The sequence below is a fragment of the Misgurnus anguillicaudatus genome, chromosome 23, assembly GCF_027580225.2.
Source record: "Misgurnus anguillicaudatus chromosome 23, ASM2758022v2, whole genome shotgun sequence".
NCBI lineage: Eukaryota > Metazoa > Chordata > Actinopteri > Cypriniformes > Cobitidae > Misgurnus > Misgurnus anguillicaudatus.
The window spans coordinates 7932595-8004683 of NC_073359.2; the positions used below are offsets into that span (position 1 = coordinate 7932595).

General features: G+C 37.5%; 2 protein-coding genes and 1 long non-coding RNA gene across 3 annotated transcripts; 1 reads left to right on the top strand and 2 right to left on the bottom strand.

Annotated features, from left to right (window-relative positions):
* Window positions 1–14422: 14422 nt before the first annotated feature.
* Window positions 14423–21200, top strand: LOC129453755 (uncharacterized). The gene is made up of 3 exons (XR_008647550.2): window positions 14423–14876; window positions 20119–20178; window positions 20979–21200. It is a non-coding gene; the product is annotated as an uncharacterized lncRNA (long non-coding RNA).
* Window positions 21201–25677: 4477 nt separating this feature from the next.
* dnaja3b (DnaJ heat shock protein family (Hsp40) member A3b) lies at window positions 25678–45433 on the bottom strand. The gene is made up of 12 exons (XM_073861325.1): window positions 45199–45433; window positions 42515–42648; window positions 42352–42435; window positions 41977–42177; window positions 41727–41879; window positions 41497–41644; window positions 41349–41413; window positions 26699–26827; window positions 26497–26616; window positions 26323–26416; window positions 26119–26239; window positions 25678–25982 (listed from the first exon to the last, which is right to left on the bottom strand). Exons 1-11 carry the CDS (start codon window positions 45422–45424, stop codon window positions 26133–26135), a joined length of 1461 nt encoding a protein of 486 aa, XP_073717426.1. The 5' UTR covers window positions 45425–45433; the 3' UTR covers window positions 25678–25982; window positions 26119–26132.
* Window positions 27738–34900, bottom strand: LOC129437747 (uncharacterized). The gene is made up of 2 exons (XM_073861324.1): window positions 34760–34900; window positions 27738–34331 (listed from the first exon to the last, which is right to left on the bottom strand). Exon 2 carries the CDS (start codon window positions 34183–34185, stop codon window positions 28096–28098), a length of 6090 nt encoding a protein of 2029 aa, XP_073717425.1. The 5' UTR covers window positions 34186–34331; window positions 34760–34900; the 3' UTR covers window positions 27738–28095.
* Window positions 45434–72089: the final 26656 nt, after the last annotated feature.

Consider the following 72089-nt stretch of genomic DNA (forward strand, 5'->3'; position numbering starts at 1 on the left):
CTAGATTTTTATGAGTTACATTTTTTATTATCTTTTTTAGGGTTAGCGTTGTTACTTTGGCACCAATTTGATTTTACTTCAAAGCGAGAAATCATCCTAAAAAGTAGATTGAAATTGTTTAGAGAGTAAAGAGGAAGTAAGGTGATTCCTAAAAGTAGTTTGAGCAGTAAAAGTTTAAGTAAGGAATTATTGAGGGCTGTAAAATTTTTCAAAAATAATGCACACTTAAGGTGATAATACTGCATGATGCTAAGCAAATGTGCATTATTTTAAGTTATACCACGGGACTGTTGAATGCTTTATTCTGATTGGTTGAGAAATGTTTTATGGTTATGCAATATTTTTTGATATATGCACACTTGACCTGTCAAATGTCTTAAAATAACCACCAGAGCAATGACTTTGGTAACCGGGGTATAAGTGGAATAATTGACTCCAGTCCTTTAAATTATTTGAAAATAATCACATCCGGTGTAACCACCTTTGGTGTGCATTATTTTAGAATAATTTAATGGCCAGTCGTCAATTATTCCTTACGTAATTCAACGGCCCGTCATCAATTATTCATTAATAAAGGAACGGAGTCAATTATTCCACTTATAACATGGTTACGACAGACATTGCTCTGGTGGTTATTTTAAGAGATTTGACAGGTCAGGTGTACGTTTATCGAAAAATAATGCATACCCAAGGTGATAATGCGGCATGCAAAGGAAGTGTGCATTATTTTCAGTTATACCACGGTGCTTGGGTGTGCATTATTTTAGAATAATTCAAGGGCCCGTCGTCAATTATTCCTTACATAATTCAACGGCCCATGATCAATTATTTACTTAATAAAGGAAAAGAGTCAATTATTCCACTTATAACATGGTTACGACAGACATTGTTAAGACATTGCTCTGGTGGTTATTTTAAGAGATTTGACAGGTCAGGTGTACGTTTATCGAAAAATAATGCATACCCAAGGTGATAATGCGGCATGATGCTAAGCAAATGTGCATTATTTTCAGTTATACCACGGGACTGTTGAATGCTTTATTCTGATTGGTTGAGAAATGTTTTATTGGTATGCATTATATATGCACACTTGACCTGTCAAATGTCTTAAAATAACCACCAGAACAATGACTTTGGTAACCGTGGTATAAGTAGAATAATTGACTCTGGTCCTTTAAATTATTTGAAAATAATTACACTTGCAGTGTAACCACCTTTGGTGTGCATTATTTTAGAATAATTTAACGTCCCATCTTCAATTATTCCTTACGTAATTCAACAGCCCGTCGTCAATTATTCCTTAATAACGGAACGGAGTCAATTATTCCACTTATAACATGGTTACAACAGACATTGCTAAGACACTGCTCTGGTGGTTATTTTAAAAGATTTGACAGGCCATGTGTACGTTTATCGAAAAATAATGCATACCCAAGGTAATAATGCGGCATGATGCAAAGCAAATGTGCATTATTTTCAGTTTTACCACGGCTCTGTTGAATGCTTTATTCTGATTGGTTGAGAAATGTTTTATGGTTATGCATTATTTTTCAATGTATGCACACCTGATCTGTCAAATGTCTTAAAATAACCACCAGAGCAATGTCTTTGGTAACCATGGTATAAGTGGAATAATTGACTTCGGTCCTTTGAATTATTTGAAAATAATCACACTTGCAGTGTAACCACCTTGGGTGTGCATTATTTTAGAATAATTTAACGTCCCATCTTCAATTATTCCTTACGTAATTCAACGGCCCGTCGTCAATTATTTCTTAATAAAGGAACAGAGTCAATTATTCCACTCATACCACGGTTACAACAGACATTGCTAAGACACTGCTCTGGTGGTTATTTTAATAGATTTGACAGGTCAGGTGTATGTTTATCAAAAAATAATGCATACCCATGGAACATTTCTCAGCCATTCGGAATAAAGCAATCAACAGCCCTGTGGTTTAACTATTTATTTTTAATTTGGGTGGACTCCTAAACTAAAAACTTTTTCTTGAAATTTAAACACACGTACCAAATTACATCACAAACACATAAACACATTACGTCACAAACACAGTCCCCTTGGTCCCCTCCTATCTACTCTTTTCCATGTCACACACATGCCACCCATCTGCAGGATTATCGTTTGTCCTGTTCGCCCTGTGGCAGTGACGACAACTCAGTTTGTGCTCACGTTCTGGTTTAATCCACGGGCAGTTTTTCATTACTCGCAAATCCATTAAAGCCTGGTGATGCTTGGTGAGGGCGAGTGACCATATAAGAGACAGCGAGCGAGAGAAAGAAATTCTAAAACTATTGAACACACCAGGGCATCACTTGAGGCATCATTCAAAGAAAGGACTGGATTTTCCAGAATTACAGATTGCACAGCAAATGCATTTAAAACACAGGGATTAACGTGGAAAAACTCCACTGAGGGATTTGGTGTTAAAACCATTTGAGTACACATGAGAATGAGAGGTAAAGCGAAATGAAAGACCGAGATATCCTGAGCTAAGATTTCTAATCCAGATTATATATACAGCTATTTATAACTTGGTTGCACCAGTAAAGGGCATGGATTTCTTTATTTGTTTCATGCATTGAAACAATCATATGTGTAAAGAATAATTGAAGACGGGCCATTGAATTATAAGAAAATAATGCACAAATCTATTTAATCCCGCCCTCAAACCATTTAAAAATATGTTTTTTTGGGCAGAATCCATTGAGAGTCTGATAAAAATGCGAATTAACAAGAAATCGCACTTGGAGGGTTTTGCATATTCTTCTATGTTATGTTTTTATATATAAACAGTGGCTGCTCGTGACTGCTTATCTGAGGGGCGCAAATTCAAAATATGTGTTCGAAATGCCAAGTGTGTTGCTCGTGTTTTCAAAATATGTGTTTGTTGCGCATCACGTGTCTTGTCAAAATAAGTGCCTGCTGCACATGCGTCAAAACCGTTTATGATAAAAGAGACGCTCACGTTCACAAAATCACACGCAAGTCACTCCTTTAACAGTAAACTCTTATAACGCATGAGATTATGTGAGTATCTGGCAAACGTGAGCGTCTCTTTTATCATAAAGCCTTTAGACGCGTCTGCAGCAGGCATTTATTTTGACAAGACATTTAATGCACATAGGATCCCTCGACGCGCCGAACACATATTTTGAAATTACGAACCACACACATGACGGGCTACATACATGTTGTGATGAACTTCGCATCAAGCGCCCTCGAAAAAAGAAGTCACCGGCTGCCACTGCTAAAGACAACTGTAAAAAATGCAGCATGAAGTTGACATAACTTATGTTGAAATTGTTAAACTTAATTTGTTAAGTTAAAGTAACATAAAACTATATGTTGATTTAATATTATTGTTTTACGGTGTAGCAAAAGTAAAAATATTTTTTGTAGATTATATTGAAATAAATTGTTTCATAATTAGCCTAAGAGCTAATCCCTGATGCCTTAAGAGGTTTAAAAAGATAATGGGGAAGTGGTGGATAGGGTCGGAGGTGCCGAGGGCTGGGGTTGAGTATTTTGGGGTAAGGGCAGCAGGGGTACTCAGGCCCACTGGAGCAAAAGTAAGTCTTTATTACCAAAGGAGTGAATTATAGGGATAAAACAGGTTTAGCTTCACAAAAAAGACAAAGGGAAGCTTATGAGCTGACAAGTTGAATCACTAAATCTTCACTACACACACACAGCGGCCCAATATAACCCAATCTCAAGGCAAGTTGTGTTATAGTCACAAAAAATATGTTTGATTTATTTATTCATGTTCATGGACACGATTCCCCCCTTTTTCATGACATTGAGCACCAATGTCTTTTTCGTTTCACTCGGCATGAATTTCTTTAAATAGTTTTTTGTGTCCACGGCACGACTTTCTTTTTCGTGTCATTTTATGTATTGTTTTCTCATTGTCGCTTGGGGTTGGGGTTAGAACGACTTTCTGTTACATTTCAGACATCCTAACCCAAACCCCAAGGAACAATGATTTAAAAATAGGAAAAAAATATGAGAAAACAAAATATAAAATGACACAAAAAATAAAGTCGTGCCAAGGACACGAAAAACTATTTATAGAAATTCGTGCTGAGTGACACGAAAAAGACATTCGTGCTCATTGGCACGAAAAAAATCTGAAAATCGTGTCCATGAACACGAATAAATTAATCAAATACTTTGTGACTATAACACGACTTGCCTTGAGATTGTGTTGAATATAATGGCTTTGGTAGCAATTCACATACATTTATGCATCTAGCAGACAATTTCATCCAAAGTGACTTACAGTGCATTCGATGTATGCATTTTATCCCTTGACATTTGCACTGCGAATGCAACACTACAAGTGAATTAAAGACAAGAACACAACATCTGTGTTTTATCCAAACGTTTAGAACAACATGAACTGAAAGCTATTGTATCGCTTCATTCCACACACTTTATTGGTCCTCGCTGTGACCTGCACTCCAACTAAATCTCCTGCCTGCTCTTCACGCTTGACTCTGGCTAGTACAAGTGCTGGCTCAAGATGAAGGGGAGGGGAAACGAAGGAGATGAATAAAGGCAGAAGTGAAGAATGAAAAGAAGCAGTTGCCGCATGCCATTCAAAGGATGTCTGGCTCTTCAGAATAACAACACCTCAAAGCCAAAAGAGAGAGAGGAAAGACACAGAGGAGGAACGGGAGAACAAGTGAGACACTTCACGGAACAAGGAGGAGATGTTTAGAAAACAAGGTGGAGGAATTCGGGAGACGGGGGAAAATGAGATACAGGGGAGGTGTAAAAACAACACAGGAGAGAAGGGGAAACCCGAGGCGTTCGGTGATTTAGAGACCACTGGACCATAACAAGAGAAAGAAAGAGAGGAAAAAAGAGCGAGAGTGTTAAAGAAAAAGAAGGGGAAACCCATGATTCATCCACACACTTAATCTCTTAATAAATGTTCTAACTTATGCTCTGTTAAGATAACTTCATTATTATGTTTGGGGTTGTTCATGCCGTTACATACTCAAGTGATGTTTTTATTACGTGCGATGTGAAAAAGTACTAAACTAGACAATTACAGTTCATTCAAGTTCATAGTGAAAGGTAGTCAACCCTTTTCACTTCAAGGCCCCCTAGTTGCGCACAACAATATTTGAAGGCCCCCCACTCACTCAATGTTTTCCACATAAAATAAAATAGGACTTGGAACGACTACACAGATGTATATTCACCACTAAAATGGCCAAAAAAGTAAGAAACATCTTGATTTTTGCTTGTTTTAGCTTATTTAATGCTTGTTTTTTTTAATAATTTTATTGAAAAAACTGCGTCATAGGTATTTCCGTTTGCGATGGTGAAAACAAAGATGGGCCAAGTTAAGGAGTGATTTAACTCAAACTACAACAAAAATAGTCTCTGTTTATTTACTTCCATCATTACTGGTCTTCTCAAATCATACACAGCAAGTTGCTGTTTCTTCTTCGTTTGTGGGTTAACTTGCCAAGCTTCTTCTTCTTTGACGGTCGGGCTGCTACTGTGGTTACACCCATGCATACTGCCAACCAAAAGTATAAATGAAAACCGACGCGGAAGCTACGCCGTAGGACCTACACACAACTATAACGAGCCCTTAACTCAAAATTTGCTCATTTATCTGTGTCATTGTGACGGATCTCCGTATTTTTCAGTGTCCGTACCACGGACTTCCGTGTCAGTTTTACGTATTGGTGGGTTTGGGGTTAGAACGACTTTCTGCAACATAAAATGACATCCTAACCCAAACCCAACTCTATCCCTAACGTCAGGCAACAATTGTTTAAAAATCCAGATTTTTTTTATAAACCAGTAGTTAAAGTGACATCCTAACCCAAACCCCAAATCTAACCCAAACCCATGCAAAAATGGTTGAAAAATAGGAAAAACAATTGAGTATCCAATACGTGAAACTCACATGGAAAAGAAAGTCCGTGGTATGGGCACGGATAAATGAGCAAAATATTCCGTGACCACGGAACTTTGTGAGATCATGTTGGGCAATTTTAACATGTTATAATAAATTATCGGTGGGGTATTTTGAGCTAGAACTTCACATACTTCAAATCTTGTGAAATGTCAAGGTAACTTACTTTTTAAAGTTGAACCAACTTTTATTTACCATTACAATTTGCATTTATGCATTTGGCAAAATGGACACTTTTTTATCAGTATGTGTGTTCTGGATCAAACCCATGACCTGGGACTTACAAACAGTCTACCAAATCTTGGACATGGATGTGAGCAAGATGCAAGCTTTTGTCTCACCCCAAGTTGAATTTAAGACCATCTTACAACGTCATATTTTTAGACCTTTTCATCACCTCCACATCCAGTGTATTGTCAGTTTCTGCACCTTCAACATCATCTACTGAACAAAGGTCTTTGAGCTGGGTATGAGGATTTAAACCGTTTCCCTCAGGCAGATGATTGAGGAGCCCTCGGGTTTACATTCACCCTTGTCTTACATACATCACACCGAAAGAATAGAGCTCAAGACGCCCAGCCCAGACCGATAAAGAAAGCAGCCAGTAGAGAAGGGAGGACGGGGAAGGAAAGAGATGAGTTAAAGGGACATAAAGGAAGATTTAGTTGGCGTTTATTCAGCACCCTCCATGTAGGGGCTCTCTCTCCATGACATCTGACCTTTAACCTCTGACCGGGGCTTTGTTAAGCAGTCAGGTGCCAACTTGCCCCAAGGCAAAATGGGATTCCATCACCCCCCTCCTCATCTCCCTCCCTTTCACATACGAACCCATTCGCCCTGTACTCTCGGTGGATAAACAAATAAGATTTAGCATTATTGCACAGCTGATGAAAGAGAAGAGCCTCTCTAGGGACCATCCACTGGGTGACTCGGCAGCTCAGACAGCTAGTTTAGCCCTAAATGCCTTTAATGATTACCAATGGATACCCATTGTAGCTATCAAACAGTAAGTCTGTGCTGTTGATGGACATAGGAGATGCATATGTACTTGTATTTATCTTTTTGGGAGTTTATGCTAGAATTTGATTTGTTTGGTTGGTGTGCAAGCTTGCATCTTTTTTCTTTTCTTTTTTTTGCTGTGTGAAATACTGCAAAAGTTGGCTTCTTATCTTAATACAGCGATAAACAGCAATTGAACAAAATTACACTTTTGGCTTGTGGCTCTTGCGAGTGTAATAGGTAATACTGATCTTCTCATCATTCCATCATTCTTTCTCATTCGCAACAGGGTCACTCATTCATCCTTTTTATTTTCTACCTCGTTTCCTCACTTTTTAGGAAATACAGTGTTATTGGCCTCAACTGACGCACCCACGAACAATTCACAGACTGTTTAAAGACTATCTAATGTGAAATGGCAAGGGCTTTTTTCAAAATCACAAGGTCTTATCTATTGGCTGGCTTTCTAGGAATCAGAATGCGCTAGATTTTTATCAGTCCACCAGGAAACAAAGTTGCTCCCGGGTACAGTATATGGGTGGGAATCAGATCTGGGTCGGAATACGACAAGATTGAGATTTGATATGTTTAATGCGTTGTTTGATAACTTGTTTGATATGATCTGCCCTTTTACTTTCATCTTGTTTGTCACTTATCTTCATTGGACTTCAGTGCTTAGGGGAAAAGAGCTTCTCAGTTCACTGTGCTCTATCAATCCTTGATGCTAGTTTTAGTTAGCTAAATTGATGTGCATTGTTGGATAGATTTCTGGGGTGAAAAAAGATCATGTTGAAACCTACAAATGAGATACGCAACAGCCACCTTGTAAAACATGTACGTACTGACAAGAGATTGTCAGATTGCGCATGTTAAAGGGATAATTTAGCCAAAAATGATTTACTCACCCTCAAGTAGGGATGTTAAAATTAATCGATCTTCGATTAGTTGTCGATAAGAATTAAATCGATAAAACTTGATGGTGGTCGAAAAAGCAAGGTCATGCACGTGTGTGTGGCGCATGCGCAAAACACATACAGCAGGAGAAAAAAATGAAGCGAGCGCACAGAGGTTAAACTAGCCATGATCACAACAATGCTCGATGCCAAGCACACACCTGGGCTTTTTAACTTTATGCGAGACCAAACTGGCTGCCAACGCAACGAAATGGCAGGAAATGCCCGATACAGAAAATGTAAACAAGGTTAGCCTAGCAAAGACACTCTCTAGTAAAGCCTGCAAGCTTAGCAAAACAACACTGCTAATGCTGCCATTAGTCCTTCCAGAAAAACGCTGCTTTTTTGTGATTGTTGCTGTGAAAAAACCGGCACGTTTTCTTTTAAAAAATGCAATGGAATATGCGGGAAATGTATGCAATTTTATGCTATGAAATTGCGGGAACTTGCAAAAACTGCGGGAGCTTTTGCAGCTTTTCAATAATGTCTACGTCGCGTAATTACGTCACTTCCTAACATTCCCATGACAACAAGGGCATGGCCGTGCTTGTGTGAAGTAAATGCAACATTTTTCAACTTTCTGCTAATGTGATTTTTGCTAGAAAATCCGGTACCCTCAACTGTGTGCTTACCATCATTTATTAAAATATTTTCTTTTGTGTTCAACACCATGTTATTATGCTTTGTTACGTAACTCCTCCCTGAATGTCATGTTAATAAACTTTGTGGTTAGTCATATTCAAGGGCATAGATTTGTTTTCATCATTGGGGGGGGGGTTGTCATGTAGTGTACATATGTTTCCATTAATCATTGTATACATTTTGGGGCTTGTTATTTACTAGTTTTGATTATTAGAGGATTACCTCCCGCCTCCAGTCATATTCCATGTGGTTTAGGCCCCTTTGCATCTAAGTGGGCAGTTTTTGGCCAGAATCAGAAATGTGGTTTGAAAGCCTGGTTCACGTCGCAGCTATGACACTAGAACATAAACCAGATTGCAAATTTTTTTAATTATCTTATTTCCACAAACACAGCAGTAATTCCTTTTATGTAAAGCCAAAGGTAGAGTCATTGTATTCTGCACCGACCTGCAAACTCTTGATTGTTTATGCGCAGCGATATCCCTGCATGACAAGAGTTGAACATTCGGCTTTAAGTGCATACGCCGGAGTTTAGACAGTTTTATCTTTGTTTTCATGTGAGCAAAGCTGAAATATTCTGGTCTTTGTTCTAAGCTACCCGTAACCTCAGGGTCTCTGCAGCTCTGAGACTTAAAACCGAGAAGGATACTCAAGCTTAATGTGCAAGATCAAACAGTGGGGAAACACAGAGAAATGTGTCTTTCAACTAGCAGAACAGCCAAGATTAGGGCAAAAACATCAGAAGAGCATAGCAATAAAGAAATGGAAAGGCCTGCGGGTCAGAGAAAAAGATTTGGAGGTGGATAAAGATTTAAAAAGAGAGACCTTGGTAAGATAGATCGCTGGGAAAATATACTGTAAAGGAAATATGGCATGTCTCACCCTTATCCCCATATAAAAAACACATTATGCACTATATTATATTTATAAAACATAACTTGATATATAGCAAGGTGTCGTATAGTTGATAGCTGCTTGGGGAAAGCCCTGCTTGTCTGGGCGTGCTGGGGCAGGATTCAGAACAGGGATTTTGAGTTGACAAGCCCACCTCTGTCACTTTTTTCTTTCATCAAAGACAGAATGCCTTACTGGCAAGCGGGTAACTGTTTTAATGCGATCATGATGTCTTTAGATTTGAGATGCATTTCACATCAAAGGGGATAAGAGGGTGGGGGGAAAGGTTGGAAAAATGATATGGCGGAAAAATGAGAGAATAAGGGAAAGAGAGAGGGAAAAGGATTTATGCACAAATTCTATAGGTCTTGCACTGCAAGTAGTTTTGTCAGTTTCCACACCGTCATACTGTAGCTAAATCATGTCATATAATATCTAAAGTTTTTGATTTACTTTATCCCAACTCATCACAAATCAAAAACCTAAAATATTACTGTGGGTTCACACCAGACGCATTTGAGGTGTCAAATTCACGTCTACCGCGTCTAGTTTGCCGCTTGAACATATTGAGTTTACTCGCTATATTCAAACCGCGCGTGAAATTCTAGCCATCGGGACATTCACGTGGAAATTCGCGTCATGGGAGGGGCTTCTGCGACTCCGCTCGCTTCCTAATCACATCACTACTAGAGCAAGCTCCTGATTGGTTACGGCGGCCCGTTTTTCCACCAAAGTTAAACATTTTCAACTTGCGCGTTTCCCGCGGCAACGTTCAATTCGCGCCATTCACACAAACTCACATTGAATTAACATTGAAATCACTCGCGCTTGACACCTCTACCGCGGCTGGTGTGAACGCAGCATTAGGTTCAATAAACTTGCATGCAGCATTACAGCATTTTCTTTTACAGTGCAAAAGAAAATTAATTGATAAGCAAACTTGTTTATGATATTAAAGGAAAACACCACAGTTTTCCAATATTTTACTATGTTCTTACCTCCACTTGGAATTAATTCATACCTATCTTTATTGAATACATGCACTTAATCTTTGTACAGCGCGTCGTGAATGTTTTAGCATTTAGCCTAGCCCCATTCATTTCTTAGGATCCAAACAGGGATGAATTTTGAAGCCACCAAACACTTCCATGTTTTCCCTATTTAAAGACTGGTACATGAGTAAATACACAAGTAAGTATGGTGGCACAAAATAAAGCGTGCCGATTTTTTAAAGAGATAAAAATAAGAACAAATTTTTTATCAGCTTAAAAAAATCACATTTTACAGTCCCTCCAGAAAAACACGATTGTGCGATCGCATGATTCAATGCATTATCGGCACAAAGTCTGCACTTTCGCCCCATAAATAGCAGATTTCCGCACACAAAATATGCAGTGCTTGCATGATTTCATAATCCCTGCATTTTCGTAGCAAACGTCATATATATATCTTAGCAGAGAGTTGAAAAATGTTGCATTTACTTCGCACAAGCACCGCCATGTTGTCCCCTGTTGCTATGGGAACGTTATGAAGTGACATAATTAAGCGATGTGAACATCATTGAAAAACTACTCATGTAACAGTCTTTAAATAGGGAAAACATGGGCGTGTTTGGTGGCTTCCAAATTCATCCCTGTTTGGAACCTAAGGAATGAATGGGGCTAGGCTAAATGCTAACACATTCACAACGCGCTGTACAAAGATTAAGTGGACGCATTGAAAAAAGATAGATGTGTATTAATTTGTCTAAGTTGAGGTAAGCACATAGTAAAATATTGAAAAACGGTGGTGTTTTCCTTTAATAATTGTTTTAGAATGATACTTTTTATTGCTTTTTCGAACAAATTGTTCCTGAATGCCAGTGGGCATTCATTTGCTATACATTTATGCATTTATCAGACACTTTAATCCAAAGCAACTAGCAGCACATTACACAGTAAACACTTTCATCAGTTTAGGTCATGGGCATTCATATACTGTACATCTACTGTATTTATCCAAATAGTGCGATTCATGCATCTAAATTCCCCCTGCTCAACGTTGTCACATTGCTAACAGTCTCTGTAGCTCATGTCACCTACTTCCATAGAAAACAAATGACTTCTGATCACTTTGATATACTGTACAGTATATAGGCAATGAAGCAGTGCTCTTATGCGCACTGGCGTGCCAGCTCTAATCTCTCACCAGATGTGTGTCTGTGAACCAGAGATACCTTGTCAACATCCCTGCTCTTCCTGATCTTTCTCACCCCTTCATCTTCCTCTGCCTGCAGCTGTCTTTTCCCTATTCATCCCTCACTTGCCTGTATGTCATATGAATTCTCTTCTTGCCATGATATAAAGCATTTGTTCTTGGTCATGACATTGATAGGATCCTTTATCGGACAATCAGCTGTCTTACAGCTGTTTCACTAATAAAAAGCTTTTATTTAACATGTTACTAATTTTATAATTGGAACGAAAGGTTTTGCACAAAAAGAAATGCAGAATTACTAAGTATTTTGCTAGAATGACAGCTTGCACTGGCATAGACTCCAAGTTTGGGTTAAACCTGCTGGTTTTTGACATCAATCACAATTTTGTTTGCAAACATACTGTATGTCAATTTAAAGCTCACATAACACGCGATGTTTCTGCTTATCTCATGTTAATCTTGAGTAGATTAGTATTACATCCTTCATATATCCAAAGAGTCTTTATCCATACAGCAATTTTTTTTATTTTCAAACATAATTTTAAATATATTTAAAAAAATATGTACTGAAATATATTTTGAAATATGTTTACAAAAATGTATTTTTAACCAATATATTTTTTTGGCCATTTTGTATATTTTGAAACATATTTAAAAAAAAAAATATTTATATATTTACATTGCATTGGAAAACTTTTATTTTACAAACCTGTAAATATAACAGGTTTGAGAAGATTAAAATTAAATATATTTTCAACTGCAAAAATATACTTATAATTTTATAATTTATACATAATTATGTATTTTATATTTGTCACACTGAAAAAAATGATTCATTGAATTTAATAGATTTTTTGAGGTGGGTGGTTGCAATCAATTTGTTTAAACTACATTTAAACAAAAGTTTTATATTTTATTTTACGTTACTAGTCTTTTTTGTTTAAATGTAGCTTAAATAAATTGATTGCAACCACTTACCTTAAAAAAATATATTAAATTCAATGAATCATTTTTTTCAGTGCAGGAAAAAAGTTTTTTTTGCCATATGGGTTGTAAAATTATAAATGAACTGTATTTGTTGCCCCTGAAATAAATTTTGATGTTAATATATTTACACACCAATATTTGATGCAGTTTTACTTACCGCCCGCAACTGAAACGTGAGAATACATTTGTGAGATAAAAACGATTAGTATTTTAAATATTATATATAGTGAGCAATGCATTGTGTATTATTTTGAAGAGAAACTATTGTCCGATTCACATTTTAACATTTCCTTTGGTGTGTAAGTGTGTATTAGTACATATTAACGATATACAAAAGGTACAAATCCCAAATTAAACGATGAAGCGAGTTATCGTCTCCAACGTAAATCTCTTTTCTTGGACTACAACAATTGTAAGCAACAGTTTATTACCTGGGCCTGTTGATGTGGACGAGACTGACATTATCATAATTCACAGCCTGTGTAAGTTAACTCCTGTTATCATTGCATTGTTAGCGAATCTTTCAAACATGCATTTTAAATATACAGATCAGTGCAGTACTTTCAAATATGGTGGCACATCAATATGGTTGCATCTTATTGGTTCACAAGACAGGATTATAGGAAGTCATACACATCTGTGATGACATGAAGGTAAGTAAATTATGAGAGAACTGTCATATTTTGGTAAATTATTCTTTTAATGAAAGGGTTTAAAACTGAATGAATTGCAGAAAATGTAAAAGAAGAATTTGAGGGCGACCTTGCGAGCACTGTAATCAAAAAAAAAAGTGCACTCAATGCCCTCTGTGACCTATGCTGTGTTTTGATTGGTTCAGCCCTCAGGAGTTCAGGAGTCTCTGAGATATTAGGACACACATCTCTAATTCATTGCCCGAGGCACTGAGGAGCTTTTTGAGCATCAACAAGTTTAAAATATGCCCTAGGTGTCCAGATCTTTTGGCAAAACCCCAAATATCCTAAAGCTACAGGGATTGGAATGTTTTTAGATGGTGACTGTGGACTTGGACTTTCAGATCGGACAGGTTCCTGGGGCTACAAGTGCAAAGAGGCCTGGTGGTCTTGGATAAAGGTTACCATGTTGAAACACATCTGTATCTGCACAGTGGGACACGATGACCTAGCTGGAGGCTTGGTTTCAGAAAGTCACTGAAGTCCTCAAAAAACTTAAGAGGACTTAGTGAAGGTGCCAATGAGTGGGTTTCAAATCGCACGGCTTAACCTGGGACTACCGAGATTTCAGTAGGAAGCCGGTTAGAGATGCCTTCAGGACATGGAGGCTTAACCTGATCTAAACAAGGTGGGCCAGATGTGCTTTATTGGCTTTTCCTAAACTAATGTATCATTAGTACTTAGCCTGATCAGCCTGCTTTTGGATGCACATCTACAGTGACATAACCAAAAGACATGGCTTTTTTTATTTCGTGGCCCCTCGTTGTTTTGATCATTCTTCATCTCTATTAAAACATAATTTCTTTGACAACAGATGCAACAGTGGCGCAGTGCCGATGACAAGCAGTGCAGGAAACACAGCACAGCGCGTGAACTCTTACAGACGCGCACTGCTACACTCGTTCAAATAGTTCCTTTCATTCACATAAAATCCCATGCTGTTTTCATAAACACACGCTCCCCCCCACGCTCCTTGATCTCCATCTTCTGATATGTTTCAGTCATCAGTGCATGATTGTACCCAAGAGATCACAGCCATTTATTTGCAGGATGATGTCATGGGCTCAGGTATTCTTCGAGAACAGAAGAGCGCCTGTGGAAACAGAGCCAGCTCAGGTTTTCTGTGTGAGGGCTCTGTCAAGCGGGAGTCCCCCGCTTGCCCTCTGTATGTGGGTGGTCTGGTCTGGGTCTCCTCAGGATATCGTCTGGTTTCAGACCCTCCCGCTCCTCCGATGTTAAGTGGCGAGGAGGGAACATGATTAAGCCTGGTTTGGATTTTATCGTGCAACTCTAAAACAGCCCTGCTGGAAAAACGTTTGGGAAACCGCAAAGGCTGTGTTTAAAAAACACACACATCCTATTCTCCTTTTTAAAGCTTTGAACAATCAACAGCGGGAGAGAAAACCAGGGTCTCAGTGGGGACTCGCAAGAATTCGCATGACTCAGAAACAGAAAGGAAGTGAAAGACGGAGAGAGAGAAAAACAAGAGAAACGGAACAAAAGGCCGTGATGGAACGCAGCAGAGAATGAGAGATGACGGAAAGGTCGAGGTGAAGCCTTTCGCATGATCGCATGCCATCTCCTCCATAACTCATCTGTCATATTTCAAAGAGAATAATCTCTTTCTATCCATCCCATCCGGTTGCTCTGGGGTCAGTTACAGTTAGAGCTTTACCACTGCCCATCCATTATTACAGACTTACAGGTGCATGCACATGCATGCTTTGGCCACGAAAGATTCAAGCCTGGGTGTGTTGCACTGTACATTATCTTCTGCAAATGAGTTAATGAGAAGGTCTGTATTCTATCACTCTTCTGCTAGGACGGCCCCGAGGCAGGGCTGGTACGGGTGTCTCCTACATGACCCGCTCTGTGGTTAAGGCTGCTGTTTATGACAGCCCACTGACCCGAGGCCACCGGGTCCACATACAAACTCTCAGTAATACTGCCCTGCTCCCATACTTACCTACATGTAGGCTCCGACTGGTAATCCAGCACACCTGTGCTATGGTGGCCGTAAGTCTGTCCAGGACCTGCAGGGCACCGGGGTTAAAGCACTTAGCTGGGTGTGGTGGTGTTTATACATGAGAACCCAAAACATTAGTGACCCTGGACCTAGACCATAAGTAGCATAGGTATATTTTAGGGATATACAGTAACAATACGTCGATATGAATCGATACATTAATTTTATTTCTAATGATCCAATGCATCGATGCCACACGTAAAAAAAAACTATTTGAGGCACCTTTTATTTTAATACTCTCCATGTCCTCATTCCTTGATGTAACGTCCATCTACGCATTTCGGCCAAAGCGCGCATTTTCACCCCTCATTATAAATTTTTCTTTATTAAAAAAGTGTGTTTTGTAAATGTTCCAATTGGGACAAAGATTGTACCACTTTCAAAGAGTTTAATTAAATGCTCATGTTATATATTTTGGTTGCATTTGTAAGTAAAAATGTAACTGCTTAACTAGGCACGTAATAAAAATAGCGATACATTTAATTAATTATACAGATTATCAAACAGGACTACGCTAAACATGAGCACGAACTTGCACACAACATTGAAACTACAATGAAAGATGCGAACAAAGCTATATGTAGTGAAACGTATTTTTAAGAAAATACATTTTAGAACAAACATAGAAATGCAATAGGCTATAAATATAAGGAAAAGTTAATGACAGCATGAAAATGATAAAAAATACATGTTAGTTTACAGTAGCCTATTCTACGTTAAAAATATATATATTGTGTACATTTAACCATCATGTCGCCACTGCTTAAAAAAATCCTAGAGAAAACACTGTTAATCGAATCGGATTGAATCGTAATCGCACTGAAGAAGCGCTCAATGTATTGTAAAAAATTATTGCATCGCCGGATGTAGAAAATAGAATTTGTATCGAATCTTAATGAACTGTCCAATTTACACCCCTAGTATATTTTTAGCAATAGCCAAAAAAGCATTGTATGGGTAAAAATTATCGTTTTTTTATGAAAAGATCATGTTCCATGAAGATATTTTGTAAATGTACTACCCTAAATATATATATGAAGAGTTTCGTTGCAAAACGAGATAAATCCATTTTTTAACACTTTTGTCAAAACATATTTATTATTATGTTATCATGTTATTATTTTGTTTTATATGGTGCTACTTAGCTGTATTTTTTAAGTTATAAAGGTTTAAATCAAAACAAACCAACTGCAGTTGCATTGAAATTAATTGGAATGCACAACCAAAAAACGAGATTTCTGAACAATTAAAAAAACGGTGGTTATCTCGTTTTGTAACGAAACTCTTCATATATATATATATATATATATATATATATATATATATATATATATATATATATATATATATATATATATATATATATATATATATATATATATAAATGCTTATCATTACTAATAAAGGCGCTTTTCTCAAAATTTCTTTTTGCAGTTTCCAGATAAGTTGTATCTCAGCAAATATTGTCCTATCCTAACAAAAAAATACAAATTATACTAAAAAATAATACTAAAAAATGACCCTTATGACTGTTTTTTTTTTTTTGCTCAGGGTCACATTTACAGATTTGGTTCTCAGCCCAAGAATGAAGAAAGCAAATAGAAAGTTGGGCCAGATGAAGCCAGGACTTATGTCACAGTTATTACTCCAAAACAAAATAACAAACCAAATGGCTCCTGAAATAACTAAAATAATACTTTTTCTGCATATTAAATATTTTGATAACTAATAATACAACATTTATACATAATGGGGCGGTTTCCTGGACAGGGCTTTTCCTGGTCCCAGACTAAAAGGCATGTTTTAGCTGCCTTAATTTAAAACACCCTGTACTGACATATCATAACATACAGCTTTTGCCAGTGCTTTTGTAAGGTATGTTTGTAAAAACTACTTAAATTTCCTTATATAACTAAGGTTTAGTCCTGGATTAATTTAAACCCTGTCTGGGAAACCGCCCCTATAAGTATGGCTGTCAAAATACTGGGGCCAATTTACTTGAACTGTCTATCCAAAGACAAATGTTTTTTTTTACCACACACACTCGTAGTCAATTGTGGCAATCCAGTAATTTGTTGCTTTATAATCAGAACTTTGCAGCTCCTGTGCAGCTTGCCATTAAGCAGGAGAGAAAAAGTATGTATCAGTCTAAAGGAGTGTGGGAACTGAAGACTAACCATTCTGCTCTCCACCTATTTCACTCTACACACATGTACTGTAAAGTAATCGGAGCTCACCTCTGTATACTTTATATCCCCCAGTCAACCACACAAAGGAGCCCTTTTCCCCCTTACTGCCCTACTAGAGGTGCTGCCAACCACAGTCTGAGCGTCCACTTTAATACCTCAACAGAAAGCTTTTACATACCTGACCTTGACTTAACAAATTATGTGGTTACTTGAAGCATCAATTTTATTATTAGGTTCTTTAATAAAAGCTAACTCTACAAGGACTAAATTGTAGCAGGTAACTCGTCTTACACATTTTTTGGACATTAATGATATCTCAAATCACGCAGCTTGTTAAAGAAAGATGCTATTACTTTATCAGTCCTAAGACTCAGTCTTAAGCTTATTTTTTACTTGAAAGGGTGATTTTATTCTAGCCAAAAATTTCTGTTAAACAGAAAAAGATATTTCGATAAATGATGGTAACCACACAACTTTCAGTACCCATTCACTTCCATGCACTCTAAAAAATGCTGGGTTATTTTCAACCCAACAGACAATGTAGATTTGACCCAACAAGTATTTTGGGTTGAAACAACCAAGCATGGGTTAAATTACAACCCAGTGGGCTGGGCTAGTCCCTTTTTGACCCAATGCTGTGTTGAAAATAACCCAACATTTTTAGAGTGTAGTATTTGTTTATCCTACTATGGAGGTCAATCAACGTTATCTAATGATGAGAATTCGTACATATTTTACGAGTTGGCTAATTCATATTAATTCATCTGACCACATTCGTAAGTTTTGGTACGATTTGCCTAGACCCCTGTGACGTTGGGGTTAGGGGTTTGGTTTGTTGTTTTTTTTCATGAGAATTGCACGATTAACTTCGTATGAATTGATACGAATTAGCCAACTCGTAAAATATGTACGATTTCTAGTGAGAGCAGGCTGGGTCAACGGGTACCGTAAACCGTGTGGTTTAGTGATGCTCCGCTCTTAAACGAATCGTTCTTTTGAGACGGTTCTCAGGAAATAACTAGTCGAGCTGGTTCACAAATCGAACTTTAGTTTTGCTACGATTTGCCTTGACCCCTGTGACGTTGGGGTTAGGAGTGGGGTTATGGGTTCGGTTTCGTCGTTGTTGTTTTTTCATGAGAATCGTACGATTTTGCACTATTAACTTCGTATGAATTGATACGAATTAGCTAACTCGTAAAATATGTACGATTTCTTGTGAGATCAGGCTGGGTCAATAGGTGTCGTAAACTGTGTGGTTTAGTGATGTTCGACTCTTAAACGAATCGTTCTTTTGAGCCGGTTCTCAGGAAGTAACCAGTCGAGCCGGTTCACAAATCAAACTGAATCAAACTTTAGTTTCGGGTTAATGACGCAGGACGCACAGCCGAAATAGCACGTTGGCTCAACCAACTGTCAAAGATTGCAGAGGATTACTGAGGATTCTGACGAATGAGTTGCTGACACGGCACGTGTATCAACGAGGCCGTTGAAACGAGCCTGATGCACAAAGTTTCTTTATAACAAACAAAATGTAGGGTACCAGAGATATGCTTGTTTTATTAAAAAAGCTGACTTGTTATTAAAAAATTGAATTTTAGTATGCTTTATTGTGCATGCAAATCATATTTTAGTTGTTTAAGCAAAACCAATGAGTTTAAAAGACAAGTTAATTCAGTCTTTATACTTATAGGATATGTAGAACAAATCCGCATATGTGCGTCAGTGTCCGTAATGTGTGCTGTAGGTGTCAAACTTTTAGGAATCTTATCCAAGATGTACTGTAGACAAGTCAAACTGGTCAGTATCTGACATTTAGGATCTGTGACCACAAATATTATTAACTAAGTGAATGAAAGGCAATAAATCAGCTATGCGTTCAGAAAAATAACAAAAAATAATGTTTCAATATGTTTACACAAATGACTTTATTTGAAAGTCGTTAGAAAATAAATGCGTAGTGATGTCATTTCTTGATGACGTCAGGAACCAATTAATCGGCTTTTAGAACCGGTTCAATGAGCCGAACTAACCAAAAAGAACCATTTCGCAGAAAATTAATCGGACTTTGCATCACTAATCAATCATTTATCAAAATTTCTACGATTGTGTTCAACAGAATAAAGAAACTCATACAGGTTAAAAAAAACACGAGGAAGAGTAAATGATCAAAGAATTTTTATGTTTGAGTGAACTATCCCTTTAAATGAATATTTTCTTTAGAAAATGTCAAATCTATAGGCTATTTACTCTAGCTATTATGTATTATATAGCATGAACAACCTTTAAAGACTATAATGCATTAAAACAGGATAAATAATGATTAATAATACAGTTTTAAAATTTAGCTCATTCAAAAATATTTTTTTATTATTTTCTTACTCTCATGTAGTTCTTTGGAACAAAAACGCAGTTTTTAAAGTGTTTTGTGTTTTTTGGATGGTGATTCTTCGAGCTTCAAAAGGATGCAAAAGCATCAATAAATAACTCCATGCGGCTCGTGCCGTATATTCCAAGTGTCCTGAAGGCATACAGACGTGTTTGGCGAAAACCTAATTAAAATATAATCTTTTATTTTAGGAAAGACATTTCAGTTTCCGAAGAACAAAGAAAGCCATTGGGGATTTGAACGACATGAGGGTGAGTAATTAATGACAAACGTTTGGCTGAACTGCCAAAGATTTCTTATATTGCAGACCACCAGTATAAATCGGTGAGTATAATAACATACCATATGGTTGCAGTTGTTTTCAAGATTTCAAAACGTTACTGTCAGAAAAATTGTCTCTTCTAATAAAGATGTTCAGTGTTGGGGAAAGTTACTTTTAAAAGTAATGCATTACAATATTAAGTTACTCCACAAAAAATAACTTTTTGCGTCACTAATTGCGTTACTTACTTTTCATGGAAAGTAATACTTACGTAACTTTTAAGTTACTTTTGCGTTACTTTTTCTGACTTGCCTAAGGCTTGATCTCTTTCAGGCCTTGCAGGTGTTTTCTGTAAAGTTCTGCATTCAGAAATTGCATATTTCCATCACAAAAATGTCAAGCTTTGGCCTGCCATCTCTGTTTCTGACTCAAACTGGCGCGCGGGCATGCAATTCTAAATCACTACGTTACATTATTTAAAAAAAATCTAATTAATAAACTGAAAAGTAACTCGCATTACTTTTTTAATAAAGTAACTCAAATATTAATGTGTATATTTAAAAAGTAATACGTTACTTTACTTGTTATTTCAGAAAAGTAATTTTATTACGTAATGCATGTTCCTTGTAATGCAATACCCCCAACACTGAAGATGTTTAGGTACTGTCCCGGTGACAGATACATATTTTGAAATTTTTTTAACAGTGTATCCTGAATTATAAACATTCTTTACATAAATTGTTAATAATTATTTTTATATATTTTGCTCTGTTTTTATTCAATGCATAGTGCTGGTGTGGTTCACCTTTGTACGACCTGTCTATATAATCCTACAGCACCTGCCTGAGGCACAGGTACAAGTTGCAGTGTATGCGTCTTTACACCACTGGATGTGTCTTGCATGACTGTCTGTGTGTGTCGAATGACCTATATACTACAGGTTTATACATTACCCATTCATCCTGTACGACTGCCTATTTACTCAAGAGTTTAAGAGCTTAGTGCATTGCTTAAGGCCTCTACAGCATAGGTTAGTTTGCAATTGTGTGCGTTTGAGTAAGTGTGTATGTACATAGTTTACTTTTGTAGTGCACATATCTTTACTTTTGTAGTTCACAGATATCTGGCTTTCTAAAGACACTGTGACGAGTGATAGAGTCTGAATATCGGAGAAGGACAAAAACAACCACGGAGCAACATTCCTTCATGCACATAATCTCGCTCTTTGCCACCGTTTATCCGAGTTACTGTATAAGTCCGTTCTGACTGCAAGCCAGGCTCTGTTCAGGTGATGTTGCTGTGATGGTGCCACTGTTTTGGAGACGAGATTGACATGCATTTATACAAGTCCATTCTACGTACCCTTCATACTTTGCAGGCCTTGAGTCTTAGTCAAAGAAACAATTTATAGGTCAGCTCCACTATGTTCAAAGTGACTTGTGAGACATGTAAACAGTTTACACACAGTGGAAAGCAGAAACACCTTACAGAGGCCTTATGGAAAGCTATAATGGAAATGAGAAATTTCCAGAACAACATACAGGTAGGAGAGAAACAACAGAGGCCGCGTCTGAAACCACCTACTTCCATACTATATAGTTGGCATAGCAGTAGGCGAATCGAGTACTATGTCCGAATTGATAGTATTAAAAAAACAGTACACGAAAAGTACCCGGATGACCTACTACTGTACTTCCGACAAGATCCCGAAGTGTTCATTCGATGGCCACTTTGCTATCCCGTCAGCGGAAGAAAAAAGACGGAGGGGCGTTGTTTTATTTAAAACGCGGCTCTTTTCAAATGCAAATACATGTATTAAACAGCCGTCCCTTGTGGTTAAATTGCACTAGTTTAACGTCATTCTAGTTAACGACTAACTTGTTGATATGACGACGTATGTCACGTGATTTATCAACATTGCGCATGTAGTACGTCCAAATTCATACTATCCATATTTAAACTATAAAGTAATGTTTTATCTGTTTCATCTAAATTAGTACCTAAAATCTGACTTTTTCCATGTTTAAGTGCTATAATCGGGTCGCCAGTGCTTCTATCAACCTAGCCCAGATAGAACAGGTACGTCTGCAAGATGTCTGGTAAAGATCTGGAGATCTGGAATACATCTGGTGTGTAAAAACGTCTTATAAAGGTCTTAGAAAGGGCTGCTTTACATACATTCTAAATCAAAAACGTCTTGCAGATGTCTTCAATATGTCTATATGACATCTTTTAGGAAACGTCTAAGAGACGTATTGCAGATGAGCAAACAATCTAAATAATACGTCTTGCAGATGTAAACACAGACATCAAATAGACGTCTTCGAGATGTTTGTGTGCTATCAGGGAGAAAACGTGACAAAACAACCCAGTAACTAGCAGGTGAAAAATTTGGTCGTTTGGCTCTCCTTGTGATGTCAAAAGGGGATAATACCGCCCCTTAATCTGCACTACCCAACCACAGCACTGCCATTTAGTACAGGGATCAGCTCATTTGCAAAACCGGCACATTTTTGCTCACCCCTAGTTACAAAGTGGCAATTTTAACATGTTATAATAAATTATCTATTTTATATTTTGAGCTAAAACTTCACATATGTACTCTGGGGACACCAAAGATTTATTTTACATTAAAAAAAGTCTTGTGAAATGTCTCCTTTAACAATGCAAAGGCTGTGGTTTTAATATCCAGGGACAACACGTCTGACAAATGCATAAATGTAAATGTACATTAGATACAGTACTGCAGGTAGGCCTACATTTGGCCAGAACAACGTGGATGTTGTTCTGCTGTTAACAATTGTGATGCTCATCATTAAGGTTTTACAAATTTAAGTAAGCATGGAAAATCTATGGAAAAAAAACACTAAAACAATCATTTATTCTTCTTTTCACTCACTTTAAAGTCGTCTTTTATTACTTAGTAACGTCCTCCACCTAGTGGAGATGAGTGACGTTCGCAACATGTTTGTTTCACATTTGGTCAAATTAATGTATTTTATAACATCTTTTCCACACAAGTTTTTTTTAACAAATACGTTTTTGTAAAATATAACGACAGAACTTACGTTATATCGAAACACTGTCCAATGCGTCGAATTCTGTCCAATGCGTACATGTATTAGAAATCCTTTAGAAAGCGCTCGTGCCTCGTGCTAACCGTTGCATAGTTACTTTTTCATTTTGGCGCCAATTAACCAACGTACTCAGACGTTTTGGTAAGTCAATTAACAGTTACTTTTAATTTTGTTATACATTACGTTGATTTTTAAGAGTTATTTATTAAAAAAACGAAGTTAGTATTGATGTAAAGAAATGGTGTGCTAATAGTAACTTATTAATAATTAGTCGTTAAAAAAAAATCAGGGCAACCAGGTTCAAAGCTTAAATGTGTGTCAAATGTATTGATGGTGATGTACAATTTTACAGCTGGCACTTATATGGATTCTGGTATTACAGATGGGTAATTCTAGAAGTGGTACAGTAGGGGCGGTTTCCCAGACAGGGTTTAGATTAATCCAGGACTAGGCATTAGTTATATTAGGACATTTAAAGGGGTAGTTACCCAAAAAATGAAAATTCTGTCATCATTTACTCGCTCTCATGTTGTTATAAACCTATAAAAATTTATTTGTTCTGATTAACACAAAGGAAGATATTTTGAGAAATGTTTGTAACCAAACCGTTCGTGGACCCCATTTACTTCCACAGTATTCTTTTTTCCTGAATGGGGTCCACAAACGGTTTGGTTACAAACATTTCTCAAAATATCTTCCTTTTGTATTCATCAGATCAAAGAAATTTATGCTTGTTTGTAACAACATGAAAGTGAGTAAATGATGACAGAATTTTCATTTTTGGGTGAACCTTTTAAGTACTTTTTACAAAAAACAAAACTGGTGTGCATCTTGAGACAAAACAATGGCACTGATATATGTTAAGATACGTCAGTACAAAATGTTTTTAAATTAAGGCAGCTCAAACATGCATGCGTCTGGGACTAGGATAAACCCTGTCTGGGGGACCGCCCCTAGATGTTTTGTCAGATACTTTTTTTAAAGGTATTTATAACCATGGAAGTGATTGAATTTTGACCTTTGATGTCAGAGCTCAGGATAGTTGATAGAGAGGCACTTGTGGTGCCATCATGTTGGGACATTATTTACAGCTCATGTAATTGTTTTAACAAATCTGTCTCCGAAACTGAGAGCCCTTAAGGAAACGTGTCTGCATGCAACTGACTTCCCTTCCCTCAGGATATGTTACGGTCACAAATGAAGGTGCTACAAAACTGAAAAATTGAAATACCACATTCCTTTTTTAGGAATATTGTGGGGTTTTTTTTTTTACAAATGACGTCATTATTTTTTTTAACTCATGTGCCCTCATAATCTTTAATCATTAACACAAATCTCCTCCCCTCCTCAAAACAATCTCCCTTTACTTCCTGTCCATTGGATATGGTGAATTAGGTGGGGTTCGACAAAAGATCGCAGCGATTAGCAATTAGCAACACGACTAGGGATGCACAGCGATTAATCACGATTAATATATAGCAGAATAAAAGTTTTTGTTTACATCATATGTGTGTTTGTGAACTGTGTTTAATAACTTTGTATAGATAAATGCATGTAGATATTTAAGAAATGTTTACACATTTGTATATTTATGTATAATTTATATTACACTTTATAATAAATAAATAAATAAGTAAATTATATATATATATATATATATATATATATATATATATATATATATATATATATATATATATATATATATATATATATATATATATATATATATATATACATATATACACACACATATATATATATATATATATATATATATATTATTATTATTATTATTATTATTATACATGCATGTGTGCATATTTATATACACATAATTATTATACACAGTTCACACACATATGATGTAAACAAAAACTTTTATTTTGCTATAGATTAATCGTGATTAAAAGTTATGCATCCCTAACACGATGCCAACTTCAAACTATCCAATCAATTCTCGATGGACGAATTCAAGTCCCGCCCTACCTTTTTCATTTCAGAAGCCGTTTACTCGAATATATGTCACCACAGGGAAAATAAGACAATCATTACTTCAGTTTCATGACGACTTTAACAAAACTCTTTAGAGGCAGGATTTTTGAGAAACGCTTTAGAAAAGGAGTCGGGCCGAGTACCAAAACACACTTGTAGCCAATCAGCAGTAAGGGGGATGTCTACTAACCGACATAGTTGTCCGTGTTGCGTATGTGTGGGGCGGGTCTATCAAAAGAAGGTCCAGATTCTATTGGGGTAGGGGCGTGTTTGTTTAGGTAATTTCAAATATCAACATTAGCTTTCAAAGATCGTGCACCCCGCCTTTAACCTCGACTTCATATACAGCACAGTCTTCTATACTTTATTGCCCAATTTTAATACAGCATATCTGTATTAACAACACAACACTAGTATTTAGTAAAACATTTATTCAGGTGTTTCCCTACAAAAACAACAGCACACATCAGCACATGGATGCTAAGCATTAGGTTGATAATAGGTAGAGAAATGGTTTTAAATTGGTGACCAGACCAGACCAGTATCATTCTGGACCAAAATCAGGACATTCCTGATTTTTCTCTTCGGAGGGAATTGCTTGGATGCCCTCTGCTGGGTGATTGTGTTTCTTTCTTAGTGTGCATACTTCTTTCCTTCGCCGAAGCAAATAAGAGAAGTACAACCCAAGCACCTAATGTTCAGTCCGGTGAAAGTATTTTACCTGATGGAAACAGCCACAAAAGAAACATATTTGTATTGAAAGTTTTCATTGCTGGATATTCTATGTAAAGGCAATTTAGATAAATGTGTGTTCAATTACATAAGTCTGTTAAATTATAGTAAGACTGCTACTGTACCTTCCTTCTTCCCTTCAGGAGAACATCTTCTTCAGTTTAGAGAAAAATCCACCTTCCTCTTTTTCTGGCTCTTCGTCTTTGTTCTGTGCCGATTCTGAGGTCTGTCTGTCCTGAGAGCTAGCTACAAACCCACAGGACGGCAAATTAAATTGAAGGTAAACTTCCAGATTAGTTTGCATGCACATTTTTGATATGGTTATCTACCTGCAGCTGGTTTGGTTACTCCATTAACATTTCCCTCCACATCCGTTTCGTCCTCTGCATAACTTAGCAGCAGCGTCCTCTGCCTCTGTGTCAACTTCCTGCAAATGAACCATGCAATACATAAAACAAACACAAACAGGAAACGCATCCGTGCATGGGTTTCTGCCAATGCCTCTTCTTGGGAATTTGGATTTTGATATGTACGTAATGGTCTCCATAACCGAAGCTATTCATGCGTGGGATGCCTTTTCCAGCCAGTCTGATCTGCTGGTCTGTCTGAATGCCTGGAGGAATCTGCAGGAAAGGCCTTTTTATTTTAGTCATTAGAAAATATGCTTATGAATGGATCCCATATAAGTCCAGCTTATTCTCTAACCGCAATGTCGATGGTGCTGTACAGGCCCTGTGCTCTAGCTGTTCCCCCTAAAATGGCCTGGGCTACTGAAATCATGACATCAGAGTGGATATCAAACCCATCACGACGAAATATTGGACTTCTCTGGACCTGCAACACAGGACATGAGACACACATTAAAATCCTTTGAAGCGCACGTAACACATCTTGAGTACCTATCACTGATCTATATAAATGACTGGATTGCGCATGACGTCACACTTGTGAAGCCACCGCGCCGCCATGTTGGTATACCCAAACGTTCTATTAAATCAATGGACGTTGTCAGATTTTAATGATAAAACATCACTTTACTCGTCTTCGTTTTTATATGTGAAGTTACCCTGTACATTATTACAACACAAACGTGCAAAGCATGTAAATAGTTATTTACTGAAAGTTGTATATTTTGCGTTTTAAACGGTTATTATACATTCATCTTCATTACAGTATCAGATCAGCAGACAGACCGCAGCATATTTAGTATTAATGACAATAAACGTGCTCATTCTGAATTCTAAATAAATAATCATGCTTTGTACCGTATGTGCATGCAATAATTTGCTAGTTTTGTAATTATGTTATCTAAACTTACAATATACGAGCGTTTAGGACGCTCAGTGGGTTCATGTGAAAATGCACTCAAGATGGATGTGGATGTTTCCGGTTAGAGAAACGGAATAATGAGGCATAGTTCAGCTTTTGAATCAAATGAAGATCTGTATATGTTTATTCACACATGGTCTATAATAAACAGAAGAGAAACAAATAAATAATGTAAATATATCAGTAGATACACAATGTAACATTAATAAATAAAATATACACATATGTATATATTTATATATATATAAACATTGCCATTGTGCGTTGTACATATTACTAATACTTTAAACAAACAATCACAAACAAACTGTGTGATCATTGTATATATTGACGGTCATAATTAAATAATCAATGTAAACAACTTAACAACACTGTATAAACCGCGTGAGGTAGGTCATACAATTAAATTTGCAACTTAAAGCTTAATATGGATGAAAACCGTTAGTTTCGGTTTCTGTTTGTGACCCAGTTTAACAGGCGATCACATGGACAATGAATAATATGCAATATGACCGATATAAGAACAGCAACATTAATAACAAGTCAAATTACACATATAAACTCACCCGTAATCAAATACACACGGGAAAAAACATATACAAATATGCATAAACCATCCCGTTAGCCTCCTTTCACTCTCAGTTGCCGAGTCTGCATGTCTGAACATGTCTCCAATGCGTGCATGACGTACTACGCAAGGGGGCGTGGTTAGGGCTTTCTCACACAGCCGCCCCCAAATGTATAAGAACATTTGAATTAGTGAGAAATCCTAACTAACTGGTAGGGGCAATAGTGTCATCTTCATTGAGTTTAGGGAGTGATACTATACGGGATACAGGTCTTACATAAGTGCGATTGTGTACCTGAACTTCAACTGTTCTGATACGTCCATCAAGTCCAGGGAAAGTTTTGGTCACTCTTCCTACTGGCCAACATGCTCGTGGCAGTTGTGGATCCACTATCAGTACCACTTGGTCCAGACTAATTTCTCCTCCCTCTTTACGCCACTTTTGTCTTTCTTGCAGATTCGGGAGGTAATAACGGATAAACCTAGCCCAGAAATGGTCAACAAGTACTTGACTATGTTTCCATCTTCTAGTTCCCAAAAGATTACTTGAATCATAGAGTACTTGTGGAAGTGACGAATCATGACGACCCATTAGCAGGATGTTAGGTGTAATAGGGTCAGGATCTGCCACATCTGAGGATGTGTATCCCAATGGTTTAGCATTCAAGATGCCCTCTGCCTCAGTGAGAATGGTACGGAGTACAGTCTCAGACACTGTTTGGTCCTTCAGTACTACTTTTAGGGCCTGCTTTACTGACTTCACTTCCCGTTCCCATGCTCCCCCAAAATGAGGGGCACTAGGTGGATTGAATCTGAATGAAATCTGTTGTTCAGCAAGTTGTTGCTTCAGATCAGGCGTCATGGCTTCATAGGCTGTTCTCATCTCAGTGTCTCCTCCAACAAAATTGGTACCATTATCAGAGAGAAGCTCGAATGGTTTCCCTCTTCGAGCTATGAATCTTCTAAGAGACATTAGGAATGCATCTGTGTCAATGCTTTCTAACAGATCAAGATGTAGACAACGGGTTGTCAGACATTTAAACACTATTCCCCATCTTTTCTCATTTCTTCGGCCAATCTTCACCGTGAATGGACCAAAGCAATCCATTCCAGTGGAATAGAAGGGGGGCTTGTACAGACGTAAGCGTGCTGGTGGAAGGTCGGCCATTTTGGGAATGTTAGGCTTGGCACGCCATTTTTGACAGTCAATGCATGTGTATTGATGTTTCTTAATAGACTCCCTTCCCCGTAGAATCCAATAACGTCTTCTTAGTTCAGCAAAGACTCTTGCTGGCCCAGGATGTAAAAGGGAGGCATCATAATCCTTAATTAGAAGCTTGGTTAGGCTGTGCTGTGGATCAAGCACGATGGGGTGTATGGCGTCCAATTCCATATCTTTGGCATGTCGTAGTCTCCCGCCAACCCTGATGAGTCCACTGATCTTATCAAACTCGGGTGATAGTGATGCCAATCTACTGTTGGATGGTAATGGTCGGTCTGAAGCAAGAGCCTTAAATTCCTCTGGGAAGGAATCTTTCTGAGCCTGTTGTAAGAGGAGCCTCTCTGCTGAGATGAAGTTTAACGAATCTTCTGTTGGTTGTGTGGAAGAGGTAGCCGCCCCATGAAGGGAGGTCGCTGTTGCCTTTAATAATTCAGTCCAGGTAGTATACTGACTGATATCAGGTAGGGCAATGTCTGAACTGGTGCATACATTAAGGCAAATTGCAGACTTCTTCAACTCTGATTCTGGTTCAGTTTCAACTGCCGGTAAAGAGGGCCAGCATGACTCTGGCTGGTGTAAGAAATCTGGTCCATTACTCCAGCGACAAGGAAGGATTAAATCCTTAAGTGATTGGCCACGTGTTATGACATCAGCTGGGTTGTTCCCTGAATTAACATACCTCCAGATATCAATATCAGTGAGTGACTGTATTTCTGCAACCCGGGTTCCGACAAAGACTTTGTATCTGCATGAATCCGATTTCAGCCACTGTAGAACGGTAGATGAGTCTGACCAGAGGGTAACATGATCAATGTTGAGAGTTAGTTCAGTTTGTAGAAGTTTGGCAACCTGTGCTCCTATAAGTGCTGCACTCAATTCCAGTCGCGGAATCGTCATTTGCTTCCGAGGGGCAACTCGTGAACGGGCCAATACAAATGAGACATGTACATGTCCATCGTTGTTCTCTGTTCGCATGTAGGCTACTGAGCCATAAGCCCTTTCAGATGCGTCACAAAATATGTGTAGATCTCGACTGAGAATATCTCCAGGATCCTCAAATGATGTGTAGCATCGTGGGATTGCAATCTGATTTAAACTTTGGAGCTCATGTTGCCAGTCCTGCCATCTGGTGAATAAGTGATCGGATTTGATTAGATCATCCCACCCGACCTTGTCCTTCCACAGATCCTGAATCAGCACTTTAGCTCGGGTTGTGAATGGGATTAAGTAACCCAGGGGGTCATACTGAGATGCCAAAACTTTGTAGATGTTTCTCAAAGTTGGTTCAAGGCAATTAAATTGGCTGGGTTTGTAACTGAATGAGTCGCTGAGGCAGTTCCAAAGTAGTCCAAGTGTACCTTCTAAAAGGTCAGTACTCTTCTGTGATAACCAGAGTTCACTATTTGGTGACCTTGCATCAGAGGGAAGATGCTGGATAACTTCTGGTCTGTTGCTGGCCCATTGACGCAGTTCGAACCCACAGGTGAGTAGAAGTTGTCGTAGATCGTCTACCAGTGCTCTAGCTTCAGCAACAGTTGGAAGGCTATGAAGACAGTTGTCTACATAAAAGGAATCTTTGACTGTTCTCGCCAGAACTGGTTCAACATCAGGATGGTTATTTGCAGTTTCCTGGAGTGCATATATGGCGCAGCATGGGCTGCAAGTTGTGCCGAATGGTAAGACTTGCCATTCGTAGTTCTTGGGTTGTTCTGTCCTCTGCATGTCTCTCCACAGGAAGCGCGTTATAGGTTTATCACTGGGTAAAAGGCGAACCTGATGGAACATGCCCTTCACGTCCCCACTGATGGCCACAGGATATTCACGGAACCTCAGCATAACACCCAGTAAAGACGGACCGAGAACAGGCCCTGGCAGAAGGATGTCATTTAGAGCTTGGCCTTGGTATGAATAAGAACAGTTAAAAACAATTCTGTCCTTGTTGTTATGCGTCACCATGTGGTGAGGAATGTACCATGACTCCATGGATTGTTCAGCTTCTTGTGTTGATATCTCTGCCACATAACCCGATTGCTGCAGTTTTATCATTTCTGAACAGTAAGACTCCGCTCGCCTAGGATCTTTGGAAAGTTTACGCTCAGTGCTTCTGAGGTGTGCCATCACTGTTTCCTTAGGGGCCTTTAGAACCTTAGCGTTAGATCTTCTGAGCAAAGGTGTGGCGTATCGCATTACTCCATCAACGTTTACTCTTGTGGTATGTGTCTGGAGTAGAGTGATAGCATATTGGTCTTGTTTGGACCGAGTGGCTGTTTTCTCATTTATGTAAGGCAGTGTATCGATTTGCCAGAGGCGTTCCACATTCTTGAATAACTCCGTATTCGATGTGGTTGTGGATATGTGGAAACATTGTTGGGTGGTAAGAGTGGTTTGATTAAAGCCCACTGGGCCTTGGAGCGTCCAACCAAGTTTGGTACAAATAGCAATCGGTGCACTTGTAGGTCCCATGCGCACTGGCTGAACTGGATTGAGTAGATGAGGCATGTCAGACCCGATGAGCAACAGAGGTTGTGCTCGGTCAATCAAGGGTAATGGCAAAGACCTAATATGCTCATACTTGCGTTGAAGAGAAACCACTGGGTAAGTATGCTCGGAAAGTCTCAGGTTATCTGCAGTGAAAGCATGGGCAATCAGATATTTCGTGCCTGGTTTATTTAAGGGTGACACATGTAGGGAAACAGTAGCTCCGTGCAGGTTAACAACATCCTGATGAACCGTGCGTAGAGTGAGTTTTTCAGGCTCAGTGGTAAGGTTCAATTGTTTCACGGCTTGTGAAAGTACAATGCTACGCTCTGAACCGTCATCCAATACAGCGTATGTTTCCATGACTTTCTCTTGGTTGTGCAGTAAGACCTTGACTATCTTTAGCATTACCTTTTGAGAGCGGTTGGGCCGATCTAAATAGACCTGGGGGGATGGAACGTTAACTAACAGCACACTCTGTTGGATCTGTAATGCTGCATCATGCAAGATGGTCAGATGTAACTCTTTGCAGGTTGAACATGTTCGTTTCAGAGTACAGCTATCTGAAGTGTGCTTACGACCACATTTCCAGCAGCGCTTTTCTTTGGATATCCACTGTGTTATTTGCTCTGTGTTCATTGTCTTGAATGTGGGACACGCATTCAGGAAATGTTCCTTGTTGTTACAGTACGGGCAGTAAGGCTGAATCTTAGAGGGAGTGTAAGATTTCTGTTGTCCCTGTGCACTTGAACTGCCATTAGCTGAATACAAGATAGAGGTGGATCTCTCTTTTGGGCGAGATGGCACTGCTCTTTGCTGATCTTTCTTAACTGGTCTGGCTGTGTCAGTTTGATACAGTGTAGCTGCTTTATTGGAGATGCGCTTGGCCTGTGACTTCATTTGCAGCCATTCAGATAGATCAGGTAATGTATACGTGCGGTCTGTACCAGTTTGCAAGATACCTCGACTGAAGCAGAACTCTACGAATCCATCGCGATATGACGGTGGCATCTTGCTTAGTAACCGATCAACATGAGAGCCACAGCGCAACTCATACCCGTTTGGGCCCTCTAATGTTCTGAGCATCCCAACTAACGATTGGATGGATAGGGAGAATGCATCAAAGGCTTCTGCATCACCAAACTTTACAGCTGATGTATTCAATATGATACCTAACTCAGACTGAACCAGTTGGCGGGGTTGTCCATATTTATCCTGCAACGCCTGTAAAGCAGTGGTGTATGGCCTGGGATCGTGCATGTATGCTTTGGCCAATTGAAGAGCACTAGGCAGTTTTAGGTGACTTAAGAGGACCTGATATTTGTAATGTTCACTCAGATGCAGTTGGTTATTCATTACATTGTCTAAGGCCATTTTCAGTAGTGCGAAGTCACTTTCCCGACCTGTATCGAAGTATGGAATAGCAGGCTTTGGGATACCATAAGCTGAGGCAGCTAACATTTCCATACCAGGTGACTGGACAGGCGTAGGGAACAATACAGCTTGACCTCGAGGTGTATTATACAATGTTCCTGGTGTTAACTGAGGGATACCATTCATGTCTGTATAGGATGGAGTATGAAAGGCAACCCCTGAAGCTACAGGACTGGTAAGTGGAGCTATAGCCTGTGTCTGACTATAGGTGACAGAGGTGTCTGAATAATGATGTGGCCTGGCCACTGTAGGGTTAGAGGGTAAAGGAACACCATACTCTGACTTAGGCATTACATAAGACTGTGTCCTAGTTAGCGGAGTCGATGACCATGTAACGGTGTTGCAGTGGGTTACCTCGGCAACTGAGGTGACAGAACTGAATGATAATTCAGATACTGGATCAGTACTGTGTACAGCAGATAATACAGAGGGAGCAATTACTGATGACACAGGAGCAAAGTTAACATGACGAGAGGTATGGCTAGGCATTACATGAGTAGATGTCATGTAGTCATCATTAACAGCAACTCTATTCTGTTGAGTGCTTACCTCTGACAGGGGATCAGTGGTTAGACTGGACTGTACATTAGTAACATCAACATCTTGAGGTTCCTGTTTAAGAAGTACACAAACATATTTAGCAGCCTCAAGCTCATTTTGTACCTTTTTCAGACGCCGTCTGGTCTCTACTTGCTTAGCCAACAACTCTCTAGCTTTATTGGCTTGTTCCTGTTTTAACTGTGCATCTCTAGCCTGAGCATCAAGTCTCTCACACTCTTTATCTACTATGGCGTCCTCTTCAATCTGGCGTTGAAGTTCTTCCAAGTCCAAAGACTTTAGTCTTGCTTCCAACATAGCAGCATGAAGATTTGAGAGTCCATGTCTTGGAGATCTGCGTCGTGCACTACGATGAGATCTGGATGAACTGGATACAGTACCGGTAGAAATGGATCTAGACGCATGTCTGGATTGTCTGGAGGCTCTCTGTGAAGATGCATCAGCAGGAGGTGGCTCTGGATGTAGATTATATGGAAGCTGAACTTCATAATCAGCCAGATGGGCAGGAAGATGTCTCTCTCTTGGAGGGCGAGGACGTACATCAGGCTCAGTTGCACTTTGAGATTCATGATCCATCTTTATGCATCCGGCTCGAAGGACCATATACGAGCGTTTAGGACGCTCAGTGGGTTCATGTGAAAATGCACTCAAGATGGATGTGGATGTTTCCGGTTAGAGAAACGGAATAATGAGGCATAGTTCAGCTTTTGAATCAAATGAAGATCTGTATATGTTTATTCACACATGGTCTATAATAAACAGAAGAGAAACAAATAAATAATGTAAATATATCAGTAGATACACAATGTAACATTAATAAATAAAATATACACATATGTATATATTTATATATATATAAACATTGCCATTGTGCGTTGTACATATTACTAATACTTTAAACAAACAATCACAAACAAACTGTGTGATCATTGTATATATTGACGGTCATAATTAAATAATCAATGTAAACAACTTAACAACACTGTATAAACCGCGTGAGGTAGGTCATACAATTATATTTGCAACTTAAAGCTTAATATGGATGAAAACCGTTAGTTTCGGTTTCTGTTTGTGACCCAGTTTAACAGGCGATCACATGGACAATGAATAATATGCAATATGACCGATATAAGAACAGCAACATTAATAACAAGTCAAATTACACATATAAACTCACCCGTAATCAAATACACACGGGAAAAAACATATACAAATATGCATAAACCATCCCGTTAGCCTCCTTTCACTCTCAGTTGCCGAGTCTGCATGTCTGAACATGTCTCCAATGCGTGCATGACGTACTACGCAAGGGGGCGTGGTTAGGGCTTTCTCACATACAAGTTACCTAAACTTATTTAGAGAAATAACGCTGACCGTCACCGTGTAGCTGAATGTCAAAAAAAACTTTATTTATACCCGTGTCATTAACAAATGCAACAGACACACTCACCTTAACGGTTTTTTGTAAATCCATTATCCTGCCCGATTAAAACATAAATATTGCAAATAACACCAGAATTAACAAATAATTAACGTACACATGTCCTAAAAATTAACCTTGTGTAACTGATACGCTGTAAATGGGGTAAATTTTGATCATGATTTTGAATGGAAGTCAATGACGCTCTCTGCCGGTTGGGTATGCCAAGATGGCGGCTCGAACTCTGCGCTGGCTTCACCTCACGCAGTTACGTCAAGCGTTCTATGCGCAATCCAGTCATTTATATAGATCAGTGGTACCTATAGACAGTTTCATCAGACGCACATGCTGTGACGCGATACGCGTCTGGTCCAAACTTCACTTCCAGTTTCAGTTTTTTAATGGTCTGACTAGTTGCTAAAATGAAGTCTTGAACAAATACCTCGTCGAAAATAACAAATGTTTTGGTAATCTACATGTTGTTGTTTTTTGCTTGTTATATAAAGTAACTACATTTAAAGTACTTTGTTGTTATTTATTCATAGCTGATTTTACGGGAAGTTATGTGTTGACCACGAAAGCCACTTGTTTATGTTGTTACTGCTGAAACTGTCTATCCACCTTTTTCTCGAACGCGGAAGTAAGTGATGTGATGTATTTCCTTTCCGGTCCGAGACTTTCGGTTCAATAGCCAGCCGGTAGAAAACAGTGTAGTGGGAGCACGCATAAAACATGATTTAAACAGTTAATATTTACCACACCTGCCATGTAGGAACCAGTGTGAGGATGAAATTAAGAAGTGGCTTGATATATGAAGATATATTAAATCATATCGTGTTGTTGATCGGATGTGACGGTTCTTCAATGCGCAAATATAAAAGCACAGAGACATACCAGTTTCTTTATAATGGGAAAGTCAGTCCAGTGTTTGTACATGGAATTTACAGAGACTTTGTGTTTTTAACTTTTCAGGGGCTGGTTTAAAATGTCACAACTGTCCCTCTCGAGTGAGGGTTTTTTAAATGGCAATTTTTAATGGAATTGTTTATGGCGACACGTTCAAGCTTCACGCGGTCCGACACAGTCAGCAGTATCATTCAACACATTGTAAGTTATTTGAACAAACCATTATAAACATTATTAAACTACTACATGTATTGAGTATTGTTTTCGTTCTATTAAAATATTATTACATCACCTCTTACGCACTAGGTTGAGACATGAGCTTATGTAATTATTTGCTTACTTTTTAAAGTATTTGAAGAGTTTCGTTGCAAAACGAGATAAATCCATTTTTTAACATTTTTGTCAAAACATGTTTATTATTACCATCTCGCGGCCCCCAGTTTGAGAACCACTGCTCTAAACAGGCTCATCTCTGAATGGAAACACTGCAGACACACACAACCGTGCTGTTTTGAATCACTCTCCGTGTGTCTCATTAGTTCACTAGCTCATAAATCAGTCTGTGAATCCCCAATCGGAAGTTATTATTCCGTCAAAGATCAGCGCTCTTGGATGTTACGTTAAAGTTAATGGGAGTTATGTCTTGTCACATCGTGTGGACGATTAACACTTGGAAAGAGGAATGTAAACACTTGTTTTTTTCTGGAGGTATAGTTTTATTAACTTTTACCTCGCGCCAAAACAATAACAACACAAAAGACACTAAATGTGAATAAGAAAACAAGTAATATTTTCATCATGACACCAAATACCGCTGATTTGATCTCATTTTGACCATCAAACACAGACAGGGCAAATATCAGAGCCAGGGAATCCCTGTCAGAGATGTAGCCCAGAGAGGGCGGTGGTCAGCAGGCGAGTGAACACTGACGTCCGCTCATGCTTTGGTTCTCATACTTACTAGGGCTGGGCGATAAAACGATAACGATATGTATCACGATAGACACGTGATCGATAGCAATAAAAAATGTGTTCGATAAAACGTTCGATAATTTTTTTTTCGTCAGAAGAAAACGGAGGTTGCAAAGCAAGTTTCGTTGCATTAACAAAGGCACTCGCTCTCTGGTAACCTAGCAACGTAGGGAGTGACACGCTAACAGCCAATCATGTAACAGTATCAAGTTTGGTTGCGTTGTCTCGTGCTCGATTCCTCTTCAGTAACCGGCAGAAAACTGAGGTTGTTTTCACATATGTTGGTGCGCACCGTGGTGCGGCCTCGGAGCGCACCAAAATACATTGTATCATTTTTCAGTTAGTGCGGTCCGTGTTCACATATATATATATTTTTTACTTTACTTGAAATGCCGCACCGTACACCATGTGACAACGGTCAGCGCTGTCATTGGTCTCTGACAGCTCTTACCGTCTCATGACCACCCCCACGTTTCCACGACAACCAGCCTGACAGGGAGAGCGCAGCTATCAAGATGTGGAGATAAACGATGCACGTCTTTGTGAAGCTCCTTTGCTTTAACGCGAAATTGCGTAGCTGTTCTATTAAAGCCTTTCTCACGGAGCCGTTTGCTAAAAAGCCCGTAATGTCACTATTTGTGTGTGGAGGACAGCTATGCATTTATAAAATCATCAGCTCAAACGTAAAGGAGACAGCGAATCTCTATGCAACGGACCAGGATTGGCTTGTTTGTTGTTAACCCACAATATAACACCCGGCTCACGTCACAACGGAAGCCCAGTGGCTCAAACATGTGGAGAACTTCCTGTATTTGGTTCGGCCCGAGGTCCAGCAGTGTTCACACCACAGGTGGGTCGCCCCAGAGTTCGGCAACAGCCGCTCCGAGACCACCTGTTTAGAGCGGTCTCGGAGCGGCCGTTTAGTGCGCACCCGAGTGCGGCTGTTATGTTTACACTGACCCAAACGCACCGTACTCGGAGCGACACGTCATTTGAGCCGACCTAAACAGTGTATATGTGAAAACACAGAAGCAGAAAATGAGTGCTGCAGAGAGCGAGGAAATTGTAAATAAAAGAGGAAAATTCAGCTCGCCAGTATGGCAGTTTTTTGGATATTATAAGTCTGACCGTAGTCAGACCAATGCCGTCTGCAAATTATGCAAGACCGTCGTCCCAGCCAAGTCTGGTAATACCACGAACCTGATGTACCACCTTAGCCGCGCTCACCCTTTGGGGAACTTGCACTAAATTCTCAGGTTTCTATGTTTATATCTAACACTTTGCACTATTTTATTATTTTACTTTATTAAGAATTTCTTACATTTTCTCTTATTGTGCACCTTAAATGTTAGATAAGATAATTGTTAAGTATTCATTGTAAATTTATACTCATGTTTAAATGTATTTATTTAAGTTTTCTATGGTTGTTGACATTTCTGTCTTAATACCTGAAGGGATTATGATCAGAGGAAGGTTAAGTTTAAAATAAAAATGTTTAAATGTAATATATTTTTCTCCTGGTCCTTATTTTAAATGGGTCATAAAAATATCAATAATTATCGCTATCGAATGATATAACATGCTATATCGATGATAAACATTTTAGCTCTATCGCCCAGCCCTAATACTTACCGAATCTCACTAAGCAAACGTTCAAACAGGCGCTATCTTTACTAATTGACTGTAGATTTAAATATAATACATATACATTCTCGACTGAACTAATCTTAAAACTACACTTTGTGACCAAGAAATTGTAATATTTAAAAACGGCGAATCCGTCCATTGAGTTAATATGGGATTCAAAGCAGCCGAAAGTGTTACCTGTCATTCTGGCCGCCCTCAAATCCGTGGCGGAAGAAGTAGTTCTCAAACAAAGAGGTTTTTAAAATAACTCCGTTGTTGTTTTCTAGTTTTCATTTTTCAAACGTGTGCCGTCGAACAGTTGTATAAAAGCAATATCGCTCTCGGAGTCGTGTGATACAGCTCTATATCATCACGGGCTGTGATTGCCTACGGCCTCGTGCCTCTGGCCTAATCACAGCCGTGATGATATAGAGCTATATCACACTCCTACTCGAGCTATATTGCTTAATTATGGTGCTACTTAGCTGTATTTTTTAAGTTATGAAGGTTTAAATCAAAACAAACCAACTGCAGTTGCATTAAAATTAATTGGAATGCACAACCAAACAACGAGATTTCTGAACAATTAAAAAATGGTGGTTATCTCGTTTTGCAACGAAACTCTTTATTAGCTTTTTTATTTAAAACATACTGTAACAAAAGTACACGCAATCACATTACAAACTATTATAAACATTAACTAAGCAGATTATGTCATATATATTCTTTACTGTAATCAAATGTTTGTAATAATATATAGTAGCAGAATAAAATAAATCCGCTAAATCAGCATATTTTTATCAGCATAATATTAGTTGTTTTTAAATAATTATTGTCTTTATTGTTTACTGGCAGTTTCTATGAAAGGTTTTACTGGATGGATTTGTAAATACAGATCATGAGTGCATGTGCGCCACATACACATTCAGCTCTTGTGCATGGGGTTAAAACAAATGTTTTGCAGAGATTTACTGCATTTGTATTAGCTATTATGGTAACCCCTAACTGCACAAATTATGTCGGTCTTCCTGGATTTCATAATAAACATTAAACAGCCAGTCAAAACGGCACATGTGTCCTTCGCAATAGACTACCATAAGCTTTAGTTGCTCACCAGAAGTCATAAACAGGAAAGCTCAAAGATGGCGGCGCCCACATTTACATCAAGAAACAGGTGGATGAGTAGTATTACTTCATACCTCCGAAGAGTCTTTATTTTTATCAGATTTAAAAAAGACAGCTTTTTATCCAGTGTAGCTATCAAGTTCAATTTGATTTAAGGCAAGTTTGCACAAACAATCTTCGAAAATGACTAAAAACACAGCATTATGCATGCCAGGGCAGTAGTTGGCGATGTCACATGATGTCTGAACACATAATACCCATGTGTCTAACGCACAGCATTTACAAATTCACGTTTTTGTACTTTAGACGAAAATTTTATTTTTTAGTTTAAAACGGTGTTGTGCGATCGCATGATTCAATCCATAATCAGCCAAAGTCCGCATATTTATGCGGAGGCCGGATTTTTTTAAATACGCCGCACTTTCGCCACATAAATTACGTCCGGTGTGCGACCCCCTTAAGGATACGTTTACCAGTCCTTCCAGAAAATGCAGAGATTTTTTGATTGTAGCGAACAAAAATCCTTGATCTTGCGGCACGTTTTCTAAAAAAATGCAATGGAATATGCGGGATATTTATGCTATTTTATGCGATGAAATTGCGGGAACTTGCCAACATTGCGGGAACTTGCTAAAACTTTAGTGGCTCACAACTGTCCCCCTGGTGTGAGGTTGCAAAACTGTTTGCAGCTGATGTTCACATCGCGTAATTACGTCACTTCCTAACGTTCCCATGACAACAGGGGACATGGCTGCACTTGTGTGAAGTAAATGCAACATTTTTCAACTTTCTGTATATGTAACTTTTTGCTACGAAAATGCGGGGATTATGAAATCATGCAAGCCCCGCATATTTTACGAGCAGAAATCTGTAATTTATGTGGCGAAAGTGCGGCGTATTTTAAAAAATCCGGATGGGAACGTTAGGAAGTGACGTAATTACGCGATGTGAACATCAATGAAAAGCTGTAAACAGTTTTGCAACCTCACACCAGGGGGACAGTTGTGAGCCACTAAAGTTTTTGCAATTTCCCGCAATGTTGGCAAGTTCCCGCAATTTCATCGCATAAAATAGCATAAATATCCCGCATATTCCAATCGTAACCGGAAGTGCATATTAAATAGCGCGAGCTAAGTCAGATAGCGTCTACTTCAAAATGCAACATATACGTTAGCAGCCAATGTTAAAGCAACACTATGTAGTTTTTTTTACCTTTAAATAATGTCTCTAAAATTATTTCAGTGATAAAACAACTTTTAACTGGACAAATTGTACTGTTGCTGCAACCTGAGCAGCCTCCTAGCTGCTACAAGCACACCCTGAAAGTGGCGGTGGAGGGTAGGAAACACAGCCCCTCCCTTCCCCTGCCTAAAGAAGAGTGTCTGATACCAGGTACCACTGATACCACTGTTGCACTTTTCAACCACATGGGGGAGCTGTAAGTAATTTTACATGAAAACTACATAGTGTTGCTTTAATCGTTATTGATTTGGGACAAATATGATGTTATTTAATGTTAAACTATGTGAGTGGCGCTCTGTGGTGCGACAGGGATTTGCGCAACTTCCTGAGTCAAAGCTGGGCGCCACTTGTCGGCGCCGATGTGCGTATACTCATAGAAAACAATGTGTTTGATTTTTTAGAACGGCACGGCGCGGTGCTGAGCTGCGCGTCCGGTGTGCGACCCCCTTTAGTGTAAAAAAAAAAATTTACTCACCCTGAATGTGACGTACATGTATTTCTTCCCAACCGGCACCTTTACTGTCTGTCCATCTTGTATACCTAAAACACAACCATAACAGGTAGTCAGTACTTTTGTATACACAACTAGCTCTGTGCTTCTACCACAAAAGACAGACACACACCTGCAGGCACAGGCACCATGACTGTCTGTTTCTGCTTGGTTTGTCCCGTTCCTCTGCACATGATGCAAGGCGTGATGATGATAGAGCCCCGCCCACCACACCGCCTACATGCAGACCGCATCATAAAGGGGCCGGTGTTTATAGACTCCTATATATACAAAGAGGATAAAATATAAACGTATAAGTAACAAAGCTGGGCAATATCATTAATATTGATTTGGCATTCTCACCATGCCTGTTCCATTGCAATAGTGACAGTGCGAGACTTTAGTTCCCGGTTCATGACCTTTACCATCACAGCGCGGACATATATCATCTATATTAACCGTTATCTCCTTATTCACGCCTTTAGCAGCCTGCATGAACGTCAGCTCCATCACAAACTACGGAGAAAGAGGATTCATATTTACGTACATATGGTCGGGATTTAAAAAGGAATACATGTAAGGGATGGTTATCGCTAGGTTTTTGCTGTCTCACTTCAGGTGTCTGGTCAAACATGGAGTTGAGGTCTCCAAAGCCACGTCCTCCCGCAAATTCTCCAAAGATCTTCCTGAACAGCTCCTCTGGGTCGATGTTGGCCCCGCTTCTCCAGTACTGCTGTTGCCCCGCCCCACTCGAGCTTGGACCAGCTGTACCGTAAGTGTCGTACTGTTTCCTCTTTAGCTCTTCGCTAAGGGTCTACGCACCAATAAATACATGGGTAAAAACATGCAAAAAAAAGTTTTACTTTGTGCAAAATCTAATGTAGTATTTTGTGAGCTTCATTTGATCTTGGGCTGGAAAATGAAATGTTCTCGCCCCCCAAAAAAGGTACACCTCGTGACATAAAATGCACATGAAAACTTTCTTCACCTCGTACGCCTCTGCCAGCTGGGCAAACTTCTCTTTTGCTTGGGGGTCATCTGGGTTTGTGTCCGGATGGTATTTCTTGGCTAACTGAAAGAAAACATTCACCTTAAACTCTAAAGAGTTGATGTGACCTCAGAGATTAGTTGTTTTTTTTGGGTTGTCAAACCTGGTAGTACGCTTTCTTAATCTCTTTCTGAGTGGCTGTCCGAGGAACCCCCAGAATCCCATAGAAGTCCTGCTGATGACATACAGAGGTGGTGTGGAAGAAATGAGAGCTGGACACATTGTGGCTTCTCAACCCTAAAAGGGAAGAAACATAATCGAAACGATAATAAAATTATCAGGTGCATCGGAATATCGCTCTTCTGCTATATTTCTGTATCATATTAATGCGATTGCATTGATGTTTATTATGAGCAGTTGTAGTAGTAATGGTATTAAACAGATGTACATTTTCATGTATCTGGCCTGTCTAGTTCAAAGAATACCTGTATGTGACCCTGTACCACAAAACTTATAAGTCGAAGGGTATATTTGTAGCAATATCCAACAATATATTGTATGGGTCAAAATTATTAGAATTTTAATGACAAAAACCATTAAGATATTAAGTTAAGATCATTTACCACAAAAAAATTTAGAAAAAAATATTTAATAGGGCTGTCAAGAGATTAATCGTGATGTATCGCATACAAAACTAAAGTGTGTGTTTACATAATATTTTTGTGTGTATTGTATGTAATTATTATGTATATATAAATTCACACATTTAAGAAAATTGTTATTTATGTATATATTTTATTATTCATATATATAATTTAAATTATTTCAAAACTCAAATAAATATATAAACACATGTAAATGTTTCTTAAATAAATACATGTACAGTATGTGTGTGTATTTATATATACAAAATAATTGCACACAGTGCACACACATATATTATTCAAAAACAAACTTTTATTTCATATGCAATTAATCTTTTGACAGCCCTAGTATTTATCATTAGCAATATGTGTGGCCAAGGACAACTTTAAAGGCGATTTTTGTTGCAACCTCTGATTCCAGAATTTAAATTAAAAGCTGAGATAATTCCATTTTTGTGAAGGACTTTTGATAGAGATCAGATGCAGAGCGATCCTTAAAACTTATACAGACATAAATCTCGTCAGTAAAGCCGGTTTCATGATTAGTAATAAATCGCCATCAGCTGCTTTCAGATGGAGTGGCATTTACTACACAGAGCCATATTTCACTTACAAGCGGGGAAATACTGCATTCATAATCGCTGGCTTTACTGAAGATATGCACGAGACAATTGCGTGCGATTTATCGTTCAGCCCTAATAAATAATACGAGTTTTGTACATGGTAATGACATATCATGAGCCTCAAATGCGTTTGTTTTCCCTTTTTCATGTAAACCTAGACTGCTGGAAAACAGGCCAATCTTAACATAACACTGACTATTATTTAACAGTTGAGATGTACGCCCCTCCCCAACATGTTTACTAATATGAGCTACTGGCATGAGCCGCAGAGCCAATCAGAGCAGAGCTCAACATTATTATTCATATATACCATTCAGTGTTGGGTGTAACTAGTTACTAAGTAATTAGTTACTGTAATTAAATTACTTTTCCCTTGAAAAAGTAAAGTAAGGGATTACTCTTATTTTTCTTGTAATCTAATTACAGTTACTTCTGATGTAACTAAATGGACTGTATGGACTCTAAAACTATTATGTTAACTGTAATACAAAGGTGGATTTAACATGGTTTAAGTTTAAAATTGTCTATTAACTGGTTGATTATTAGCATTAATATTAATGAGATGCTGGCTGTTTATTAACACTTAGCAAATATCTGATTCTGCAAAACCTTATTCTACATCCTTAACCCTCCCCATTTCTACCAATACTTAAAATTAACAACTTCTTTAGTATTAATAAGCAGTATTTGGAGTATATAGATATGGAGACAAAAGTAGTTAATAGTTAGTTAATAGAGATGATTGGACCCTAAAGTGGGACCAGAATAATTTATGTACTTTTATATATTATTTTTTCGAGCCATTTCAAGCCTATCCTTGTATCATGTACTAAATAGGATTTAGAAAGTAATTAGTAATAAGTAATTAAATACTTTTTGGAGAGAGTAATTTGTAAAGTAATCTAATTACATGATTAAAGATGTAATTAGTAACTAGTAATTAATTACTTTTTTTGAGTAACTTACCCAACACTGATACCATTGCATTTAAAAGACAAATCCTAGGATTGTATATGGACATGTAAAAAAAATTTCTGGATAATTTTTGCACTGAATAAAGTTACATATCCTCTATGTAAATATCAAAGAACAACGCAACATATTATTTCAATGCATTCTTTGGCACCTTTAACATCTTACACCTTACTTTGCATATTTACCTTAAACATCATGGGTCTCATAATAAACCTTTAGCATTAGAACTACGGTCATGATAAATTATTAAAAAAATATGAAAAACAAAGATTTAAGACAAAACTCTTTTGGAACCGATTTGCAGTTGGTTTTACAGTTTTGCAATAATAACTTTAACCGTAAGAATGATGATGTTATGTACAGTTACAGTAAAAATTATATACATTTTTATTATTTGCCTATTTCTACAGTATATTGCAACAACGTACGTATGTTGCATCATATTTGTGCATTATATTCTTCCAAAACCAATAACATAAATTGACATAAATATATTTGTCTATAGACTCGTATTTTGTTATTCCTGATATAAAATAACAAGTGAATTATATACTAACAGGAGTTGACGGTAACTACTGTAGTCACTCGGCATGTAAGCAGCTCACCTGACGCCCCCTTCAATGTCACTCCTCTTTCATTCCTCCAGCAGCTTAAACTGACTCTCGTCACATAACTGCGAGCACCGCATATCGCCAAAGCCGTAATATCTCCGTGTCTAAAGGACTTCAAAAGCCCACCGGTGCTGCGAAGTCCAGGCAAACCGGCTGACAGGCACCGTGTAGCACAGCGAGCACTGGACGCTGCCATCTTTACGCGGGGCCGGCTGCGCATTGCGCATGCGCAAGGCGTATTTAACACGCGCTTTGCGGCTTGCAGCACTAGATGGTGCTGTGTGAGCGTAAAGTTTTTGTGAGCAAAGGCTATAAAACTGGATAAAACAATCTGGAGGGCTACTTTTTAATATAGTCTACTCAAAACTTTTTTGTTTTACTTGTTGATATATTTTATCATTGTTTAAAATGTCAACAAACATAAAAAGCCAAGCTAATTTATACAAAAATATGTAATATTTATATAATATTAATAAAATGTGCTCCGTGCGGCGGGCACCATGTCGGAGACCACAGGCGTAGTGTGATCAGATAATTTAGGATTAGGTGCAGTGACCCCAAAATAACACTCAATGTATAAATGTTACCCTGCTATAAAAGTCATATTTTCAAGTATTTATTACTTATAATGAAATAAGTATACATCCACTTAACGTTAAAGAAAATAAATTGGTTACAAATAATTGAAAAATTGCATCACTAAAGTAGTTAAGTCTTGAATTGCAGCAATATTTGTTTGCAGATGTCACTTGATTTTTTATTGTTATCTAATGCAATGACATTCAGACAGTTCAAGGGTGACTTAAGGATCATGGGTCCGGCATTGTAACCGAATCTGTGTTTTTTAAGAGCATGCATGCTTCTGCTTCACTGCTGTATGTACTAAAATACTTTCTACATCTGTGATTCTCTGTGATGCTACATTTTTGGCAATGTGGTCAATATGATAATTAGAGACTAACCCAGTCAAGGCCAAGATTCAAGCCAAGACCAACCCCGAAACCCAGAACCAGGACCCAGTCCAAGACCAAGCATATCCAGATCAAGAGACCAAACATATATGCTGCATCTCAGTCTCATGCTTTGCACCTCATTTAAATGTTTGAGAATGTAAAGTAAAAGAGTATGTAAGTACTGTTACTTAAAGGGGAAATCTCACAAGACTTTTTTAAGATGTCAAATAAATCTTTGGTGTCCCCAGAGTACATATTTAAAGTAGATTAAGGGACGTATTATCCACTTCTGACATCACAAGGGGAGCCAAATTTCAATGAGCTATTTTTTCACATGCTTGCAGAGAATGGTTAACCAAAACTAACTGGGTTACTGGGTTGATCTTATTCACATTTTCTAGTTTGATAAAAGCACTGGGGACCCAATTATAGCACTTAAACATGGAAAAAGTCCGATTTTAATGCCATGGCCCCTTTAATGCATAACAAAAGTGACTGTTGTTGCCTAGATGCACATTGTAATTGTTAACAGGCACAAATATCAAAATAAAATACTTTTCTTCATTTGTTATTTCTCGTGTAGTGTTCATATATAATTTAACTTATTAATTTAGTGTACCAGTAAACTCCTCATCGCAGCGAGTTCGGCTGTCAGGGTATGCATCTGCATTGGATTTTCACCCAACCTAGACCATCCGGGTACTTTAAGCATACTCATTTCAACATACTATGATTTGGGACATCAATTTTGAATAATATTTAAGAAGAATAATATGCCATGTGGGACACAGTGCTAGACTCAAGGCTATGATCCATATTTGAATACTGTATGTGCAAAGCTCTGCATTATACAGTAAGCTAAAATTGGTTTTCGTTGCTGAAATAAATGGCAGCCATTAACCGCTATCCTTGGGGTACCATCTTAACTATTATGAGTTTATGTACATTTAAGTACTTCCACATTGTCTTTCCCACCGAGCAGATCAGTCAGAAGTTGAACTAGCCTGAGGTTTTTTGGGGAGGGAAATGATATTTTAAACAACATATACTGTACTCATAAAACTCCACAATTTCCCCAAGTGTGGTTTAACCCTGGCTGTCTTTAATACAGCGCAGCTCAACATTGGTAGCCTGCGGTTAATACGTTTTGGAAAGACATGCGACCCTCCACTGATGATGTCATAATGAATGTGGCTGATGTCATGATGATGTTGGTTGCTGGTTGGATGCAGAGGCTTGTGCCTGTGGTGAATTTAACCACTGTGTCTCCTACGCCACCTCAGCAAGTGGAAATACGCCCATTTTTGTGTGAGATAAAGATTTTAAGAGGGGGTTGGAGTGTCTCCATGGGCTTATGTCAGCTCTGGGAACCCGAATGTGGTGTTTTTATAGAGTTATGGAAACTCCACTCAGATAATTATCTGCGTGTGTACAAACTCGTTGACATTTGATGTAGTGGGAATTGCAAAAAGCGAGTTCTGGTCATTTTTTTTTACTAAAATCTTAAAGGTAATAATTTTACAATCACAAAAATGCGTAACATGTGTGTTCAATCACGAAAGTCCCGTTCCTCTACATTTCCAGATGAGCTTTTTCTTATTCTTTTCTTACTATACTGCATTGTATGATAATATGGTCAAAATATGTACCCCAATTTCAATAGGACAGTACTCTTTCAAAAAGTATAGCTTTGCATTTAAAGAGTTCATATAGATACCAAATGTATACATGGGTGATTCTCACGAAACCATTGAAACACCACGGCACTAATGATTTTAGCTTTAAAATGTGTAATATAGTAACATTAAAAAGCATCAGAATTAACACAATACTGTGTTCTACCTTGCACAATGTGTGATTTCAACATAAGAATTTATAATTGTAAATTTTATCTCATTTTCTGCTGAAATTCTCATTACCGCAATGTGTCCGGCTGTGTTCGAACATGCGTTATATTGTAATTTAATCAAATTAACACAAATTTGCTAGACTACTTTAGATGACAGAAAAAATATTAACTGAATATTCATGTATAATAATAATGAAGAAAAATTAGGAAAATGATGTGTCCATGCCTGATGTTCTCATCCTTCGCAACGCTTTTTGAGAACAGTTTAAGCACACATACAGAATTTTAATAAAGTTTGATTTTGAGTGACCAAGCACATGGACCAGTTACTTCAAGATGGCTACCAGGTAAGATCATTTTTTTACAGTTAATTTGAAATATTGTCTTGTCAGAATGCTTACACGACATTTTGATTATCATTACCGCAACAGATGCTTATTAAATGTTAATTTAATTAATAGAAGCATAATACTTTGATTTTAAATGCATGTGCAGAATCTCCAAATTATGTTCTGTCAGGTTTTGTCATTTCATTTTGAAAATATGTCAGTGTGGATGTTTTCTGACTGTTGCGGTAATGAGATTTTTTAGGACTAATTTTTAAAATTATGTTACAAAAAGTGTTAAATGATAAATAAAAGTTTTTAAATTAATGTTCCCATTTACTCCAGACTTTGTTTTTCAATGTCTGGTGGGAAAAAAAGTAAATTTAAGCAATTTTTACATTTTCATGCTTGACATTTTTAAAACCAAGTTTTCGTGAGAATCACCCACATATGAGTACCTAATGGTACATATTAGGACCTTTTAAAGGGTACTGCCCTAGTGGCAGCTGGGGTACACATTTTGACATTCTTTTCTAACCGTGTGTATCTATCTCACACACTTAATAATACTTAAGCAGACTTAATACTCAAGTTGTTATGTGGTCGCTCGGATGTTTTCTTCACTGGTTAAAGGTTTCTCTATGACTGGATCCCTCCATCAATGCAAGTCTTTGTTATTTTTTCACATATTGGATATTATGAGCACAACAATGACCAAACTTTATTTATATTTGCGTTTCTCCTTCTGGTTTGTAGAGCAAGAGCGTATTTCTAGGAAGTAGTAGAAACCAATGACCTTTCATAAAACTGGGCCCTAAAACTCATTAAAGACCAATAAGGCGACGATTGAGTATGACATTCTTCCATATGAATACATGGTTGCTCCATAAACATTTCGTTTTATTATATGTACTCAAAGCTCTGCAAGTGTTTGCTATGTGTGTGCAGGAGCGCATTACAAATATTCAACTTTTACCTTTATGTACATATGGGATTTGGGGTGGTCCATGGTTCTTGAGTAACATCTGGTGTTACCATAGTGCCATTTGTCTTGCATAGACAGGTTTTGGACTATTAAAGCGATCTGGCCAACATCAACTCACTTTGACAAGAAGCCATCTAACTGACATGTAAGGGGACCAATGATTTTGTTTTTTAACTGGAATATAAAATTCTGGTTGTCGGTATCTAGTTTACTGGGTACTACCAAAGTGCCTTAAAGGGACACTCCACTTTTTTTGAAAATAGGCTCATTTTCCAGCTCCCCTAGAGTTAAACATTTGATTTTTTACAGTTTTACTATTCAGCTGATCTCCGGGTCTGGCGTTACCACATTTAGCATAGCTTAGCATAATCCATTGAATCTGATTAGACCATTAGCATCGCGTTAAAAATAACCAAAGAGTTACGATGTTTTTCCTATTTAAAACTTGTCTCTTCGTGTACTAAGACTGACGGACAATTAAAAATTGTGATTTTCTAGGCCGATATGGCTAGGAACTATACTTTCATTTTGGCGTAATAATCAAGGACTTTGCTGCCGTAACATGGCTGCAGGAGGCGCAATGACATTACGGAGTGCCCGAAAATAGTCCCATTGGTAACTTTCAATAGCAGGGGACTATTTTCGGGCATTGTGTAAAATCATTGCGCCTGCTTCAGCCATGGTACGGAAGCAAAGCCTTTGATTATTACGCCAGAATGAGAGTAAAGTTCCTGGCCATATCGGCCTAGAAAATCACAACTTTAAATGTTCGGTCGGTCTTACGATGTAACTACAGAAGAGTCAAGTTTTAAATAGGAAAAATATCCAAACTCTTTGGTTATTTTTTAGCGTGATGCTAATGGTCTAATAAGATTCAATGGATTGTGCTAAGCTATGCCAAAAGTGCTAGCGCCAGACCCAGAGATCAGCCGAATGGATTCCAAAACGGCAAAAATCAAACGTTTAACTCTAGGGGAGCTGGAAAATGGAGTGTCCCTTTAAGTCGCGTCACTACGTCACATCTTTACAACGCCTCCAGCAGTTATTTTTGTCATGCAAGACTAAAGTCCTGGGGCCGGTTGCACCAGCTGTGCGTAAGTTACAACGTAGCTTAGTTACGACGTAAATGGGCACTAAGTTACAACTTACGGACTACTAAATGTTTTTGCGTTGCACCATTAAACTTAGTTTAAACGTAACAATACGTTGTAACTAAATATTTACGGAAGCCCCTGTACATGAATAACGTTTGGAATAAGATGTCATCCAGATTATATAACATCAATGAGCTCGTATTAATTATGAAGAGCCGCAAATTCGTCAACGAGTTTTCAAGAACTGTTTAATTTTCTGTGTATCCATCAATTAAAATAAGATTTAAAATTTCTTCCTGTTTATTTTCTCTTTCATGTGTGGGATATATATTTTCAATTAAAAGTGTAATGTTTTGAGTTAGATAACATATGCTTTAACATCTTTTTTTAACTTTCAGTTTAGGCGAGACAAGAATGAGTTTGAAATTACGTACTGTTCAGACTATTTCCTGTTTGCCCATTATAAGGCTTGTGATTGGGTTAAGAAAAATAAACGTCATTCTATGCGACAACGCATTACTTTATGGAGAGCTTACGACCTACTAGCTACGTTCTGCCTTGAGAACAAGTGGTGCAACCGAATTAAGTAAAGAGTTAGTTATAAACTAGCTAGTAGTTACTAAGCCTCTAGTTTGGACTTTACGTCCCAGTTTAAGTAAGAACTTACGACCGACTGGTGCAACCCTACCCTGTTTACTTGACTGGGGAAAGACAGATAGCTCTACAATCGTGTGCTAAAATCACAATTAAACATCATATTACTGACCAACAAATAATCCTGACACCAACCGTACCATAATTTTTGCTTCTTCGCCAGAGCGGCCATATTGAGCGTTGCATTGTCTCCTATTCATGCAATCCAATATCTTTGGTACTACTTAGCAAATCTGGTGATTTGCTTCTTCTCAAAAGTGCTTATTGGATCAACCTGAATTTGTAAACAAACTTCCTAAGTGATATTCTTGCACAACATGCAGTTAGTAAACGAACTGGTGGTGGTTTATGGGTGTGTCACTTTTAAGAGAAAATCTGAAGGAATAGCAAAAAAAGTTATGTGATTTTGTGGAGATATGGAGAGATCTTAAGTGTCAAATTATAGACAACACATCAGCTTAACCCTAATCATAGAGTTCAACACCAACCGCTCGACATCCACAATGAGATTTCCACAGACCAGATATCTGCAACTTTGCGAAATATAAATGTGCATGTATCTGTTTCCCATTAGTCCTATTTCCCCTCATTCTCAGATCCTGCACTCTTATTGGCTCTGATAACTACCACATGCGGGTCGAGGGGCAGAGTGAGGAGGGACCAAAGGTTGGAGGTCAGAGGGATGTTGATCGTTTTCCAAAATTAACCGCAATTCAGCGTTGCATTACTGAGCTATTACATTGATTACGATTCTGTTCCAACCAAGGCCACACATTACCCCAAAGGAAAGACTTAGCATGTGTTTATAACATACGTTTATAACGTGATTTATGTGTAGGTTGGTTGGTGTTATTGAGGATCTTAGAGTAGGGTAATGGATTTAGAAATGAAAAGGATAAAATGAAGAAGCCGTATTATGGGTAGTGGACTATTATCTAAAGTTTAGGCACTTGTCAGAATTTCTTTACGTCTTTGCACAACATCCTGACAACCAATCAGATAACCGAGATGGCTTACAGAGTGTGGTTATAGGCTTCAACGACCTACTAAGTGATTCTGGAGAAATACACAGCGTTTTATTTGGAACTAGAAAATCTTTTGTTCCATAGATACTGCGTTTTGTTTTAATTTTCCAGTGACCACAACTCCTGTTTTGGGCAAAATGCGAGAAAGCTAGATGCTGCTGGGTGGAGTCAGTGTTTTGGATCAAAATGTAGCCTAGAATTTTTCCCAGGAGTTTGGAAGTAAACCCACAGCAGATGGATATGTTGACCAAACTGTCTGGCTTGGGGACAAAGTAATTAAACCTGAATCAAGCAAGGGTTTGGTACGGTCCCAGCGGTATCTTGATTATAGCCGTATCAATCAGAGAAACTTTGTTTTAACAGAGCAATTACAGAGGTTCAATGAAAACCAGGAAAGGAAATTTACTCCTCTTTAAAAAGACAACAGGAGGCCAATCTAAAAAATTAAAGGGGACATATCATGAAAATCTGACGCTTTCCATGTCCAAGTGCCACAATTGGGTCCCCAGTGCTTTTATCAACCTAGAAAATATGAAAAAGATCAACCCAGTAACTTAGTTTTGGTAAACCATACTCTGCAAGCATGTGAAAAAATAGGTCATTGAAATTTGGCTTCTCTTGCGATGTCAGAAGGGGACAAAACGCCCCTTAATCTAAACTATCCAACCACGACAGTGTCATTTAGTGCAGAGATCAGCTCATTTGCATTTTAAAGGACACACCAAAAACGGCAAATTTTTGCTCAAACCTTCAATGTGGCAATATAAACATGCCATAATAAATTATCTATATGGTATTTTGAGCTAAATACATACATACGTACTCTGGGGACACCAAAGATTTATTTGGCATCTTAACCGTGGGTTCACACCAGCCGCGATTGAGGCGTCAAATTCGCGTCTACCGCATCTAGTTTGCCGCTTGAACATTTTGAGTTTACAGGCTTCATTCACGTGAAATTCTAGTAATCACATTCTGAACAGGTTCACGCCCACTTTTGGGGGAAACAAAATAGACCTCCCATTGACTTCCGTACAAAATAGCGGAACAAAGCAACGTTCGTACACACCCGGCAGGCGTAAATAACTTATACAATCACTCAAATTAAACATGTTGAGTAATTATCTGTCCACCCTGCCTGCCATAGAGCGTGAAAGATACATTAACATATTTAATTTGGTCAATATAAAAACATGTCTCTTTTTTATTATCACAGCGTCAAATTTGTGTAACAACGCTCCCCATTGGCCAGAAGTGTCTTACCCGGACATTTACTCGTACCTCATCGAGTCAACAGGGATGACAGTAAATGATTTTACTTCGTATTTGAAAGTTACTTCGTATTTATATATTATGTCTTTATATTAAGAGTACTGATTGCACTTTTCCGTCCAGCCATACAACTATATTTCCAGCAATCACTGGATGGCTTTGTTACACAAATTTGACGCTGTGAGAATGAAACATGTTTTTATATTGACCAAATATAATGTGTTAATGTATCTTTCGCGCTCTATGGCAGACAAGGTGGACAGATAATTACTTGACATGTTTAATCTGAGTGATATATTGTATGGAAGTCAATGGGAAGTCTGGTTTGTTTTCCCCCCAAAAGGGGCGGTGACAAAATTTACAGTCAAGTTCCCGAATGTGCCGGTAGTCCGTATTGCGTTACTTGCTCTAGATTACTCGTGGGATTTAAGTTTGTGTCATGCGAATTTTTCGCTCTAGTTAAATATTTTCAACATGGGTGAAGCAAGCGTGCCGCACAAGCCCTGAAAAGTGAAGCCAAAACGTCTCTATCGCCCCCCTGTGACTGGTCCCAGTATAGGTCATAAACCCCGCCTCCCCATGTTATTCAATGGGACTTGAGACTAACTAAAAAATTTAATTACACTTCAATTATCTTTTTTCCGAAGCTGGTTTCTGTCATTTACTGTAGTTTTTATCACGCTGATGTAAATTAAAATGTTTGTTTTTAAAATAAGTTTGTGTTTAGTTAGGGGACTTAGTTAGTGATATGCGCATTCTGCGAGAGCGAGGGCGGGGTCTTGATTTCGCGGCTTTACTTCCTGCTCACTACTGCGCAGGACTGGTCCCGAAATCGCTACTGTGCAGACTCAAGACCCAAGATGTATAATGGAAGAGAGCGAACAGGCGTCGTCCATCTTTTTTTACAGTCTATGGGGCGAAGACCCGTTTGAGGCGAATAACGCGTGTTTTCGCGGCAAAAGTGCCGCCCATATCGCGTCATTCGCGTCACACCACTTGCATCTGGTGTGAACCCACAGTAAGAAATGTCCCCTTTAACATGCAATGAATTATCTGATTTTGGATCGGATTGTGAACTCGTTTAAACGCACCTACACGTTTTTTTAACCCCAGAGCGAATTTATGTGCAAACATTTGCCGTAAATGCAAAAAACTGGTGTGAAAACACTTAAATGCGAACCAATACCATCTGGACCAAGTTTATATTATTAAACTTGTCTTGGAAGAATTTAAATAAAGCTTGGCCACTATGCATTTCAGTTCTGTCATTGTGACTGTGGTTTAGTGTATGTGTTCTACCCACAATGTGTTCCTGTTATAGGCAGGGAACTTACAAACTACAATGGGCATTTGACAAACAACTATTTTTATTATTTTCAGACATGTAATTAAAAGAAAAAAACCCCACTATGCAGGGTTAAAACCCGGGCTATAATTAGTTTGAGAGTAAAAGTAGTTTTGTTTTGTATTGCCTGTGTTGTATCCAATGTGAGTTGACAGATTCCTAAATCACTGCAGCTTGTGTGAATCCAGTCGCTGTCTCATCGCCCATTGCTGCCCTCTTGTCTGGAGCCTCCGAACATAAACATTCAATTTGGTGACGGTGTGTGGAGTTTGTCAGATTTATGGGCAGCAAGCTCTTAAGAAGGATACTCACAAGGAGCCTTTCCTACTGATACAAAATCTCTAAACAAATCTAAAGAGAGGTTATGTGATATGTATTGCAGGAGATTGTTTACATCAATAGTAAATTGCTGTATAACAGATAAATATTAAACTTTCTTATATTTTAGTTGTTTCTCCTATAGCCAACAGTCTCCTTCTTGTCCTGTATGGTTTCAGATGATGCAACGGTGACCGAACAGGTAAAATATCTCAGAGAGCAAGATAAAAGGGACTACAGTATGGCTTTGAGGGAAATATCCACGACATAATATACAACCGATTAGAAAATCATTTAAATAAATGCTAAAGCCTATATGTCCCAGCAGCCGCTGCTGACCATTAAAATGGAAAACACGCAAATTGAGGATTCATGCACACCAGGGTAAGTGAAATTTGTGGAAAATAATCTAATAATTCTAAATCAAATAGTGGAAAAACTTTGCAATGATAACATTCTCCCGCTTATAGAACTAAGTTAATCCCGGGAGAGCCGTAAACGGATTGGTGTACTCAGGGGTAGGTGTCTGTCCATTAACAAAATGCTAAAATATTTTTAAACTATGTAGGTCAGCCTCCATCTTCTCTTTAACTCTTTCCCCGCTATTGACGAGTTAACTCGTCAATTAAGAGAAAACACTTCCCTGCCAATTTCCGCAATAACGCTATTATCCACCAGGTGGCAACTAATAAAACTCGGAAGTATCGCCTTAGGGCAAACAGCTGTATGTTCGTGTATGTTTTGAGGATCGCTCTGAATGTGATCTCTATCAAAAGTCCTTCACAAAAATGGAATTATCTCAGCTTTTTGCTCAAGATTTGGAATTTTTATGAAACCAAGAAGCTAATGAAGGTGTGATGAAACTTTTTTTTATGAAAGCAGAGGGCGTGTTCTTTAAAGGGTCGAGACCAAGTCAAGACCAAGACCAAGATAGGCCGAGACCAAGTCAAGACCAAGACCATTGCAAGTCACTGCATTAATACACTTAAGATAAAATGTGGAATATGCATATTATTAGGCACTTCTTGTCTGTGTGTGTGTGTGCGTGCGTGCGTGTGTGTTTATGCAATCAGAGAAGTTGATAAAATAATGTGCCATCAGTTGTGGTCTTCACCTCTTTGTCTGAGACCAAGACGAGACAAAAATCCAGATAATTTACTCACCACCATGTCATCCAAAATGTTGATGTCTTTCTTTGTTCAGTCGAGAAGAAATTATGTTTTTTGAGGAAAACATTGCAGGATTTTTCTCATTTTAATGGACTTTAATAGACACCAACAATTAACACTTAACTCAACACCTAACAGTTTTTTTCAAAGGACTATAAACAATCCCAAACGAGGCATAAGGGTCTTATCTAGCAAAACGATTGTCATTTTTGATAAGAAAAATAACAAATATACACTTTTAAAGCACAACTTCTCATCTAGATCCGGTCGTGATGCGACAGCGTGACCCCACTCAATACGTCATCACGTCACGAGCTCACAGAAGACGAACGCGAAACTCCGCCCCAGTGTTTACAAGTGTGTTGAAAGAGGACCGTTCCGACGTTATTGTATGTCAACTGATACTAATTAATGTCTTTGTGTCAGTTTATTGTTTACAATGGTCCGCAAATTTGCGTTTTATATATGTAACACGTGACCTCCCTACGTCACTACGCATTTACGTTAGGTCGCGCTGGATCGGATCTAGAAGAGAAGTTGTGCTTTAAAAGTGTATGTTTGTTATTTTGTCTTGTCAAAAATGACAATCGTTTCACTAGATAAGACCCTTATGCCTCGTTTGGGATTGTTTATAGTCCTTTGAAACTCCGTTGAAAAAAACTGCCACGTGTTAAGTGTTAATTGTTGGTGTCTATAAAGTCCATTAAAATGAGAAAAATCCTGAAATGTTTCCATCAAAAAAACATAATTTCTTCTCGACTGAACAAAGAAAGACATCAACATTTTGGATGACATGATGGTGAGTAAATTATCTGGATTTTTCTTTTAAGAAAATGGACTATTCCTTTAATTCTTCTATAGTCTAGAAATCTTTCAACGCTCGTTGTCCTTAATTTTACCTTCATTTTGTGTTTTGTATAAAATTTTAGATAAACATTTAAAAAGTTGCATAAACCAAACACTGATAACTCCATGAAAGTTCAAATAAAATCAAGTCAGCTCCTTAATGTTTACTCATAATAATAATAATAATTTCTTTTTTTTTTTTTTTGATGTCAGTAGATCATTATTGACACTTAATTTCGAAGTAAGATCTATAATATCATTTTTGTGGAAGCAACATAAAGCAAGCGAAGCACTTGTAGATGTTAAAGTGATGTTTTCTCAGCCAGGCTGCCCTTGACCTCTGACCCCATAATACTGGGGAACCAGCACACTGTTATGTTCCCAATGCGGCTGTTTGGTGACTGGGTGATCTCAGGGGTCGGGCTCTCTGTGGGAACATGTCTTAATGTCTAACAAGGCTTGTAAAACATGGCCATAGGAGAAAGATGGGCCACGTTGACCTGCCATAGGTTCTACTTCTCTGTGGTGTAGCAATACTAGTCATGAATCCAAAATATAATTTCTACATCTTACCTCTGTTCCTGAAACGGACTCTTATCATTTGAAACACAATACAAAAAATGCATGAAAATACACAGTGAGTAACATCCATTTATCAATATTGTTCAAAAGCTTTCACAGAGTATTACTCTTATATATAAGGAAGTTTGCTGTGATGTCAGTCAGGTCAGCCCTGTAAACAACAAGCCAAGAAGAGAGCAGACTTTAAACGCAGCTGTCAAAATTCACAACTCCCACAATCCAAACATCACTCTCAAAACCTCTCACATTGCTGACTCTTATTCCCCTGAGCTGCTGTTTTGAAATCTGTCTAAGAAAAAAAAACGCAAACCTGGCGATAATCAGTACAATTGATGATTTGTGATTTCACTTTAAGGTTAATGTTAATTATTATACAGCCAAGGTATATAAAACCACCTAAGTTTGGCCAAATAACCATCATAAATTCTCTTTTTTGGAAGACTTTAGACCTTTCAGAGCTTTAAACGTATGTGTCTGTAACTCTCTCCTGCCTCAAACAGGACTCGAACCAGCAAACAGTCCAGGATTTAGTGCCTGTAGAGGTTTATCACAAAGCTTTTACACACTGGCCTTCGTTACATGTCTGTAAAAAATATTAAATTTACTCTCCTTATGGCTATTGCACTTGTTATCAGCTATTCTAAGGTCGAATGGTCTGATCTACAGCGATGGACGTATTGTAGTGAGTGCAGGACACTGTAGTTTAGTACAGAAAAAAATAAAGCTGTGTCAGCGTTTGTGTATGATTCATATAGCCTACTGTAAAAAGTTACCTGGTTGCCTTAAAATTTTGAGTTAATTCAACTTAAAAATATTAGTTTGAAACAGCAATTTTTTACTTATATTTTTGTAACCAGGTAACTTCAGGTTAAACCAATAGATATTTTTACAGTATAGAAAATGTACACAAACTTAAAGGAAAATACAATAGTTTTTCAATATTTTACTATGTTCTTACCTCAACTTTTAAAGAAAAAAATTCTTAGTATTTTTGTCTTGTTTTCAGTAAAAATATCTAAAAATTCTTAAATTAAGATGCTTTTCTTGATGAGCAAAACGACCCAAGAAAATAAGTATAGTTTTTTAGAAAAAAATATATAAAATGTAAGTGATTTTGTGTATAAAACAAGCAAAAAAAAATCTGCCAATGAGGTAAGCAAAAAAATCTTGAACATTTTTCTGAAACACTAAATTCAAGAAAAATTTGCTTAGCCCATTGGCAGATTTTTTTGCTTGTTTTATGCACAAAATCACTCAAACTTGATATTTTTGGTCTAAAAACTAGACTTATTTTCTTGGGTCGTTTTGCTCATCAAGAAAAAAGCATCTTAATTTTAAATTTTTTTAGATATTTTTACTGAAAACTACGGAGCCCCTCTAGTCACCCCTTGGAAAAACAAAACAATCCGTGATCACGGTTTTGTAATTCGTCCCCTCAGTTTATAAACCGTACTCACGGATTATTAAACTGTTCCCTCAGTTTTACAAACCGTGCGCTCGGATTAATAAACCGTACGCACGAGTTAACAATCCGTGCTCTTAGATTTGTAAACCGTACCCTCAGTTTTGCAATCCGTACCCACGAATTTATAAACCGTGCGCACGCTTTTGCAATCTGTTCTCACAGTTTTGCTAACTGGATTTGTAGCCCCTCCCTCATTTTAGAAATCGCTATTCATTCTTATTCATTCTTTCCAAGTTTCCTATTAATGTTTTATATTTTCGGAAATTAATAAAGTTTAAACCGTATTAAGCTGTTTTATACGTTCCTAACTGGAAACGTGCTTTAATATTTACGAAATATTTTAATCGGATGCTACAGTAAACAGATATCTTTGTGTAAAATTAACATATGTTATTTAGATTTATTCATCAAATAAAATAAGTATTTAACTAACAAATGATTTCTACTTATCCTTAATATTTTAATCAATATATTTGAGAATGCCACACTTAGGCTTGCTATATATTTTCGTTTTTAATTGCTCATTTCAAATTCATATTTTATGTATTTAACATCAGCTTATTAGGTAAGATTAAAAGATTATTAAGAGCTGCACAATTATAAACATATAAGTTTTATATACATATAATTCTTAATTATTGTAAATCAATCAACATCTGAGAAACTCTTTAAAAAATCCAGATAAGTTTGGAGTTTATTAATATTTAAACTTAAAATTTGTACTTTGTTAATGAAATATTGTCTTTGTTCTTGCGTAAAGTTTTTTTATCTGAATACTTGAAGTTATACTGTTATATTAACTGGGTAACAGCTTTCTGTGCAAATACTGCTAGAATAATCGTGACTATTTTTATTGTACGTATTTATTTAGGTCACCAAAGTGTTAAAATAGCTGTGCTCTTTGAAATGTGTGTAAAAGAATCAATTTCTGGTCATATTTTTAATGCACAATGAGCGGGTATTTGAGCCACACTCTGTAAAACATTTACTATGATTTATTCAATTTTTGGTGAAACATTTTATACTTACAAATACTAAGTAAATTTGAAAGCTTTAAATCTGGTATTACAATAATTAAATTGATTTCCTATTAAAAATAAAATTGAGTAAAAATAAGTAATTGCAAATGTTAAGTAGATGTAGCTGTTTTTTGTGAATTTTATTTAAATAAAAAATGAGTTGAATTTATTTCATATCATCCTTTATGAACGATGAACAAAGCAATTGTACACAATTATTTTATTGAACATTTATTTACACATGACATAAGTCTACAGTCATCATGAAACTCCAAAAATGCCAAACAGTACATGTTACAAATACAATGAGCTGAATAAACTCTGAGAGGTTGCAGAATCACTTCTTAATTCCAGACAGGTGGATCAGCAGAATCCTGCACCTATATTGTAAATGTAATTACTCATACTCCACACTTACCAGGATTTTTGAGGAGATTCGGAGATGTTTATTGTCTGCAAAAGACGCAATTTCATCTGCTGCTGAATAAAACCCGTTTGCTTTGTTGATTTTTAAATTAACACGTGATCTACTTTGTTTGCCTATATTTACTCAAATAATAGGCTACAATGTAAAAATGTTTGATTGTTGATGTTAAATACATAAAATATTAATTTTAAATGAGCAATTATTATTATAAGTTTTAAAACGTGTAAATATTTAAGTGTGACATTCTCAAATATATTGATAATCAGATATAATAATATTGATTTACAATAATTAAGAATTATATGTATATAAAACGTATGTTTATAATTGTGCAGCTCTTAATAATCTTTTAATCTTACCTAATAAGCTGATGTTAAATACATAAAATATGAATTTGAAATGAGCAATTAAAAACGAAAATATATAGCAAGCCTAAGTGTGGCAATCTCAAATATATTGATTAAAATATTAAGGATATGTAGAAATCATTTGTTAGTTAAATACTTATTTTATTTGATGAATAAATCTAAATAACATATGTTAATTTTACACAAAGATATCTGTTTACTGTAGCATCCGATTAAAATATTTCGTAAATATTAAAGCACGTTTCCAGTTAGGAACGTATAAAACAGCTTAACACGGTTTAAACTTTATTAATTTCCGAAAATATAAAACATTAATAGGAAACTTGGAAAGAATGAATAAGAATGAATAGCGATTTCTAAAATGAGGGAGGGGCTACAAATCCAGTTAGCAAAACTGTGAGAACAGATTGCGAAAGCGTGCGCATGGTTTATGAATTCGTGGGTACGGATTGCAAAAACTGAGGGTACGGTTTACAAATCTGAGAGCACGGATTGTTAACTCGTGCGTACGGTTTATTAATCCGAGCGCACGGTTTGTAAAACTGAGGGAACAGTTTAATAATCCGTGAGTACGGTTTATAAACTGAGGGGACGAATTACAAAACCGTGAAGACGGATTGTTTTCTTTTTTCCAGGGGGTGACCAGAGGGGCTCCGTAGAAAACAAGACAAAAATACTAAGATTTTTTTTATTGAAAATCATTTTTTGCAGTGTACACTGCAAAAAAAAATGACTTTCTTACTTAGTATTTTTGTCTTGTTTTCAGTTAAAATATGTAAATATTCTTAAATTATTTTCTTTTATGAGAAAAATTACCTAGGAAAATAAGTCTAGTTTTAGACAAAAATATAAACTTTACATTTGTGCTTAAAAAAATACTTAAATATCTAAATATCTTTTTCTTGATGAGCAAAATGACCCAAGAAAATAAGTCTAGTTTTTAGACCAAAAATATCACATTTAAATGATTTTGTGCATAAAACAAGCAAAAAATCTGCTTATGGGGTAAGCTACAAATCTTGAACATTTTTCTTAAGCACTAAATTCAAGAAAAATTCATTCTTTTGCAGGGTACTCATGTAAAAGTCTTTAAATATGGAAAAATTGAAGATTTTGGTGGCTTCTAAATTCATCCCTGTTTGGATCCTAAGGAATGAATGGGGCTAGGCTAAATGCTAATACATTCATGACGCGCTGTACAAAGATTAAGTGCCGCATTGAATAGAGATAGGGATGTATTAATTCAACTAAGTGGAGTAAGAACATAGTAAAATATTGAAAAAACGGTGGTGTTTTCCTTTAAAATGATTTGTGTTTTGCTGATGTTTCATGAAAAAGACGCAGTGTTTTACACTGAAAAGCAGCAGGCTTAGGGTCCAATCACACCAAATGCGTTTATGGCACTTTTTGAATGATTTTCTATGGGCATTGAGTGTTATGCGTTTTTTGCTGCCTGCCGCATCGCGTGTTTTTGAAGGAACTCTCACTGTGTGTTCACTTCGCCACCGGCGAGAGCGTCAAAGTGGCCGGAAGTCATTCATTTTCAATGAGAACCGGCGGCGAGCAGCGGCACGGCAGCGCGTCATGGACGGTGTGAGCGTCGAGGAGAGTTGAATCAGCTCAACTTTATGGTAATGAGCTATGACGCGGTTCAGCGGCAACCAATTGAATCACTGTCTCCTGTGTGTTTGTGCACCTCTCACCCTCGATCAAGGTCAGAGCAAGCGTCCTATTTTTTAAATTTCTGCTAATATGACAATAATGACAGCAAGAGAGCACTCACGCTTCAATATTTGATTGACAGGACAGCTGCCTCGGTGGTTGCCTAGCAATGTAAAAAGCCGCATCGCACTGCTCTTTTTTTTAAATGACCAAAAAAGGCAGTGCGACGTGTCTTGCATTTCCGTTTGGTGTAATTGGGCCTTTACTTGTTGTGACTGCTTGGTTTCATTCATCTCTGTTTTACCTTTTTTGCACATATTGTTAAAGAGCTCTGCATTGCCATCACATCTGGTCACTTTCAGGACAGTGAAAGGTGTGAGATCAGAGGAAAATGCCTGAAGACACGGGGGTTCATTGCTAGTTTTGTTGAAACAGCTGTGCTGTTAGCTTTGACTCTTGAGTATGCAGCCTCCTCCTGCAACCTGTGATTTTCACTACACGTATTGGGCCAATGACTGAGTAATGATTTATGCACACAAACATGCATGCCTGCACACGCGACGCAAGGTCCAGCAATACGCAGTTCAACTGGAACGCTTAAATGAACGCGTCCTGTTGTTTTGGGAGACGTTCCAATCAATTATTTTAGCTTTTTTGGACCTAGAAATGAAGTGTGCTGGGCTGTATATGCCCCTTATGTCGATTAGTGTAAAAAAACAGTGGAGAGAAGACAGAAATGTAAGAGGGGAATACAGACGCTCTGGACTGAAAAGGCGGCAAAACATTTTTGCGTTGACTACGCTTCAAAAAAATGCTTTTTGTCTTTATTTTTGTCTAAATTAAAATGCTTTTTCTTGATGAACAAAACGACCCAAGAAAATAAGTCTAGGTATTAGACCAAAAATATCAAATTTAAAGTAATATTCCATTTTCTTAAAAGAAAAATCCAGATAATTTACTCACCACCATTTCATCCAAAATGTTGATGTCTTTCTTTGTTCAGTCGAGAAGAAATTATGTTTTTTGAGGAAAACATTGCAGGATTTTTCTCATTTTAATGGACTTTAATAGAGCCCAACATTTAATACTTAACTCAACACATAACAGTTTTTTTCAACGGAGTTTCAAAGGACTATAAACGATCCCAAACGAGGCATAAGGGTCTTATCTAGCAAAACGATTTTCATTTTTGACAAGAAAAATAAAAAATATGCTCTTTTAAACCACAACTTCTCGTCTAGATCCGGTCCAGCGCGACCTAATGTAAATGCGTAGTGATGTAGGGAGGTCACGTGTTACATATATGAAACGCACATTTGCGGACCATTGTAAACAATAAACTGACACAAAGACATTAATTAGTATCAGTTGACATACAACAACGTAGGAGCGGTCCTCTTTCAACACACTTGTAAACACTGGGGCGGAGTTTCGCGTTCATCCTCTGTGACTTCTTGACGTCATGACGTATTGCGTGGGGTCACGCTGGCACATCACGACCGGATCTAGACGAGAAGTTGTGGTTTAAAAGTGGATATTTTTTATTTTTCTTGTCAAAAATGACAATCGTTTCGCTAAATAGACCCTTATGCCTCGTTTGGGATCGTTTATAGTCCTTTGAAACTCCGTTGAAAAAAACTGTTAAGTGTTGAGTTAAGTATTAATTGTTGGGCTCTATTAAAGTCCATTAAAATGAGAAAAATCCTGCAATGTTTTCCTCAAAAAACATAATTTCTTCTCAACTGAACAAAGAAAGACATCAACATTTTGGATGACATGGTGGTGAGTAAATTATCTGGATGTTTCTTTTAAGAAAATGGAATATTCTTTTAAGTGATTTTGTGCATAAAACAACCAATTTCTTTTTTAAAAAAAATTTTAATTTAGTGTTTAAGAAAAATTTTCAAGATTTTTTTGCTTACCCCATTGTTTATGCACAAAAATCACTTAAATTTGATATTTTTGGTCTAAAAGCTATTTATTTATTTTTTTCTTGGGTCATTTTGCTCATCAAGAAAAGCATCTTCATTTAAGAATTTTTAGATATTTTTACTGAAAACAAGACAAAAATACTAAGAACACTTTTTCTTGAAAATAATTTTTTGCAGTTTATAAGCATTAATACGAGGTGTAAAAACTTTTATAATATTTGTAAAAACCTGTTATACAGTAATTATTACTTACCCAGTCCTTCCAGAAAAATGTGTCGTTTTTTGTGATTGTTGCGGGTAAAAATCCTTGATTTTGCGGCACGTTTTCTTAAAAAATGCAATGGAATATTTGGGATATTTATGCAATTTTATGCGATGAAATTGCGGGAACTTGCAACAACTTCGGTCGCGTAATTACGTCACATGCAACAGGGGACATGGCTGCGCTTGTGTGAAATGCAACATTTTTTAAGTTTCTGCTAAGATATATGTGACTTTTTGCTATGAAAATGCGTGGATTATGAAATCATGCAAAATCTGCAATTTATGCAGGGAAAGTGTGGTATATTTGAAAAATGCGCCCCCCACATAAATATGCGGACTCTGGCTGATTATGCATTGAATCATGCAATCGCATAATCATGTTTTTCTGAAGGAATTGGGTTACATATTATTTTAATAACAGAAGACAGACACCTGCCAAACGTTAGACACGTTGTATTGTATTATACGTATTATAACGTTGTTTTTGAGCAACGAAATAGGTGCACTTTAAACAACATTATTGCTTGTTTTTCAAACAATCTTTCAAAGTTTAGTTATTAAAACCAAGGGTTTATTTTTAATTTTAAAATTCAAGTTTAATTTGAAAACTGAAGCGCTGTGGCTCATGTGTTTTGAATGGTTGTTAGCATCATGTTGTGGTATTCTCTGTATTTGCTATGGGGTTGCTTCGGTGTTCTGGATGGTTGCCTTACTCCCTAGAGACGTTTTAGTCCTGTCCTGTTGGTTATAAAAGCAAAACGCACTTCTCCTGAACAATGATGAATTATTTCAGGTATCATGCAAAATACGTAACCATGAATTAACATATAAAAGACATTCATAGTATAAATGACTGCCAAAGGTTATACATGACGGTACAGCATTAGATCATATCGCTAATAGTACTCTTACTAATAGTACAGTAATTTTCCAGGAGAAAGATGTAGAGAAAGTTTCAAACTGTATTCATCTGATAAAACAAAGTCTAGTAATGAAACAATCGAGTCATTGTGCATTCTGAGTACATTACATTCTCACACACACACACACACACACACACACACACACACACACACACACACACACACACACACACACACACACGCACACACGCGCACACACGCGCACACACACGCAAGATAGGTGTGCCAGTACTACTTTTAGTAATTGTTCCCTTGAGGGAGAATATATTACATCTATGACATAAGGTCTGGAGCATAACAATTTTCCAAAAACGAATGAGTTTCTACATTTGGCATATATTTATGGTTGAGTTTCCAAACATACTATGGCCCCCAGGGCCTGCAAAATTATGTCAGCAGCACTTCATATTCATCTTTCATTCTCCTTTGCATCAACAAGTGTTTTTTACCATCTGCGCAAACCATGGTTAGCTTTTCCCAGGAAAATACATTCTTCCTTCATGTTAAATGCAGCATCATGAACAGCTGATTTGCAGACGTGTCTGTGTTTGTGAATACATACTGGTGCTTCCTCTTTCTGATGCTGTAAAAGATAATACAGGAGCTTTCATATTTAGCTTGGTCATCATGCTTTGTTCAAACATTATTTCATTTGAAGACACCTTGTAACTTTGTTCCTTCTGAGTTTTATGAGCCTGTGAAACCGTGATAAAGATTTTGTTAAGCTTAATGTTTGCTAATTGTAATGTGTGTAAAGAGTTGGGAGTTAAACATTGTTATCTTGTTGGTGTGTCTTAGTCTGTGTGTTTAACAGATTTATGTTTGTTTAAATTAAATATTGTATCCTGAGAACCGCTCTTTAAAGCTGGTGTTAAACATTGGAAAAGCGTATCCAATGACAGCGTGGGTATATCATTTTTAAAGTTTTAAATAAATAGTTCAATGCAAAAATAAGAGCTCAGAGTACTTCGACTCGGCGCAGTAACACCCTCTCTCTCCCATTATAAAGCGCTACGTTTTATTTTGTACCACCAATCTTGCTCGTATAACTACTCGTCTTAAATAGGAAAAACGTTGATGTGTTTGGTCACTTCTAACTTTATCTCTAAATGGTACCATTGAATGAATGGGGCTAAGCTAAATGCTATCAAAGCGTCGCAGCGCGCTCCAGCGCTTACGTGCATGCACACAGATGATAGAGGGATGTATCAACAATTCTTAGTTAAGGTAATAACATATTTTAATATTGAAAATGAGTAGACTATTCCTTTAAGCTATTTGGAGCGTGGCATGGTTGTTGGTTCCAGACGGGCCGGTCTGAGTATTTCACAATCTGCTCAGTTACTGGGATTTTCACGCACAACCATTTCTAAGGTTTACAAAGAATGGTGTAAAAAGGTAAAAACATCCAGTATGTGGCAGTCCTGTGGGCGAAAATGCCTTCTTGATGCTAGAGGTCAGAGGAGAATGAGCCGACTGATTCAAGCTGATAGAAGAGCAACTTTGACTGAAATAACCACTCGTTACAACCGAGGTATGCAGCAAAGCATTTGTGAAGCCACAACACGCACAACCTTGAAAGATGGGCTACAACAGCAGAAGACTTCACCGGGTACCACTCATCTCCACTACAAATAGGAATAAGAGGCTACAATTTGCACGAGCTCACCAAAATTGGACAGTTGAAGATTGGAAAAATGTTGCCTGGTCTGATGAGTCTCGATTTCTGTTGAGTCATTCAGATGGTAGAGTCAGAATTTGGCGTAAACAGAATGAGAACATGGATCCATCATGCCTTGTTACCACTGTGCAGGGTGGTGGTGGTGGTGTAATGGTGTGGGGGATGTTTTCTTGGCACACTTTAGGCCCCTAAGTGCCAATTGGGCATCGTTTAAATGCCACGTTCTACATGAGCATTGTTTCTGACCATGTCCATTCATTTATGACCACCATGTACCCATCCTCTGATGTCTAGTTCCAGCAGGATAATGCACCATGTCAAAAAGCTCGAATCATTTCAAATTGGTTTCTTAAACATGAGTTCACTGTACTAAAATGTCCCCCACAGTCACCAGATCTCAACCCATCAGAGCATCTTTGGGATGTGGTGGAACGGGAGCTTCATGCCCTGGATGTGCATCCCACAAATCTCCATCAACTGCAAGATGCTATCCTATCAATATGGGCCAAAATTTCTAAAGAATGCTTTCAGCACCTTGTTGAATCTATGCCACGTAGAATTAAGGCAGTTCTGAAGGTGAAAGGGGGTCAAACACAGTATTAGTATGGTGTTCCTTATAATCCTTTAGGTGAGTGTATATTAGGATATCAACCTAATGCTCTCCGCACGTATTATACATTCATTAAATACTTTTGCTTCAAATCTGCTTAATCTGGGCCTCAGGCCATATAGAAATACCTCATTTTGGGGGGAAAAAATGTTCAGAGAACACACAATGAATATTAACTTCAAATTATCAGATGTTTTAGAAAAAATCTGAGTAAATTATTGCAAACATACTTTCACTCAGCGCACACCCAGATGATGGATGATGCCGAACAGAGGATTTGGCAACGAGTGAGTTTGCGTCTTTACAGCTGTGTACATTTGTGTAATCACATATACACACAAATGTCTACACGCAGAAATGATCACAGAAAAAGTAACACACACTGCACAATATGGATAAACTAAAGTGAACAAATTAAACAAAGAGCATTTGGATAAAGGTGGAGCTGCCTAAATGTCAGCCATTTCATACACAAACCTCTCTGCGAAGGCACATCATTCAGTCAGAATGTATCCAACTCAAACAAAATGCTAAACGATTGATTTAAATCCTATAGGATGTGATTTCAACACAGTTGTGGGTGATGGATCTACTGGAACTGTTAAACTTGGCGCATACAAATATTAAATGTTAAAACTACTTAATTATTTAAGGTTTGGTTTGCTTGAGAACTCGGATTTAACACTGAATACCAAGTGGTGACCAAAAATCTTTCGTTTTTTTTCTCTTAAATCTTTCGAATGTTTCTTTAATTTTAGTAGGATGTTTCTCTTTATTGCTTAGCCTTTGAACATACACTGTGAGAAAGATACAGTATGGTCAAAAAATGGTCCCTTGCTGTACACCTTTGCACTTAAAGGGGCAGTTTCCCAGACAGGGTTTAGATTAATCCAGGACTAGGCCTTAGTTATATTAGGACACACTGCAAAAAAATGATTTTCAAGAAAAAAAATAGTATTTTTGTCTTGTTTTCAGTAAAAAATATCTACAAATTCTTAAATTGAGATGCTTTATCTTGATGAGCAAAATGACCCAAGAAAATAAGCCTAGTTTTTAGACCAAAAATATCAATTTATATAATTTAAGTGATTTTGTGCATAAAACAAGCAAAAAAATCTGCCAATGGGGTAAGCTAATTTTTCTTGAATTTAGTGTTTAAGAAAAATGTTCAAGATTTTTTCCTTCCCCTATTGGCAGATTTTTTTGTGCTTGTTTTATGCACAAAAAAATCACTTAAATTTGATATTTTTGGTTTAAAAACTAGACTTATTTTCTTGGGTCATTTTGCTTATCAAGAAAAAGCATCTTAATTTAAGAATTTTAAGATATTTTTACTGAAAACAAGATAAAAATACTAAGACTTTTTTTCTTGAAATAATTTTTTTAATGTCGTTTTTACAAAGAAACCTTCCAAAACAATACTGTTGTGCATCTTAAAGACAAAATCATGGCCCAGCTCAAACATACATTTTTGTCTGGGACTAGGATAAGCCCCATATTAGTACCTCAGAGGTGCATACGTGTACCAAATGTATACATCTCTGTATCTAAATGGTACATATTAGGTTGTTTTTAAAGGGTACTGCCCCAGTGACGACTTGGGACCACTTTTGACCACTTTTTTCTGAAAGTGTATATTTCTATGTTTATAGGGATCGGTCCTTGACTGACATCTTGTCAACACTGCAGGCCAGGGCTGTGACATATCACAATTAAATTGTACACATTATAACAGTGTAAACTACAAGCACATGTTTATGTTGCAATGTAGACAAAATGGAGAAAACAGCCTGCAACTATTTTCGATGAAAATCGGACCCAGTTTATGCTGGTTTAAGTTGTTTTTCCCATAGGGGAATACTGTATTGTGGTGAATACAGTATTTCCCTATGAGAAAAACAACTTAAACCAGCCTAAACTGGTTTGCATGTCTCAGCATGAATGCATAAAACCAAAAAACCAGACCAAATTGAAAGACCAGCAAGCCAGCTTCGCATTATTGCGGTTTATTATTATAGCAATACCTTCAACCTCATTGTCTAGAACCGCTGTGTTTCCAAAAATATCTGCTCTGTTTCTTCTCATCTTTATGCTATCTTTCATCAGAAGTGTGTATATGCGTGCATACTTATTTGGGTAAGTGAAATAAAAAAGTTTATAGTGCATGCTAGAGCTGTGTGTGTTTAAGTGTGTTCAGCCAGCTGCTGAAAGTCTACACCGGTGAGAACCAAGCGCTGATGGATCCCTGGGCAGCGTTTACACAGCTACATCTCGCCAGCTTTGCCTCTACTTTAAGGTTCTCGTCTCCCTGAGATCTTCTCCAGAACGCCACTGAAGCATCCAACAGTAACATAGTCTGACCTTCTCCTCAAAACCTCATACCTTTCATTTCGAAGATCAAGATCCCACAGCTCATTTTCTAGCATTTGTTTATTGTGGTTTGGAATTGGGACCCTGAAGCGATAACTGACGTCCAGAAATAATTTCTGCTCTAAAAATCTCAGGACCCACCACCTCGAAAAGTGTTAAGAATACATTAAAAGTCCAACAAGCAGATCACCAGCATTGTCTTTCTGATGAATCTGGTGGTCCAAAGAGGTTTTGATGGTACTAGTTGTGGACACAGCATTTTACGCTAGGGAACTGTCCGAAATGAGTTACTCGTCCCGCTTGGTTGGGTCGTGGGAAGATTCTCCCAACCCCCGTAGTCCCACCACCACTAAAAGAGAACGGACTGAAAACAAACAGAGAACGTCCCTGGATGAAAGCCTCACCATGAAGCTATATTTAACAAAAAATAGTCTATAGAGACATCACCCCTACTTCCTCTCTCTCACTCTCGCCGTCTCCCTCAATAAAGCATCTAGCACATTATTATTATGAGAAAAACTACAGTTAAAGAAACAGTACACCCATAGTGTTTGAGTTCTTCTCAGATCAAATAAAAAAATTTAATGGAAAATTATATGAGCATGTTTAAAAAATTGTAGATCTATAAACTATTTTTTTTCTTCTTTTATTTTTAAATAGACACAAGGGGCTACGGAAGAGGATTAGGGCCACTGGTGAAAAAAATATTTGAATTCTGACTTTAATCTCAGAATTCTGAGTTTAAAGTCAGAATTCTGAGATTAAAGTTTAAAGTCAGAATTCTGAGATTAAAGTCAGAATTCAAATATTTTTTTCACCAGTGGCCCTAATCCTCTTCCGTAAGGGGCAGCTATTTTTCCCCACTACTTTGTACCGTTGTCAGTCTATGGTGATACCGATATGTTGGATAAAACATCCTGTTTATTATTAGTTTTTCCTGCTGTCCTTCCGATAAACAAGCATCATGTCATTTCTGTTTGTAACTCATTCCCCGCCAGCCATTTTTTGAAAAGTTGCCTGCCATCATTTTTTTTGCAATTTTCACAAAAGTTTCACAAAATGCCTTCCAGGAAAAATTATTCTAAAAATATATAAACATACAAATACATTTAATGAAAAAACAGACCTTCTGCCTGCAAACAAACAATAAACAAGCATAAAAAACGGAGAAAACGTTTCATCCTATCCATATTTTTTCTCTGCTTATAAACTCTTAAATATGGGAATTTCTTTTTAAAAATACAAATTCTTTATAGCAAAAAGCTGAAATAATTGCATTTTTGTGAAGGAATTTTGTTAGAGATCAAAACTCTAGATTATCAAAACATACACAGAGTTTAAAATTAGTAAATAATGTTTTGGCTTCAGTTTTTTCATAAATCGGATAAGGGCCATTTAGTAGATAATCGCGGTATTGCAGATTAACATCAGGAACACGTTTTCTATGCAAATGTTTTCTCTTAATTGATTAAATAACTTGTCAAAAGCGGGGAAAGAGTTAATCCAGTAGGACAGCTTTGGAGTGAATAATCTATTTACAGTAAGTTATTAAAAATAGTAATGTATACATTTTACAAAATAATTTAAACAATTGTTTCTGAAAATATGTGACCCTTGAGCACAAAACCATTTTCTCAAAAAGAAGCTTTCCATTGCTGTATGTTTTTTTTAGGATGGGACAATATTTGGCCGGGATACAACTATATGAAAATCTGGAATCTTGGGGTGCAAAAAAAAATCAAAATAT

What these genes read in the sequence shown, in the direction of transcription:
- LOC129437747 (XM_073861324.1), bottom strand. Translation starts at nt 34,185, where the DNA reads ATGGTCCTTCGAGCCGGATGCATAAAGATGGATCATGAATCTCAAAGT.
- dnaja3b (XM_073861325.1), bottom strand. Translation starts at nt 45,424, where the DNA reads ATGCGCAGCCGGCCCCGCGTAAAGATGGCAGCGTCCAGTGCTCGCTGT. An exon ending in TTAAGAAAGCGTACTACCAG is followed by an intron (nt 42,436 to 42,514) that starts GTTTGACAACCC and finishes GTTTTCTTTCAG; the next exon opens with TTAGCCAAGAAATACCATCC. An exon ending in AAATCCAAATTCCCAAGAAG is followed by an intron (nt 26,417 to 26,496) that starts AGGCATTGGCAG and finishes ATTTGCAGGAAG; the next exon opens with TTGACACAGAGGCAGAGGAC.